The sequence below is a fragment of the Monodelphis domestica genome, chromosome 6 (genome assembly GCF_027887165.1).
Source record: "Monodelphis domestica isolate mMonDom1 chromosome 6, mMonDom1.pri, whole genome shotgun sequence".
NCBI lineage: Eukaryota > Metazoa > Chordata > Mammalia > Didelphimorphia > Didelphidae > Monodelphis > Monodelphis domestica.
Window position 1 is genome coordinate 23,387,176 of NC_077232.1, and position 72,089 is coordinate 23,459,264.

General features: G+C 32.7%; 4 protein-coding genes across 4 annotated transcripts; 2 read left to right on the top strand and 2 right to left on the bottom strand.

Annotated features, from left to right (window-relative positions):
* Positions 1 to 3,787: 3,787 nt before the first annotated feature.
* LOC100617865 (olfactory receptor 10AG1-like) lies at positions 3,788 to 10,547 on the bottom strand. Its single transcript, XM_056803765.1, has 2 exons — positions 10,372 to 10,547; positions 3,788 to 4,787 (listed from the first exon to the last, which is right to left on the bottom strand). Exons 1-2 carry the CDS (start codon positions 10,545 to 10,547, stop codon positions 3,788 to 3,790), a joined length of 1,176 nt encoding a protein of 391 aa, XP_056659743.1.
* A 15,065-nt stretch (positions 10,548 to 25,612) lies between these two features.
* On the bottom strand, positions 25,613 to 26,608 carry LOC100022251 (olfactory receptor 10AG1-like). Its single transcript, XM_001374123.5, has one exon. The coding sequence runs from the start codon at positions 26,606 to 26,608 to the stop codon at positions 25,613 to 25,615; it is 996 nt and encodes a 331-aa protein (XP_001374160.4).
* Positions 26,609 to 43,472: 16,864 nt separating this feature from the next.
* Positions 43,473 to 45,099, top strand: LOC100022227 (olfactory receptor 10AG1-like). Its single transcript, XM_007497654.2, has 2 exons — positions 43,473 to 43,500; positions 44,186 to 45,099. Exons 1-2 carry the CDS (start codon positions 43,473 to 43,475, stop codon positions 45,097 to 45,099), a joined length of 942 nt encoding a protein of 313 aa, XP_007497716.2.
* An 8,373-nt stretch (positions 45,100 to 53,472) lies between these two features.
* Positions 53,473 to 54,396, top strand: LOC100022203 (olfactory receptor 10AG1-like). Its single transcript, XM_016422859.1, has one exon. The coding sequence runs from the start codon at positions 53,473 to 53,475 to the stop codon at positions 54,394 to 54,396; it is 924 nt and encodes a 307-aa protein (XP_016278345.1).
* The last annotated feature ends 17,693 nt before the right edge of the window (positions 54,397 to 72,089 follow it).

Sequence of the window (72,089 nt, forward strand, 5' to 3'; positions counted from 1 at the left end):
CATTTTTAAAAAGATGAAACAGAGTCTCAGGGAGGACAAATAGTAAGCCTAAACAGATAGAGTGCATTTTGAATAGAAGCAGCTATTATTGTCCATTGGCTCTCTTCAAACATTCTCTTCTCAGGTAGTTCATGTTCCAAACTCCTGTTTGCCATTTACTGGGAGCATTACCAACCCATGATACTTTTATGAAGTGTTTTACTTATACTATTGCTGAATATAAAGCTGGGGCAGTCCTTGAGGGTAATTTATTCCAATCTTCTAATATTTAGATAAATAAATTGTGGTCCAGAGAGGTTAAATATTTTATTGTCATTGAGCTATCATAGGTAGGAAGGAATAAAGCCAGAATCTACACTCACTTCTTTAAACTCCCACTTTGTTATTCTTCCTCCAGTACTACAGCTTCATAATGACTTTATATGGAAGGAAAAAAATTCTATATGAAATCAATTACATCATTCATTGATTCATTTATCAGATACAAAAGACTGTCCTTCTGAACTAGCTTTCTCTTACCTTTTGTAATATTAAAATTAGTATCCAATAATTCCAAGTATTATATTTTATAAGGTTTATTAATAATCACTTGAATTAAGAAAAATACAATAACAAAAGTAAAAACCTGAGTAAAGACATATGAGTAAAATCCTCCTGCCTGGCACTCACCCAACCTCCCAGACTTGATCAGGAGAAAAGAGTGAAGACAGAACTACACAAAATGTATATCCTCTCTACATTATTAGCATATAATGTGAGAAGGAACATGGGAAGTTGGGAAAGAGAGTCCATGGATATGGAATTCTAATCATACACTTTCCAACAGATTTATGAATTCTTTAAGATTATCTTTACTCAGATCCCTTCCAAACAACAATACCAATATAGTGTACCACTGTGGGAAAATAATTTCATTTTTCCTGGCCTCCATTTCCTCTTTTGTCAAGTGATCTCTAGTCTGTCTAGTTCATAGGATTTCTGGAAGGCTCCAAAGTAGCACACTGATGCTAAAGGACCAACAAAGTGGTCTATATAACAAACTGAAGCAATCACTTTACCTTCCAAAAAATCAGATTTGAGATTTTTCTTTTTTGATTTGGCTATCCAATCCAAAATGATGTATGCATCCCTATGTACTTTTCTTTACTATTTTAATATTAATGTTGTTGAGATCATATAAATGAAACAAGGGCAAAGGAATACTCATTATTTGTTTCTACCTATTTTCTTAAATTACATAGAACCAATGAACCTAAAAAAAAACCAAACAAACAGGAAATATACAGAAGAAAATACATTCAAGTGACTGCATTCATTCTTCTGGTATTGACCAGTCTTGGAGAATTGGAGAGTTGAATACTATACTCTTTGACTCATAATCTACAAGGTTAAGTGTAGTAGGTAATGTTGGCATGACTGTTTTAATCAAAATTTATTCTCAACTTCACACCCCCATATACTTTTTCCTCTCTAGCTTATCATTTTGGGGTCTTTGTTTCTCCACAAATTTTAAAAGATACTTGAAGACTTCTTATCCGAGAAGATCATTTCCTATGCTGGTTGTTTGGTCCAGTGCTACATTGTCATTGCTGTGGTGCTCACTGAACATTATATACTGTTTATCATACTGGACTATGAAAACTATATAGTCATCTGTAACCCACTGCTGTTCAGCAGTAAAATATCTGCATCCAGCTGGTCATCATTCCCTATGTCTATAGATTTCCTCTCTGTGATGGAGCCCTTGAGGACCTATAACTTATCCTTCTGTGGGATTAATCATTTCTACTGTGCTGTCCTCCCTCTCGTCAAATTAGCATGTTCTCATACATAGAATAAAGAGCATTATATATATATATACATATATATTTATATATATATATAATAGGTGGCCTTGTATATAGTATGTGTCTACATAAACATCCACTCCCTTCTTATCATTATTATATCGTACATGTTCACCCTTGTAGCCATGCTCAATAGCTCTTCTACTGAGGATAGGTGCAAGACTTTCTCCACATGTGAGTCCTATCTTACAGTGTTCACCATATTCTATGTGACCCTTTAATGTATGTATTTAAGACATCCCACTGAAGATTCTGTACATTAAGGAAATGTGTAGCTGTATTTTATACAACAATGATGCTTATTTTTTACCCCATAGTCTATGGCTGCAGAAATAAGGACATGAAGGAGACCCTGAACAAAACTTTCTAGGTTTTTGTGATGAAAGCAGTAAGAAGGAAAATTTTGACTATATAAAAAGTACTAATCTGTCCCCTTTTACTTTTATAAACTAGCTAGATAATTTTGTATTGAGTTATTTATAAAATTTTCTTTCTTTTCTTCGTGCATTTATTTTTTTAATTGATGTTTTAATTTTAATGATAAGTTTATGACATTTTATTATCCATGTTCTCTTCCTTTATCTCAATTCTCCTTTATGTGCAAGACAGCAAGGAATATGATATAAGTTGTACATGAATTATTATAAAATTAATATGTCTATGCTTATGTTGTGAAAGAAGACACAAATTGCTGTTTATAATAGAGAAAATTCATGGAGGAAATAAAATAAAGAATGTAATGATTCAGCCTGCATTTCAACTCTTGTCAATTCATTCATCATGAATCCCTAAGAAGACCTCCTCATATATAATGTGGCAGGGAGACTAGATCCAAGTTCAGGTTAAAATGGATTTTTATGCTTTCTATTCAGCATCTTGTCTCTTCAGCAGTTTGAACATTTTCTTTCTTGCACATCTATTCCACAGAACTCTAATTTTAGCCAACTTATTTTTACCTCAAGATAGAGAGATTGTGATTAAATCATCCAATAAATTGAAATAGATCTTGTCTTGTACATTCTCTTCATCTAATGGCTTTCAAAGACCTTGATAAATTAATACTATATTGAAAATATTTTAGTTATTGTTTGATTGAGAATTTCATTACTTATTACATAAGGAGTAGTGACTTTACTAATTTACTCATATACCTTTTAAATACTTCCCCCAATTTTGATATTAGTTATCTTTAAAAAGTGTCCCGGAGTGGATCTGAATAAAAAAAAAAATTAGAAGGCCTGATAATAAAGTATTCTGCCTTTCTTTTTGTAGATAGGTGAGGCACAACACATGTAAAATATTGTCCTTGACTCAAGTGATTCTTCTGTCAGTTAAATATTAGTCCCCCACACATTTCTTTAAATGGAAAGTTTGTGATGGTACATTTTTAAGATTATTTTCCATTAATAAAATACCTCTTTCTTTTTTTTAAAGATTGTACAATCAATAAAGTAATAAAGCAATTTGTGAATTATAGTATTTGTTAATTTACAGGATGTAGAGGATTATTGATTGTATGTTCTTTTAAAAAATATTAACTGGTCCAGAAAATCCCTGAGATTATCTAGAGGATAAATATTGGGAAATAACCCAAACAAAAATAAATCAAAAAAATTAATAAACTGAAACATTCATTACTTAAGACATTTTCACATATTCATTAAAACTATATATATATATATGTAAAAGAGAAATAATAAGTATTTATTGAATTGTTATGTCAAATCTCATGTTTTCTGACTTTCTTTAGGTCCCCAGTACTTAACAGTGTTTTGTTTTCTTATTCTGGGAAACAAATACAACTGGCTTCTTATTTGGGTTAATTCTACCAAAGTTTTGAAATTTTTGAAAGGAAATGGAAAATTTCCAGAAAAGAGAAGAAGATAGACATAGATTTCTTTAAGAACTGTAAGACAACACTTTAATTAGGTTAAGTAAAATTATTTATTGTTAGCAGAACCAAATGACTTTGGTAGTAACTTCCTAAGTGCATCAATAACATCCTTGTTTCTCAAGCTATATATGATTGGGTTAAACATTGGGGTGACAATAGTATAAAAAAGTGAGAGCACTTTGTCTGTTCCTGAAATTTTTGATTTAGGTCTTGAGTAGCCAATGATTGCAGAACCATAAAATAAGATCACAACTGTGAGATGGGAGGAACAAGTAGAAAATGCTTTAAACCTCCCTATGGCTGATGGAAGCTTCACAATGGTAGCAATAATTTTAAAATAGGACCTGATTATCAAGATAAAAGGAAGCATGATATACAACACAGCTCCACCATAAATGAGAATTTCTAGAACAGAGGTGTTCCCACAGGCCACCATCATTAACGGTAAAATATCACAACAAAAATGATTGAGTTTATTAGAATGACAGAAAGGCAAAGAAAAAACCTGATATGTCTGCCCTAGCATGACCGGGATGCCACTAATCCAGGAACCAGTAACCAACTGGGTACATACTCTTTGATTCATTATGATGGGATAATATAAAGGCCTACAGATGGCCACATAGCGGTCGTAGGCCATCACAGATAGGAGCAAGAACTCTGTACACCCCAGAATAACAAAGAAATACAGTTGTGTAGCACAAGCCAACAAAGTAATATTCCTCTTTTGTGTCCAAAGATCTGATAACATTCTGGGGACAATTACTGAAGTGTAACAAATTTCTAAAAATGAAAAATTTCCAAGGAAAAAGTACATTGGGGTTTGTAGAGCTGGAGAAACCTTGGTTAAGATAATTATGAGTCCATTACCAAAAAGGATACTCATGTATATGAACAAGAAAATACCAAACAAAAATCCTTGGAGGTTGGGCAGATCAGAAAATCCTAGGAGAATGAATTCCTCCACAATAGTGATATTTCTTTCTGCCATTTTATTTTCTGTATATTCCACTAATGGAAATGTTAAATTTGGAATAATTAAGCCACTTCACTCTTCAGTCTCCATTTCATTCCCTGTTAAATAAAGAAGATAAATTAAATGATTCCTAAATTCCCTGACAGACAACATTCTTCATCAAGTTCCCTTTAAGTTTTGCTAGTTTATGTTCCTAGTATATCTAGCACTTTGTAATTTTATATTTTAAGTTTGATCCCTCAAATTCTGGAATTTCAATCCCTATATTCTAATAACCAGTATCTAGCTTTTTCAATCTTCCACATTCCCTTTAAAATCTCACAATTTTAAGAAATTCTCTATTAACAGTTGCTTCTGTGCTGAAACTTCAATATTGAAATGAGGTGACAGGACATGATGTACAATAAAACCCAAGACATGACCCTCAAGGTCAAAAACAAAAAAATGAGAATATAATTGTATATTTGTAATTTTTTCTGTTTGTAACCTTTTGGGATTAGTAGAAATGAAATTTTACATAATAAGTATCATCCTTTCAGTCTGTTTCTCTGACTGTACACACACACACACATACACATCCATAATACCTGGTCAAAATATATGTGTATACAATACATACAATTCTATATATACCCATATATCTAGTAGCTCAACTTGTAATTTACATAATGGTAGGTATAGTATCTCTTTCTCTCTCTCTCTCTCTCTCTCTCTCTCTCTCTCTCTCTCTCTCTCTATCTGTCTATAGTTGTTGCAATTGTATGCATTAGTAAGTATAATGTCATTGTTCTTGGTTGGAATCTTAAGCCTCATTAATCTTTAGAAGTTCTTCAGTTACCACAATCTAAATTAAAATACTATGAGCAATTGTTTTTCTTCATTACTTAGTTTGGGAGTGGAAATTCTCCATGGAATATCAACCTCAATTAATATTCTGTATTTTAATCCCATCATTTCATTAATATAAACTATGGAATGAGGATATTCTTCATCCTTGAAATGTCTACAAAATAAATAACAGCACAATAGATTAATCAACTTTATATTTCCGTGGGTAGCTATCCCTTTCTTTATTAGTGTTCAAATTCAGGACCAATTTTTGCCTCAGGGAGCTCCCATAAAACCTTGAAGCAAGCATTTCCCTATCATTGGTCATAGTTGAGTGAAGAAATACAAGAGATCAAGAATAATCTAATCTCTAATATTTATAGCATCACAATGCCTTTTACAAAGTGCATACTGAATAAATATTTGTTGGCTACTTTCAGTGCTTGGGATCCTTTCTGTTTGGTCCTGAAGAATCCTGAAGAGCAGTTAGTGGCCATTAGATTATTTCATTACTCTGTTTAGCAATTCCCTTCTAGCACATTTTAATGCCTGACCAGTGCTTCCCAATCCAAAAGAAAAAAAAAATCCCCTTTATTGAGAAAGGCATAAACCAAACAGGAATTGCATGATAAGATCATCACAATATCACCATATCATGATTCTCTTCAAAGGATCTTTAAAGATTCTTTCACTTCTGATATGCCATTGTTTCTTCCACCCTCCCCCCCCCACATTGACAGACTAGTCTGCTAAATGGAATTATCTGAAGATGAATTCTCCATGGAATTTGTCTGAGTATCTAAGGGAGAGATATGTGGAAAAGCATGAAGATAATTCAATAGTACTTAAATAGAGTGTGTGTTTTAAAAATGTCATTTCAATTTTAAAAAGGCTTGAAAACTTTTGACATAGTCCATATTTTAGTTGTGTAAACCATAACCATTGATTTCTGGTTTCATATACCATTTGAAAATCTTTAACTAGAAATTGAATAACTTAGAGTCACCTGTAACAAATACCAAATAAGTAACATGGTGCACAATAGATTAAACATCACTGAATATTGAGAGTGTAGATGTTTTCTATCTTATTGGACAAAGTCAAGAAAAGAAAAAGACATCTCAATGTTTTTCTATACAGTTATATACTATTTTTCTATGTTGGAGGCTTAGTTTCATAACAAAATCAAAGGATCTTATCAGACTAAATGTATGTTCTTGAAGTTAAAGAATATGTTAACAAATATCTTTATAATTTATCATTCTGAACTCTGCAGTTGAAGATCTGAGGGCTCTGTTTTCCCTAGTTCAGAGAGACATGCTATTTAATCACCTCAGAATTAGACTATCCTGGGGAAACAATAAAAAACAAAGCTACTACAAAGACATTCACAATAATATTAATCACAATTTCTTCTTCCACAAATCTGTGAAGATAAAGTAGGGGATATGCCTTGGTTTTCACTGTCAGTATAGAGTTCTTTGCACTGACATTATAAAGATTTCAAATAATTCATTTACTAAACTATCAGAAATTAAAATTATTTAAATTACCCTCCTAGATTCTTTCTTTCTATATGCCTCTTATGTCTTCTGATTATGTATCTGACATTTCATTATTATGAATAATTCTATGATCATGTTTATTAATGTTTAATACTTTCTGATTTTTATTGACCCAATTTTTATTAGATACAATAAGATTAAAATTTTGATACAACCAGTGTTTTTTTTTTCAGCAATAATAGTCATTTTTCAAACTAAAGAGATTTCATCAAACTTCTGGTGAATATTCTCCTTCACTTAGCTGAATCACCATTCACCAAGTAACATCATAGGTTTTAGAGATTATCCAGTAATAAATGTCCAACATGAGCTGTTGAATTTACAAGAGTAAAATAGCTTAGGCTTACCTTTCTAAGAAGAGATCAAATCATCTTCAGCTGCTCCCTGAGTCAAGTAAAATAATTTAAAATAGTATGTACATGTAGATCTGTGTGTACTGTGTTATTTTCACAGCATTACACACATATGATTTATTTAATACTCATAGAAATTCTTTGAAGTTCATCCTAAAGATATTATTCTCATTTTAAAGATGAGAAATATGATATTCAGAGGAAATGAAGTAACTTTGACAATGTCATAAAACTTGGGAGTTCCAATATTAGGATTGAAACTTAAATGTTCTTACTATGTCACAGTATAAAATACTGTTTTTTTGTTTCTGTTTTTTTAGTAATTTTTTTTTCTTGGAACTGGTTACTTATATTCAACAAGAACCAAAGACTAAAAATGTTATTTATTCTCAGAGCAGTTAGAGCTATTTAAATAGAAAAAAAGTTTCTTGTTCTCTTCTAATCTATGGGGACCCTTTCCCCAGCTACTTCTCAATTTTTAATGAGAGACCAGCTGGGACTCCTTATACAAATCCAATGTTCTAAACTTTGTTGATTATATATCATGCAGCAGAGAAATATGCTTGAGTTTTGATTCTGAAGGCAATGGTTACTATCTCAACAACTTGAACATGTCTTAAAAGTGGGACAGTTGAGGAGTTATTCATATGTTATTTTTATCATTGACAGACTAGAGTCAATGATATTGGGACTCTGACTTTTTGTTTGTTTTAAGAAAAGCTTTTTCAAAATGTTAAATTATTGTATTCTAATGAATGAAAAAAATGATTATCATAATAATGGTAATTTAATGGTTCCTGGATTCTTGAAACTGAAGATTAAGGTTTAGTTAAAAATAGGTATAATGTATGCTTTTATATATATATATATGCAAAAATGTATAAATAAATATGTGTATCTATATTTAAATCTATATGTGTATATGTAAAATTTAAGTACATGTACATAGACATATGTGCACACATGTAAACATTATATGGTGTATATGTACATGCATACACATACGAATATATGTGGACATGTTCACATGTAAACACATGCATATATATATATATATTTTTTTGGTATTGTATAAACAAATGAAAATTTTGTTATATGTAAACCAGCCATTATATACTTTCTGTTCTCTGGTATGGCGATATGGATATTGTACTAACAATGTTTTCAGCAAACAAAGAGGATGCCATTAGATCTTAATCCTTTTTTATTTACAAAAGTCACTATTTTATATGTTTATGCATAGAACATCTAAAATCATGTCTAAATGATGTCTTATCCTTGGAATATTTCTTTCAGAATAACATTAACAAGTTTAGAATCAGGATGATACAATAAAAATATCTTAAAAGAATACGCTGTTTTTGATCAGCCACAGTTTTCTCTAGCATTGCTGGTGAATATATGATTAAGCTTAATATTCCCCACGAGTCTTTGGAGATAGATCTAATGAAATTATAATATAATTAGGTTGAGTGATATAATGATAAGGACATTTGTTTTTGAGTCTGAGGACATGAATTTGAATGACAGTGCCACTCATTAATATCTTGGCAACTTTGGAAAGTCTCTTCCAATCTACAATTGTTTACTTTTCTCTATAATTAATTAGCTTGATTAGAAGACTCTTTGAAGTTGAATACTTTGAGGCTAATAATTTGCTTGAATTTCAGAATTCCAGAAGTTAGTAGTTCTAAAGATTATTGCTTCTCCCAATGAAGTTTGGCACTATGTGATGAGACATTTTGTGTGAGTGTAGGTGTGGTTGCAAAGATGTTATCCAACTGTCTAAGATGCACAAAATACCACAGGGAAGAAACAGAATAGATAAAAAAAAAAAATCTAATGCTGATCAACAGAAAGATGAGTGAGTCATTGGGGTTTGGGATGGTTAACCTTTGTAAGAATGCAAGACTCCATAGCTTAGCTTTGAAATAAAAAGAGAAGTTTATTAATTCCGAATTGATTAACTGAGAGGTCAGCATAGATGAGACACTGCCTCCTAGAGGTGATATGTTCTGGGTCTTTTATATTCTTACAGGTAATGGAATAAGGTTGGGCAAGAGTGAGGGGTTGATGTTTGTTGTCTGACAGGGGTGACCCTCTTAGTTTAAGTGGTGATGTTTTAGATACAACTAGATGGTATCAAAGCATAACTTGGAAATTTATCTCTGTGTCCATCTTGAAATCTAGGGGAAATTTCTAAGGGGAATGTTTGTCTCAGGGTTCTTTCTTATCATGAGTTTTTGATGTCCAGGTTCACCCTTTCCTCAACCCTAATAAGAATGCTAGAAAGGAGAAGAATTTTCCTGCTTATAATTTGACCTGAAGGACTTCTATAATTTGGAGTACAAAGAGAAATCCAGAGTCCCATGCCAGGATCACCCATATTGTTTTTGTTCAGTCATATAAGTTGTCATGGGCATTGTAACCCCCAAATTGTAGAAGTATTTTAGGCAAACTCTAAGCAGGGAAATCCCTTCACTTCCTTATGTCCTTGTGACTCCTAGCCAAAAACTTCTGAGAACTCCAATAAAATCCTGAGATCATTATCCTTCTTGGATCCTCCTTTAGATATGAGATGAACAGAGAGATGCACCTTCTGTAAAAATTAAATTAGTCTCTAGAAATAGAAATATATTTTAAGAAATATATTTATTAAAGAAATATATTTATTATAAAATAAAAATATTATTATATTATTTAAGAAATATATTTATTAAATATATAAAAATTAGAAATCATGGAATAAAGAAAATGCAAATAAGAAAACCATATGCCTAGGGCTGATTAGCCCATTCAAAACCCCCATGCTTAGCTTACTCTGCAATGGAGGAGCATGAAGTAGGCATTGCAGCCAGTTAAAATACTCATTCTGATCTCACCCAGGTGGAGACTCAGGTGAGATTACATGGAATTCTGGTGAGGGAGGACTGAGTTGGCCCAAAAGTTTAGCAAGGAACTGTCCAAGCAAGTTGCCTCGCCTTGGAAAAATGCCAAGTTCCCAGCTGCAAACAGATAAACTTCTGGGAGGAAAAGACCAGGTAACAAGAACAGTACATAGCAGATAAGGGCTAAGGCATACATAGCGGCAACTCTCCAACAATGGTATGCAACAGATAACAGACTGGAAGGAGGAAGGGAGGGGGGCTATACATGATGAAAAGTATTTAAGACTGAGTCTTCGGGAGGGAACTCGGAATTCTGATGGCAGAAGTTCCCATTGGTGTGCGTACCAGTTCCATAATAAAGGACCCTTTGCCTGTTTGCATTGTCTATGGGTCTTCTTTGGTGGTGGGTGAAATCCCAGACCCCAACACTGGGAAGTACCAAGGACTCTTCCTGATCCCATTAGGTGTTTTCTAGGCAAAGATACTAGAGTAGTTTACCATTTTCCTCTCCAGATCATTTTATAGATAAAGAAACAGAGACAAAATATATTAAATTATTTGGCCAGGGTAATATAGTTATTAAGTTTTTCTGGTCAGACAACAACTCACAAAGGTAAGTAGTCCTAATTCCATACCTGACACACTATACTCTGTGTGACCAACCTGAATTCTAGCCTGAATTAAATAGGGATATTCAAAACAAAATGTCATTTTTTTAAATTAATATCTCAATAATGATTTGGAAACTAAGTTTCACAGTCAAAGGAAAAGTAACTGAATTCCCATCTTGTGAGATGGAGGGAGATCTGTTCTCAACAAAAAAAAAATGAAAATGATCATGCTATTATTACATTGATATTGTTATCAAATTTTGTTTAAATATTTTCATACTAGCATATATATTACAAAAAATGAAGAAACAAATCCTGTAAGAATCCTAAGTGTTCCAAAAATGAAGAATGCTTGAATCAAAGAATTTGTGATCAATGAAGTATCATAAATGTAAAGAAATATTGCAACAATATTCTGAGGTAAGTCATCTTTTAAATGTAGCAGCAGCAGAAAAAAATGCAATAATTAAGCCTATGAACAGTAATGAGTGAATTTGAATGAATAGGCAAACAAAACAACTTAGGTTTCATTGAGGAAATAGTTGAAAATATCTTTAATGAATTATATTTAATTTACTTAAGTGCAAAAAATTTTATGCATTAATTTTAATTGTTTCTTATTTTAGTATATTTTATATCCTTTCAGATTGTAGACTTAATCTTGTATTTTTTAAAATTTTAAAATTTTTATTTGGTCATTTCCAAACATTATTCATTGGAAACAAAGATCATTTTCTTTTTTTCCCTCCCCTCCCTCCCACCACCTCTCCCATAGACCATGTACAATTCCACTGGGTATCACATGTGTTCTTGATTCAAACCCATTTCCATGTTGTTGGTATTTGCATTAGAGTGTTCATTTAGAGTCTCTCCTCAGTCATATTCCCTCCACCCCGGTAGTCAAGAAGTTGCTTTTCATCAGTGTTTTTACTCCCACAGTTTATCTTCTGCAATGTTTTCCTGGTTCTGCTCCTTTCACTCTGCTCATATGTGTTTCTTGTAGACAGCATATGGTAGGGTTTTGGACTCTAATCCACTCTGCTATTCGCTTGCATTTTATGGGTGAGTTCATTCCATTCACATTCAGAGTTATGATTACTAGCTGTGCATTTCCCAGCATTTTGATTTCTGCTCCTTTTCCTGCCTTTTCTTCTTTCAATATTTTCTTCTACACCCAATGTTTCCTTTTGAACAGTCCCCCTTGTTCCTACCCTTATTTTACTTCCCTTTCTACCACCCTCCCTATTTATCACCCCCTTATTTTCCCTCTAGTCTTTCTAAAATTAACCCCCCACTCCCTCCCTCTCTTGTACTGCTTCCCTCCCCACCAGACCATTTGTTACCCTTCTACTCCCCTATAGGATGCAAATCTATTCTCTGCCCCCAATGGATTGGATTGTTTTCCCTCTTTGAGTCACTTTCAAAGCATGTAAAAGTTGAGTATTTCCTGTCTTTGACCTCTTTACCCTTCCAGTGTATTGATATTCTCCCCCCTCCCACCATAAGCTTCTTTATGACATATAAATTTACCCCCATTTGTTTCTTTTCCCATTTCTTTTAATATTAACCTATTTTAAGCTCTATGTATATATATATATATATATATATATATGCATACTCATGCATATGCATTTTTGCATGCATATATCTATATACCTATTTATGTCTTGTCCTTTCATCCTATACAGTTTTTTGCTGTTCCCTCTAAGTATACTTCTTTTTGCTGCCCAGGTAATAACAACAGTTTTTAAGAGTTACCAGTGACCTCTTTTCTTATAGGGATACATATCATTTTAACTTATTGAGTCTCTTAAATTTTTTTTGTTTTTCTTTTTTCCCCTCTTTTTAAATTATATTTTGATGATTCTTTTGAGTTCTGTGCTTGGACATCAAATTTTCTGTTCAGGTCTGGTCTTTTCTTTACGAATTCTTAAAATTCTTCTATTTTGTTAAATGACCATACATTCCCCTGTAAGAATGTAGTCAGTTTTGCTGGGTAGTTGATTCTTGGTTGTAGACCTAGTTCCCTTGCTTTCTGGAATATCGTATTCCATGCCTTTCTTTTTTCAGTGTGGATGCAGCCAGATTCTGAGTTATCCTCACTGTGGTTCCTTGGTATCTGAATGACTTCTTCTTGGCAGCTTGTAATATCTTTTCTTTGGTCTGATAGTTCTTGAATTTGGCTATAACATTCCTGGGTGTTGTCAGTTGGGGATTAAATACAGGAGGTGATCTGTGGATTCTATGAATCTCCACTTTTCCCTCTTGTTCAAGGATTTCTGGGCAGTTTTCTTTAATAATTTCCTGTAATATAATGTCCAGGCTTTTTCTTTTGTCATGGTCTTCTGGTAGACCAAATTCTTAAATTGTCTTTCCTTAAACGATTGTCTAAATTCTCTGTTTTGTGAATGAGATGCTTCATATTTTCCTCAATTTTTTTCATTCTTTTGGTTTTGTTTTATAGTGTCCTGCTGCCTTGTGAGGTCACTTGATTCTATTTGTTGTATTCTGGTTCTTAAAGACTAGATTTCATCCTTAGTTTTTTGATTGTCCTTTTCCTTTTGGTTGGATTTTCTTTGGATTTCATCTTTCCTCTTCTTTACCTCATCTTTCATCTGCTTTGCCTCATCTTTCATCTTCTTTGCCTCATTTTCCAGCTGGTTGATTTTGGCTTTCAAGACGCTATTTTCAGTTTCCAGATGATTTATCTTAGTTTTTAAGTTATTTTCCCAATTGTCTTCAGCCTCTCTTAATTGTGTTTTGAATTGCATTTTGAGTTCTTCCAAAGCCTGTATCCAATTCGCTGGGATTTCTGATTTTTCCTTTGCTGATCCCTCCCCCTCTGTTTCATTCACTCTTTGCTCATTACCTGTGCAGAAGCTGTCTATTGTTATTTATTTCTTCTTTTTCTGTTGTTTGCTTGAGTTTACCCCTTCTTTGCTCCCTGTATTTGGCTGTGCTCTTGCTACTTTCATTTTGTTTTGGTTTTGGGGCTGTCAGTCTCCCCTCTTGGAGCTTTGTCAGATCTCTTGGTACAGTCTCTAGGGGAGGAATGTTAGCTTCCCTGTCCTCTGTAGGCTTTTGATTGGATTGAGTTCAATTGGGTTGGACTGTATGTGGTATGAAGCTCTGAGGCTCTGAAGACTCCTGGAAGGCTGGGCTGGCCAGGCTCTCTCCAGTTCTCTTGAGCTGTTTCTCCCCTGTCTGCAAGTGCCTTTGCCCACCTCCCTAAACTCTGAGGAGTTCTGATGGGATTAGGTTTAACTGGATTGGTCTGGATGTGCCCCGAGGCAACGATGAGGCTGGAGCCTGATGGAGGGACCCAGCCATGGCCCCATCTCTCCCTGGCTTCCTCCCTGCTGTCCAAGCTTCATGCTCTGAGCCCGGCACCCTGCTACTCACAAGGTAGACCCTCCAAACCAGCACCTTTGCCCACTCAGAGGTTCCTGTTGCTGCTGGGGGCTCCGCCCTCTGGGTTGTGTGGGAGGGGTCCTGGGACCTACCCTCTGCCTTCCCCTTAGCCCTGAGTATTCTTGGATTTTGGCTTTTGGGGGGGTACCTTTTGATTTGAGTCCAGAAGGAGGGATCCCCACTTCTGTCCTGTTGTTCAGATTGAATTTCAGTACCCTAGGAGCATTCAGTTTGTATCAGTAAGGAAGGATCTTCCACGAGGTCTGAACTTTTGCTGCTTGCTAAGCTGCCATCTTGACTCTGCCCCTTGATCTTGTATTAAAAAGAAAAATAGTTCTGAAAAATCAGTGTTAAAATTGTCCGAATGCTTCATTGGAATGTTTAATTTCAAAAGGTAGGATTATGGGATGAGGGAGGATCAGGCAGGGAATTTGCCTTAAGTGAAAATTCAGACTAACCTTCATTTTAGACTGAACAATAGTCATCAAGCATCCATTAAGCACCATAAATAGGAGTGATAGAAATACTCACACCTTAAGTACCTTCTTGCCTTCTTAGCCTCTCCCAAGCTACTCTCTGGTACCTCAGTCATTGAGATATAATTTCTTTTCCAAAGTCTGTTGTAATCAGTGTGTACATCCTGTCCTATAATCCCCAAAAGGATATATAAGACCCCAAGTTCTTTAGCTCATTGAAAAATAACCTTTCAAGGTGTTTTTTCCAATTGACATTGTTTTAAAAAGTTAAATAATTTTGTCTCTGTGTGGTATCTAGCATAAGATGGAATAGGGCCAATTTGAGCATTGTTTTTCTTGCCCTTATTAAAGACTTTTTAATAACTTTAATAGTTCTCCATTTTTCAAGGTAGACAATGTGAAACATTTAATATAGATACAAAATCAGCTATTACATTCATTCTGTTTTCCTGTGAAACAATATGAATGTTTTAATGAGAGTGTTTTCAAGGAAACTACAGGAGTAGATCTTAGAACCTAATACTTTTCTTCATTTACAACATATTTATATGCTTCTTCAGTAGGACACATATATTAAAAGACTAAATTATTATTTATTCTAGGAGTATCTGTGAATACCATTGAAAATTTCTAAGAGAGGCAAAATAACCCAAGGCAGAAATACAATGGGATCTGAACTTCCATGCTGATCAGCAGTAAGAAAACTCATGTTATAGTTAGTCAGTGTTTTCCCACTCTTTCTGACCTCATTTAGGGTTTTATTGTCAAAGATCCTGGAGTAGTTTGCCATTTTTTTCACTGGATCATTTTACAAACAAGGAAACTGAAGAAAATATGATTAATTTACTTTCCCAATGTCACATAGATAATAAATTAATGATACCTGATATGAAATAAAAAAGATGAGTAGATCTACTTAAAGAATCCTAGAGAATCCACCAAAAACGCTAATCAAAATAATCAACTACTTTAGCAAAGTTGCAGGATACAAAATAAACCCACATAATATATTTCCAACACAATTAGGCAGCAAGAATTAGAAAGAGAAATCCCATTCAAAATCAACTTAGACATAATAAAATACTTAGGAATCTATCTCCTCAGACAAACACAGGAACTATATGGACACAATTACAAAACACTCTCCACACAAATTGGAAAAAACATAAAATGCTCATGGGTAGAACGAGCCAATATAATAAAAATGAACTTCCTACCCAAACTGATCTATATATTTAGTACCATACATTTGAACTTCCAAAAAAAAAATTTATTTTGCTGAATTAGAAAAAAAAACATAACAAAGTTCATTTGGAAGAACAAAGGATCAAGAATATCCAGGGAAATAATGAAAAAAATACAAAGGAAGGGGGCCTTGCAGTCCCAGATCACAAACTATACTATGAAGCAGTGGTCATCAAAACAATTTGGTACTGGCTAAGAGACAGAAAGGAGGATCAGTGGAATAGACTTGGGGTAAATGACCTCAGCAAGACATTTTATGACAAACCCAAAGACCCCAGCTTTTGGGACAAAAATCCACTATTTGACAAAAAATGCTGGGAAAACTGGAAGACAGTGTGGGAGAGATTAGATTTGGATCAACACCTCACACCCTACACCAAGTTAAACTCAGAATGGGTGAATGACCTGAATATAAAGAAGTAAACTATAAGTAAATTAGGTGAACACAGAATAACATAAATGTCAGACCTTTGGGAAGGGAAAGACTTTAAAACCAAGCAAGACATAGAAAGAGTCACAAAATGTAAAATAAATAATTTTGATTACATCAAATTAAAAAGGTTTTATACAAATAAAACCAATGTAACCAAAATTAAAAGGGAAGCAACAAATTGGGAAATAATCTTCATAACAAAAACCTCTGACAAAGGTCTAATTACTCTAATTTATAAAGAGCTAAAGAATTTGTACAAAAAACTAAGCCATTGTCCAATTGATAAATGGGCAAGGGACATGAACAGGCAGTTTTCAGCCAAAGAAATCAAAACTATTAATAAGAACATGAAAAAGTGTTCTAAATCTCTTATAATCAGAGAGATGCAAATTAAAACAACTCTGAGCTATCACCTCACACCTAGAAGATTGGCTAACATGACAGCAAAGAAAAGTAATGAATGGTGGAGAGGATGTGGCAAAGTGGGAACACTCATTCATTGCTGGTGGAGTTGTGAATTGATTCAACCATTCTGGAGGGCAATTTGAAACTATGCCCAAAGGGTGATAAAAGACTGTCTGCCCTTTGATCCAGCCATAGCACTGCTGGGTTTGTACCTCAAAGATATAATAAGGAAAATGACTTGTAAACGAATATCTATAGCTGTGCTCTTTGTGGTGGCCAAAAACTGGAAAATGAGGGGATGCCCTTCAATTAGAGAATGGCTGAACAAATTGTGGTATATGTTGGTGATAGAATACTATTGTGCTAAAAGGAATAATAAAGTAGAGGAATTCCATGGAGACTGGAACAACCTCCAGCAAGTGATGCAGAGCAAAAGGATCAGAAACAGGAAAACACAGAGACTGATACACTGTGGTTCAATCGAATGTAATGGACTTCTCCATTAGTGTCAATGCAATGTCCCTGAATAATCTGCAGGAATCATGAAGATAAAACACTATCCACAAACAGAGGAAAAACTGTGGGAGTAAAAACACTGAGGAAAAGCAATTGCATGACTGCAGCGGTTGAGGGGATATGTTTGAGGAGAGACTCTAAATGAACACCCTAATGTAAATACCAACAACATGGAAATGGGTTCGAATCAAGGACACATGTGATACCCAGTGGAATCGCACATCAGCTATGGGAGGGGTGATTGGAGGGGGGGAGAAATAGAAAATGTTCTTTTTTTTCCAATGAATAATGTTTGAAAATGACCAAATAAAATAATGTTTAAAACGAAAAAAAAAAGATGAGTCTTCCTATCCTCTAGGATTCTATTCCCAAGATATTTGGATGCCTTAATTTCCAGCCTAAGATACGTGGAGATTCTCAGTCTTAAAAAGAAATGGGAAATAGGTTATTTAATGAATCCCCTGATCAATGTCTAGAAGTTTAGGGTCACAATTAAGGGTCAAATATTGGAGTGCTTCCACAGTAGGGGGAGATATGTCAAAAAACAAATACTTGTAAAAATCATCATGCCATTATTGGGATATTTTGAAAATCTGTTTAAAGATTTTCAAATTGACATACACATTGATAAAAAAATAATAAACAAACAAATGCTGTGAGCATCCTAAGTGTTCCAAAAATTGAGAATGCTTGAAACAACTCTGATTCTTTTATTTAATTACATTTTATAAGAAATTAAGCTTGATCCCTGACCTAAAACTATATTACAAAGAAGCAGTCATCAAAACAATTTGGTACTGGCTAAGAAACAGAAAGGAAGATCAGTGGAATAGACTGGGGGAAAGCGACCTCAGCAAGACAGTATACGATAAACCCAAAGATCCCAGCTTTTGGGACAAAAATCCACTATTCGATAAAAACTGTTGGGAAAATTGGAAGACAGTGTGGGAGAGACTAGGAATAGATCAACACCTCACACCCTACACCAAGATAAATTCAAAATGGGTGAGTGACTTAAACATAAAGAAGGAAACCATAAGTAATTTGGGTAAACACAGAATAGTATACATGTCAGACCTTTGGGAGGGGAAAGGCTTTAAAACCAAGCAAGATATAGAAAGAATCACAAAATGTAAAATAAATAATTTTGACTACATCAAACTAAAAAGCTTTTGTACAAACAAAACCAATATAACTAAAATCAGAAGGGAAACAACAAATTGGGAAAAAATCTTCATAGAAACCTCTGACAAAGGTTTAATTACTCATATTTATAATGAGCTAAATCAATTGTACAAAAAATCAAGCCATTCTCCAATTGATAAATGGGCAAGGGAAATGGATAGGCAGTTCTCAGATAAAGAAATCAAAACTATTAACAAGCACATGAAGAAGTGCTCTACATCTCTTATAATCAGAGAGATGCAAATCAAAACAACTCTGAGGTATCACCTCACACCTAGCAGATTGGCTAACATTACAGCAAAGGAAAGTAATGAATGCTGGAGGGGATGTGGCAAAGTAGGGACATTAATTCATTGCTGGTGGAGTTGTGAATTGATCCAACCATTCTGGAGGGCAATTTGGAACTATGCCCAAAGGGCGACAAAAGAATATCTACCCTTTGACCCAGCCATAGCACTGCTGGGTCTGTACCCCAAAGAGATAATAAGGAAAAAGACTTGTACAAGAATATTTATCGCTGTGCTCTTTGTGGTAGCCAAAAATTGGAAATTAAAAAATTTTCCAAATCCCCAAGTGCCTTTAGCATTAGCTTAAGTGGGAGGTAGAATACTGGGGAGAGCAGAACAAGCAATGTTATGTTCTTGATATAGAGTGTGGTACAAGGAAGTCCTGCATTTAATATATGTTAAACATCTGCAACCTCAAAATATACACATTTTAACGTTTTGTTTTCTTCCTACATGTGTAATGCAGTATTTGATTTTTTCCCATCTTTTCTCATTTTTTCATTTGAAACACATCACTAGTATTGAAAAGGGTTTTTTTTTTAACTATTTTTACTTTTTGCAATAGAATAAGCTAAAACGTCAATTTGCCAAGCATATAAAAACATACCTAAAAGGTTTTGGGCTATGGCAATCTGCCACTAGTTATTTAAATATTCTGAGACTTTTGCTCAATGGCTACATCTAATCAAAGGAGAAACAGACCACAAAGGAGCACAGGACTTGACTTGAAAAGTGCCAAAGGATCAAAAAAAGGTAATAGAAGCCAAGCCAGTTCTACAGGGATTGATGACATTCTGCACAAAAAGCACAATTTCTTGACCATGTGTGAGACCCAAGATTGAGACTCTTTAACATGTTTTAAATGTAGGACTTCCTTGTACCACACTCTGTATCAAGAACATAACATGGATTGTCCTGGCTCCATTATCCTGAAAAAGCAAAGAAAAATGTTGAATTGGGGAATTCTATTTCCCATTAGTCTTGAGATCTAGTCTCTTTTTTCATTTTCTCTTGATGTGACAACTTCCTGTAGTCCAGGCTGTTAAATTGGGTTAGTGATTGCTTGTGATTATATGTTTATGAGATATTGATTGCTATAAGAACCTGTTGTGAGTTGTGATATTTTTTTCTTTTTTTTTTCTTTTTTCCTTCTTCCCAGATTTTTTTCAAGTTTTCTTTTTATATTTTTATCTTACTCAGAGGTTATTTTTTAAAAATTCCTTTGATTACTGGATTTTTTTTTGATATTTGATTCATATGCCTTATTCTTGACCATGTACCCTTGGGTGATTCCTACATGTATCCTTGTAATCTCAGGGGGTAATGTATTATTATTTTCCTCAGGGGGTCTATGTTATTGTTGTGAACTTTGACTTGAATTTGAGCCTAATTTAGAACAAGACACCACCTCCAAGAATCTAGAAGGTGCCATAAAGATAGCTTCAGAGACCACATGCTGCAACAGAAGACCCAGATTCAACTTTGAGATATGGCAAATTTGAACTTTGGGAGGGTTGAAATGCTTTTGTTTTGAATATACACTCTTATGCCAAAGGTTATTTCCCCCTAATTGGTTTTTGGTCAATGCATCTCTTATTGGTTTTGTTCCTTTTCCATTTTATTTTCCTCATATCCCTAAATTATTATAATTTCCCTTTAAAAACTGTAATATTTGCATATACTTCTAGTTCAAGTTATAAGTTAGTTAGGTTTTCATGATCCATAATGGAGACTGGTCTACCAAAAGATCACAGGGGAAAATGCATTGATTTAGAATCTTGAACCCTAGAGACTACATTTCCCACAATCCTCTTTTCCTTTTCCTATCATATGTCATTGGTTAATTTGGTATTCATTTTGGACTTCCTCCATGCTGGTGCTATCTGCCAGACATCCTGTATCTCTGCCTAGTATCCGCATGGAGGAGGGAGCAGGTTTTTGCCTTCATCTGTTTTTTTTTCTCTGTTGTTTTTTTTTTTTAATTTCTCTCTGCTCTATGTTGAGTTTTAATAAATAGTATTGAAATAATACTTGGAATATTATATATTAATTTTAATTTTCACAACAGAATATGTTGAAGTCCATCTATCTCTTTTTACGAAAAGACTGACAAATAGTCTGAGTAACCTAGAGATTCAAATAAAACATTCATATTGGCTTTGTCCTGTATGAAGTCCTTCCCATTCTACCCAATGCATTTTCCATCCAATCCAAAGAACAATCTAACAAATAATACAATTTTACTGAAGAATGGAGGGACAATGATGCAATCATCAGATGAAGGACAGATAAATTGTGTAAAAGAACTGCAAACCAAAATTAACACCATAGATTTTTTAGGATAATAGGATTTCATATTCTTTTCCATTTGTATATCTCATTTATTTATTTTTTCTTATTTATTTTTTTCTTATTTTTTAATTTTATTTAGTCAATTTAGAACATCATTCCTTGGTTACAAGAATCATAATCTATCCCTCCCTCCCCTAACCCCACCCTTCCTGTAGCAAACACACAATTCTACTGGGTATTGCATGTCTCCTTGTTCAGAATCTATTTCCATATTGTTGATGTTTGCCTTAGGATGTTCATTTAGAGTCTATACCCCTAATCATATTCCCCTCGACCCATATAATCAAGCAGTTGTTTCCTCTGAATGTGGATAGTGTTCTTTCTCATAGATCCCTCCAGGTTGTTCAGGATCACTACATTGCCACTAATGGAGAAGTCCATTGCATTCGATTGTACCACAGTGTATCAGTCTCTGCGTATAATGTTTTCTTGGTTCTGCTCCTTTCACTCTGCATCACTTCCTGGAGGTTGTTCCAGTCTCCATGGAATTCCTCCACTTTATTATTCCTTTGAGCACAATAGTACTTCATCACTAACATATACCACAATTTGTTCAGCCATTCCCCAATTGAAGGGCATCCCCTCATTTTCCATTTTTTGCCACCAAAAAGAGCACAGCTATGAATATTCTTGTACAAGTTTTCCTTCCTATGATCTCTTTGGGGTACAAACCCAGCAGTGCTATGGCTGGATCAAAGGGCAGACAGTCTTTTATCACCTTTGGGCAAAGTTCCAAATTGCCCTTCAGAATGGTTGGATCAATTCAGAACTCCACCAGCAGTGCATTAATGTCCCAACTTTGCCACACACACACCCCCCAGCATTCATTACTTTCTGTAGCTTTTATGTTAGCCAATCTGTTAGGTGTAAGGTGATACCTTAGAGTTGTTTTGATTTGCATCTCTCTGATCATAAGAGATTTAGAACACTTTTCATGTGCTTATTAATAGTTTTGATTTCTTTTTAACTTAAAATTGCCTATTCATGTCTCTTGCACATTTATCAATTGGAGAATGAATTGATTTTTTTTGTACAATTGATTTAGCTCTTTGTAAATTTGAGTAATTAGACCTTTGTTAGAGGATTTTGTTATGAAGAATGTTTCCCAATTTGTTGCTTCCCTCCTAATTTTGGTTGCATTTGGTTTTGTTTGTATAAAATCTTTAGAATTTGATGTAATCAAAATTATTTATTTTACTTTTTGTGATTTCATGCATTTATTTTTTTATATGTTGTGTTTATTTGTATGTATCACAAGGTTTTTTGACTTAAATGTGTTAATAAATTAGTCACATCTTCCTTGTATTGTTTGAAGAATCACAGTCTCTGGTGAAATAGAGAAACAGATCTGGAGAGTAGTTACAAAATGAAGTAATATGATTTAGAAGTAGAATTTTTAAATTAAGGAAACAAACAGTACGGGATTATGTGTATTTTTTTATTTTTGTGTATTTGGAATCTGAACCCCAGAACTACAATTCCTAGTACCCCACTCTCCTTCTCACATTACATGCTCACATAGGCAGGATATAAATTTTGTGTAGCCCAGCCTCTCACACTCTCTTCTCATGATCACATGAGGCTGTTGATGTGGGCTTTTAGAGAGCCAGGAGAACATACTTTACCGAGTTTACGTTTGTTAGATAATTAGGTTTTTATACCTCTATTTCCTTTTTATTCCTTCTATTTCAAATGATTATTAATAAACTTTATAAAATTAATACTTGGAGTGTTGAACATTAATTTAAATCCTACAATTTCTTATATTTATATATAAATGTATAACTTTTATAATATATTAGTAATATATTACATTGTATATGTCTTATTTTTATTATATTATTTCCAGTGGCTAATTGACAGTCCATAAAGATATTATTGTGCCTTACACTTAATTGCTAACATTGTCTATTTCCAAATTTAAGATCAATTTTCTGAGTAATTTGCTAAGTTGGTTTCAAATTTAGTACTTTACCTAGGATCATGAAGTCAATATTTTAGACAGAACTTGAACTCAGGCCTTCTTGACTCTAATGTGAGTTCTTTACCTATATTTTTTGTCTTTTATTTTCTCATAATATATTTTTCATGGTTATATGATTCATGATTTTCCCATCCCTCTTCACCCCTCCCCTGCCTGGAGATGACAAACAGTTCCACTGGGTTATACATGTATTATTGTTCAAAGCCCATTTCCATGTTATTCATATTTATAGTAGAGTTATCCATTAACATCAAAACCCTAATTATATCCCCATCAAACCATGTGCTCTCTAATGTTTTTCTTCTGCATTTCTGCTCCCATAGTTCTTTTACTGGATGTGGATAATGTTCTTTCTCATAAATCCCTCAGAATTGTCCTGGATCATTGCATTGCTGTTAGTAGAAAAGTCTCTTATATTCAATTGTGCCACAGTGTATCTGTCTTTGTGTACAATGTTATCCTGCTCTGTTCATTTCACTCTGCATCAATTCCTGGAGGTCTTTCCAGTTCACATAGACATCCTTCAGTTCATTATTCCTTTCATCCCAATTCCATCACCAACAGATACCACACTTTGTTCAACCATTCCCCAATCACGGGATACCCCCCTCATTGTAATTTCTTTTACAAATTGATTCATATACCTCATAACTCAGCCATTCATCCCTGAGTGATCCCTGTGTTTGTTATTATTCAACGCAGGGGGGCCAAGTTATTGTTGTGAACTTTGATTTAAATTTGAGCAATTTTAGGATAAGAGACTTGCTATCTCCCAGAATTCAGAATGTTCCATGAATATAGATACCTGCAGAAACCACGTGCTTCACCAGAAGATCCAGAGTGAACTTTGGAATGTGAATTCAACAATGGGGGGTTGAAATGCCTTTGTTTTGAATGTATACTCTTATGCCAAAAGGAACTGCTCCCAAATTGGCTTTTTGTCCACCTAGTTATCATTGGTTTTGTTCTCTTTTCCTTTTATCCAGAAATTATTGCAATTTTTAAGTTAATTATGTTTCCATGATCCTTTTGGGGAAACTGGTTTCCCAATAGGATCATAGGGGGAATGTGTATAAATGGAGATTTTGAGCCTTTGGACTTCATACCCCAGAAGTCCCTTAATATTTCCCAAAACTCCATTTTCCTGCATACCTACATTTTGTGTGATTGTATTTAAGTGGTTGTAACTCCTCCCTCTTCCTCTCTTGGACCTGTGACCAGATTGAAGTCAGGCAGTTCTTTTGTTTTACTTATCATTAATAAAACTTATAAAATAAAATATTTAGTTATTGATTATTAATTTAAAAACCCACACTAGGCATGTAAATCTAGGAGATTTCTACATGCTTGTTTCCCAGTGGAATCTCAGGGTAATTAGGATTTGCTCCCCAGAACTTTCTCTCCCAGCATTCCATGTTCCCTCTCATGTTACATGCTAATGTAAGGAAGATATAAGTTTTGTGTAGCCCTACCCTCTTGTTCTTATTTCATCTAACTGTGGCTGTGAAAGTTTTAAACAGGCTTTTAATTTTGTCCTATTATTTCATCTGCTTCAAGTGATTTTTTTAACTCTTACCTTCCATCTTATAATCAATACTTTGTATTGGTTCCAAGGCAGAAGAGTGGAGAGGGCTAGACAATGGGGGTTAAGTGAATTGCCCAGGGTAACACAGTTGGGAAGTATATGAGGACAGATTTGAACCTAGAACCTCCCATCTCTAGGCCTTGCTCTCAATCCCCTGAGCTATGCAACTACCACCTGCTTCAAGTGATTATTAATAAATCTAATACAATATAACTCTTGGATTTATTGGATATTAATTTAAATTTTACATACTTCATAATTAAAGATAAAAGACTTTTACTCATACACTGAAAAAAAACTATGTTGATGTAAAGGAGAAATCATGTACACTTAGGAAACTTTTCATCAAATCTCTCAGAGATTTCTCTGCCTTTCTTTGGATCCCTGGCACTTATCACTTTCCAAGTATATAGTATATGTTTAATAATACTTATTTTCTGATTATTACATACTCTTTATCTGGAATACTTAGATCATTTCCGCAATTTCCTACCTGACATCCAAAAGAAAGATAATTCTGAAATGGCAAGAAGAAAAATTAAAGTGAACAGAATTAGTGTTTTTATAATACTCAAATACAACTTCCACATTATACTGGGGACAGTTCTAGGAAGTGTCTGAAATTATTCAAGGGTCATCAATATTTTTGAAACAATTAAATTCAAGTCCCAGAATTCTCTTAGTATTAGGAGACTTTTTATTTGAGACTTTATATGAAATTTTAGTATTATGGCGTCCGTTTCAGTAAAATGATTTATTTCGTGAACACAATCACTTAGATACTAATTTCCTAAATGCAGCAATAACATCTTTATTTCTCAGGCTATATATGATGGGGTTAAACATTGGAGTAACAATAGTGTAGAAAAGTGAGAGCACTTTGTCAATTCCTGTGGCATTGGATTTTGGTCGTGAATAGCCAATGATCGCAGAACCATAAAATAAGAATACAACTGTGAGGTGAGCGGTACAGGTGGAAAATGCCTTAAATCTCCCTATGGCTGATGGAAGCTTCACAATAGTGGCAATAATTTTTACATAGAATCTGATTATCAAAATAAAAGGAAGCATGATATACAAAGCAACACCACCATAAACAGTGAATTCTATCACAGAGGTGTTCCCACAAGCCACCATCAGTAGTGGGAGTGTGTCACAGAAAATATGATTGAGTATTTTAGAACCACAGAAGGGCAGAGAAAAAATTTGGTATATCTGCCATATTACTGCTGGAATCGCAGCAAGCCATGAACCTATGACCAAGCCAATACATATTCGATGATTCATTATGAGAGGATAATACAGAGGCCTACAGATGGCCACATAGCGGTCATAGGCCATCACAGCTAGTAGTAAACACTCAGAACCCGCCAGAATAAGAAAGAAAAAAAGTTGTGTAGCACAGGCTAACAAAGTAATATTTCTCTTTTGTGTCCAAAGATCTGACAACATTCTGGGGAGAGTTACTGAAGTGTAACAGATTTCTAAAAATGAAAAGTTTCCAAGGAAAAAGTACATGGGTGTTTGTAGCGCTGGAGCAACCTTAGCTAATGCAATGATGAGCCCATTCCCTAATAAAATACTCACATATATGACCAAGAAGAATCCAAACAGAAATCCTTGGAGATTAGGCATATCAGAAAATCCCAGGAGAATGAATTCCTCCACAAGAGTGATATTTCTTTCTACCATTTTATTTTCTGTTTTTCCACTTGATGAAAATGGTGAATGTGGTTTAGCCAATTCATTTCTATCTTGAGTCTCCATTTTATTCTTTGCTAAATAAGAAAGATAAATTAGATGTTTTCTAAATTCCCTTCTACTTCTACTATTCCCTGTCAAGTTCCCCTCAATCTCTGTCAGTCTATATACTAAAATTGTTGGTATGTCTGGTGTTTTAGGTCTATATTTTAGGTAAGCTTTCTCAGATGTTAGCAGTCATTCCCATCTATTTTAATAACACTTGTGAATTTCACTTTTGTACAAAAATGTTCTCTTGTCTCTTAAAAATACAACAGGGGCAGCTGGGTAGCTCAGTGGACTGAGAGTCAGGTCTAGAGATGGGAGGTCCTAGGTTCAAATCTGGCATCAGACACTTCCTAGCTGTGTGACCCTGGACAAGTCACGTGACCCCCATTGCCTAGCCCTTACCACTCTTCTGCCTTGGAGCCAATACACAGTATTGACTCCAAGATGGAAGGTAAGGGTTTAAAAAAAATACCACAGTCAGCTCTTATCTATTAGCAGGTAGCTTCTGGGCAAAACTCTGGGGATTATGTTTTTAGAAGCTTTGGTTTTAGTTGCAGAGAAAGGACATGGTGTGCAATAAAACCTGAGGAATAACCCTCAGTGTCAAAAAATACAAATAGAAATACAATTGAATACCTACAACTATTTTTTTTAAAACCCTTACCTTCCGTCTTGGAGTCAATACTGTGTATTGCCTCCAAGGCAGAAGAGTGGTAAGGGCTAGGCAATGGGGGTCAAGTGACTTGCCCAGGGTCACACGGCTGGGAAGTGTCTGAGGCCAGATTTGAACCTAGGACCTCCAGTCTCTAGGCCTGGTTCTCAATCCACTGAGCTACCCAGCTGCCCCCTCTACAACTATTTTTATCTAAATTTTATGATCTAGGATTAGGAGAATTGCTCGTTTCCAAAATAAATAGTTCTCTTTTAATCTCTCGCTTCCTGTTGGACAGTGTATATACATACACACACATACTCATATATGTATAAAAGAACTTAAAATTCATGTATGTGTCTACTGGGAAGATTAAAATTAATATCCAATACTCAAAGTATTATTTTAATACTGTTTATTAAAAATTTTAAAATAACTCCAGCAAGCACCCAAAAGGCTCCCTCCTTCCTGCTAGTATGAGCCAGAGAGAGAGAGAGCCTCATGGGCAGAAACAGAAACTCCAAAACTCCCTCCATGTAAGGAGATGCACAAACAGGAAAAGTAAAAGTGGATTGTGGGAAATGTAGGCACTAGGGTTCAAGATTCTAATGATGCTGTATAACATTGTCAATTTATCCATATGTAGACACTATATCTATATATTTACATAAGAGTATAGATAGTACATACACATATATTTGTATATGTATTAGTATAAAGCCATTTTTCTCAGCAGGGGTCTTTGCCTTCTTAATCTTTAAAAGCTTGGATGCTACTACACTCTATTGAGGGTTCCAGTGTAACACAAAGGACCTGGGTTCCTTAATCTGTGGAGGGAACAGCTGACATGAAAATCACAGGACAGGGAGAAAGTAAGAGTAAAAGAAACTATACCAAACACACACTCAATGAACTCCTTCTTTTTGCTCCTCTACAAGGGGTGGCCCAGAGGTTTGTATTTAAATACAAATCAACCAATGAGAATCAAGCAAATTTGCAATCCAATAGATGAAAGAAATCAACATTTGTTTTCACACAGATATAACAAAATCCTTGGGAAAGGGTGTTCATTCCTTCATTTGCTTATTCTCAAGTGAGATCCAACATGCAAGTCTGTTTCCTGTAGTTTATGCCTATGTACCTAATTCATTGATCTTCCCTGTATAGAATATTATCTATAGGAAGCCTTTCCTGTAATCACTAATATGTGAGCATTTCTTACTACCCGACTTTTGGGAAGCTGCTTGCTGGAATGTTGGCTGAGAGGACGGGCCTCTTTGTACAATAAGTTTTCTTTCCTGACTTAGTATTTTAGCGCCCAATCAATTCTTTTATTGAAGGATCCAGTACAAATCAATCTTGTGGATTATTAAATATAGTCATAAAAAGAAAATCGCTTTAGCAACCATATCTAGCTTTCACTGACCCTCAGCCATTGAATTAGGATCAACTTTGACCATATTTTCATAATCCTCAGGATTCATCATGTGTGATTCCTACACTCTATATTGTAATTCTCTGAGCAATTTTCTCAGTAATTGAGTTGGTGATTTGTAGCAAAACTAGATAAAAAATGACTCTAATTAGTCTTCTGTAGTGTTATATCCTACCTTATCACAACCATTACTAAGTAATGAGAAGACTTTTGATAGAATATTTTCATAATAAACAGTAGCTCAACAGATGAATCAAATTTTCACCTCCTCAGAGAAGTATTGTTCTCTATCTTGGTATACAAATTAAGGACAAGGTTCTGCCTCATAGAACTCTCACAAATTTTGGAGCCAACATTTCTACATCAATGCCAATAGCGTAATGAAGATAAAAGGATAATAGGGATTTTGTTTCCATTATTTATTATGAAGGGGACTTTATTTGTTCAATTCCATTAGAACTTCCCCTTAATATGTTAGAACTGATCTCAATATTGCAAATGATATTCTTTTGAGTATTTACTTAAATTTATGGGGATAGGCAACATTAATTAGTCATTTCAAAGTTGTCAAATATTGGTCAAATTACTAAAAACAGGATATAGACAGATAGGCAACTGATCAGAGTTTTACTCTTACTTTCTTACGATATGTAACTTTGAGGTTATAGATTGAAATGTGTCTGACATTCCACAGTTACTGCTGAGTTCTTCTTACAAATGTCCTGTATTTTTTTCACATAATATATTTACTTTTGACATCAACTAGGCAAGAAATACAGATTAATTTTGTCTGACACAGTCCTCCCAGAAGGTATTCTTTGTTTTATTACTTATGATTGATACACATAAAATATAGATATTTTTGTGAATATGCATGCACATATGTTTATATGTTAATATTTAAGTACTCTATTATTTCATGAAGCATTTTACTTTTCAAGGACTTTGCAAGCCATGATCTTACTGGGGCTGTCAATGATTCAGACTAGAAAACTGTCAGTATCCTTTTAAATACCATAAGACTCTGATCTCAGTTTACATAAATGTTTCTCTTCAAGTTACTATATCTAAATCCCATAATAAGACACCTGAATTTAAAGGTAATCTATTAGCAAACATGTTACACGTGATGGATATTTGTTTCATGGTAGTAAAAATAGCACAGGCTTACCTTTCTTCAGTGGAATATGGTGATATCCAGCCACTTCTTTGGATGGAAATATTTGAAACTATTACCTATATACTGACATGCTTAAAATACATTTTGACTTGTAAGACTCATGAAACACATTATTTGATTTAATCGTTTTTAAACAACTCATGAGGACAATCATTAAAGTATCAATACATGATGAATCTCAGGATCATGGGTATTAAAATTACCTTTGCAAGATCATAAAGTTTAAAAGTAGAATTTGAATTGGTGCTCTCCTCCCAATATTCATTATACAGCATCTCTCTAGGTCTGGTCCTACCCATTCAACAAGAATCAAACTCTTTCTAAAGAAGTCTCTTGCCTTTAATAGAGTTAGAACTCAAGGCAGAGCAGGTTTCTATTAAGTTCTGCTCCATGGGAATGGCTCATATCCCACATTACTTCTTACCATTTAACGAGGCACTAGGATTTTTGGCTCAAGTCCAGATCTGTACCAATTTTTATTGCAGCATGATGCCATACTGAAAACACTCATGGGTTTTGAGTCTGAGGACTTTGGTCCCTATCATTATTATTCTACACATTAGCAGTATCACTGTTCACAAATTACATGAACCCTTCAGCCTTAGTTTCTCCATTTCTAAAATAGATAATGATTCTGGCTGGTTTATCATGAGGAAAATATACTTTTTGAAGATTAAAATGTTCCATGAACATAATATTTCATGGACATTACTGAAAGCATATGAGGTGTAAATACTGTTCATTTATATTTGCCCCATAGGGCAAAGATCATTAAATATAAAAGAGTAATAGTAGAATGTTGACTTGTGCTGGAACTATTTCTACCTATAATGCAAAGATGAGAGAAGGATTTGATTAAAAATATTTTAACATGGATTGAATGAACACTAATAAGAAGGTAGATTATTTCAAAATAAGATCAATAATAAATTGTAGTATTGGAAGACAAAAAAAGAAAAAAATGTGGAAAGACATGTAGAAAGTGATGCAAGAACTTATACGAAGTGAGCAGAATCAAAATGTTATACACAGTAACAGCAATAATATGTGATAATCAACTGGGAATGACTTCAGTATTATCAGCAATGTAAGGATCCAAGAGAACTCCAAAGGACTCATGAGGGAAAAGGCCATACAGCTCCTCAGAAGTAAATGAGTTTGAATGCAGATTAAAGCATGCTATTTTCACTTGATTTTCTTCATAATTTTTCTATTATCCTAAATTATGTATCTTCCTTTACAACATGATGAACATGGCAATAAGTATTGCATGATAGCACATATATAACACATCGTATTACCTACCATCTCAGGGAGAGAACATAGATCACAAAGTGTCAGAATATAATTATTAAATCCAAGGAGATTAGGGAAAGATGAAAAGAGTTCTTATGTTTCTAAATATTTAAAGCAGCTCTCTTTTTGGTGGCAAATAATTGGAAATTGAGGAGATGCCCATCAATTGAGTAATGGCTAAACAAGTCATGGTATATGATTGTTATGCACTACTACTGCAACATAAGAAATGATGAGTCTGGGTATGTTGGGGGTCAACTGGGTGGCTCAGTGGATTAAGAGCCAGGTCTAGAGATGGAAGTTCTTGGGTTCTAATTTGGCCTCAGACACTTTCTAGCTGTGTATCCCTGGGAACGTCATTTAACCCCTCATTGATTAGCCCAGCATTGGCAAAGATTTTAAATTTTGCATGCCCATACTGTGACATCAAGATGTCTTTAACCGCTCCTCCACCTACATTATCTCAGAGAGTGGAAGGAAGGAAGTGCTCACTTTGGACAGTTGGGCAGAGGCTTGAGGTATGCAAAAAAAATGTCCTTAGGCACTGGGAAGAGGTGAAACTGAGAAGCTTCCCCAATGTTGGCTTAGAGCATGTGCCAATTCTTAACCAACTCTGGCCTAGACAATACTACTCTTCTGCCTTGGAGCCAATATATAATATTGATTATAAAACAGAAGGTAAGAGTTTAAAAAAAAGTGATGGGCAGGATAATTAGAAAATAAACTTGGAAAGAACTCTACTGGCTAACAAACAGTGCAATGAATAGAACCAAGAGAACATTATTTGCTACTATAGAATTAATACTGGATGCCACCAGACAGTAACCTAAAAGTGGAAAACATGATAGACAATTCATATGAACATGTCATGTGAACATGCTGACTTAATTCCTTATATAGTTGAGAAAATAAAACTTTGTCATAGAATTTTGTTAGAAAAATTTTTTTTTCAATTTCTTGCTTTCCTTCTAATTTTGGTTCTACTGGTTTTATTTGTACAAAAAATTAATTTGATATAGTCATTCATTTTACATTTTGTAATATTTTCTGCTTGGTCTTAAATTCTTTCCTTTCCCACATATCTAAAAGTATATGTTCATCAAATTTATTTATGATTTCAATCTTTATATTTAAGTCATTTATCCATTTTTGACTTTATCTTGGTATAGGATGTGAGATATTGATCTAAATCTAATCTCTCCCATACTATTTTCCAATATTCCCAGTAGTTTTTGTCAAATAGTGGGTTCTTATCCCAAAACCTGGGATCTTTGGGTTTATTGTACACTATCTTGCTGAGGTCATTTATCCCAAATCTATTCCATTGATCTTCCCTTCTTTCTCTTAGATCATATTGTTTTGATGATCATGGCTTTATAATGTAATTTTAGGTCTAATACTGCTAGAACCCCATCCTTCATATTTTTTTTCATTAGTTCCCTTGATGTCCTTTATCTTTTATTCTTCCAGAAGAACTTTGTTTTAATTTTTTCCCATTTCAATAAAAAAGGTTTCTTGGTAATTTGATACATATAGCACTGATTAAGTAAATTAACTTGGGTACGATTGTCATTTTTATATTAGCTCACCCTACCCATGAGCCATTGGAGTTTTTCCTATTTAGATCTGGTTTTAATTGTGTGGAAAGAGTTTTGTAGTTGTGTTCATGTAATTCCTGTGTTTTCTTGGGAAATAGATTCCTAAATATTTTATATTGCTTAGGATGATTTTAACTGGGATTTCTCCTTCTAAGTCTTGCTGCTGAGTTGTGTTGGAAATATGTAAAAATGCTGATGATTTATGTGGGTTTATTTTGTATCTTAAAAATTTGCTTAAGTTGCTGGAAACTGTATTTCTCACTTTAATAATGAATATTTATACATATAATATAGCCTCAGAGACTAATTTTTATATATAATCATACCATATACAAAATAAAGCCAAATGGTTACATTAATTAGATATAAAGGGTCATATAAAGATATTGGTGTAGAAGAGAATATTTTACATCAGATTTATGAATAGGGGAAGTATTACCAAAAAAAGACACAGAGAGCATTATAAAATGTAAAATGGATAATTTTGATTAAATCAAGTTGAAAACATTTCGCAAAAACAAATCCAATGCAGCCAAGCTGAGAAGGAAGATAGCCAACTGGGGCGGGGAGGGACTATATGATTTTTTTCTGATAAAGGCCCTATTTTTAAATATATGAAGAATTAAATCAAATTTATAAGAATGTCTTAGAAAATTATAAATAAAAGCAACATCAAAAAGAATGCAGATCATTCTGAGTTAATAAACAGTCAAAGGATATGAACAGAAAGGTTCTGAAGAAATCAAAAGGCACCTAATGATCAAGTGAATGGACGGGCAGGTCTGGAGAAATGGGGTCATAGATTCAAATCTGGTTCTAGACATTTCCTAATTATGTGACCCTTGCTAAGTCACTTAACCATAACTGCAAAGTCCTTACCACTTGTCTGTCTTTGAACCAATGTTTAGTTTTCAATCTAAAAATGATGGTAAGGGATAAAAAAAGAAATCAAAGGTATCTATACTCATATAATGAAGTGTTCTAAATCACCATTGCTTAGAGTAATGCACATTAAAACAACTTTGAGGTACAACCTCACAGTTATCAGATGAGCTAATAGGGCAGAAAAGGAAAAATGACAGATTTTGGAGAGAATGTGGTGAATTTGGGCACTGTTAATAGAGTGTGAATTTATCAACATTTTTGAGATCATTTTGGAACTGTGCCTAATGGATATAAAGCTATACATTTCCATTGATCTAGCAATATTATTACTCAGTCTGTACATTAAAAAGATAAAAGAAAAAGGAAGGTTGCCTATATATACAAAAATATCTGTAGCAGCTCTTTTGGGGGTGGAAAATTAGAAATTGAGGGAATGGTATCAGTTGGAGAATTATTGAGCAAATTGTGGTATATGTTTGTGATAGAATACTATCACATTGTTATCAATAGGGATGAAGAGGATACTTTCAAAATTTCATGGGAACATTTAAATGAACTGCTACAAAGGAAATTTAAAAATCTAGGGAAAACAGTGGGTACAGTAAAAATTTTGTACAATAAGTAAATATAAATTATGTATCTATCTCTTCCTAATAATGAAGTGATCCAAAATAATTCCAAAATACTTATATCGAAAAATGTTTTTCACTGACAAAAAAGAACTAATGGATTCTGAAGAAAATCAAAGAATACATTTTTCTTATTTTCTTCTTATTTTTCTGTTATGTGTATTGCTTTACAAGATGCATAATATGGAAATGTTTTCCCTGGCTTCAAATGTTCAATCTTTATAAAATTGCTTTCATTATGTGGGAGGAGTAGAAAAAGTATTTGGAACTCAAAATTTTAAAAAGTAGGATTATTTATTAATATGTATTTGAGAAAAAATGAAATAAAATTACATTAAATAAAATGTCATAGTTTTAAAACTTGATAAAAGTAAAAAAAAATTTTGGAAATAAACTATATAGAATATCAAGGAAAATAATTAAAAAGTTAGGCAATTAGAGTTAATAGATCTTTGAGACTTCCAATAATATTTCTGCAAAGCAACAGTCATCAAAATAAGTAGGTGTTGATTGAAACACAAAGAAATAGATAAACATAAAAGAAAGTAGAAGAGGACTAAGAAGTAAAAAAGTTCTATTATTACATGCTCAATAAAACTTAATAAAACATCATTTAGGAAATGAATTTTTCATTAAAAAGAAACTCATAGGAAAACTGAAAAAATATTTAACAAAAATCAACAAAAATTAGAATTATACCAGTGACTCACAATATTTTATAATAGATTCAAAACAGATTATGTAGTTTTCACAACTTTGTGAATCTGTAGGAATTTTCTAAAAGTTAAGATTTATTCAAAGTAATGTGATATGTTGATATTAAACTGATAATTTCAGATTTATTTAGTCAAGTTATTTTCTTAAATGTGATATTTATAAAACATTTATAGAGTGTCAGGCATATATGTCCTATATAAGTGCTTATTCTCTACTTTTTCCATTCCCCTTTTGAAGAAAGAAACTTTTAAAATCAATTTCTACTTCCATTTACACACTAACCATTAAGCAATGTGAAATACACACATCAGACAAATGCATCCTTCAATGCATATCTATATACTCTAGAAAAACAAATAAAATTTTTTCTATATGTGAAAATACATATTTCATTCTGTATCTTAAGTCCATCATCTCTCTGCTGTAAAAATGGAGATTTGAACCCCAGACTTCAATTCCCAGAAGTTCTTGGTAGTTCCCAGAATTTCCTGAAATCTCACTGGAGGTCTTCACCTGGTCAGAGAGCAAAAGGGGTATTTAAACTGACTTTTCCGGCTATGCACTCTCTCTCTACTTCCGCTTCTAAGCACACATGGCTCTCTACCTAGCCAGCAAGATGTAGGTTGCACGTGCTTTCTTATTTTGTATCTTCTTTATTTCTTAATCACTAATAAACCTCTAAAAATATAATACTTTTAGTAGAGAAACTAATTTTAACTGTTACATTGCAAGAAAGTAAATGGTGTTTTTCACCATTCTCTACTCTCTGACTTTTCTTTTTGTTGCTTTTAGTTCTAGTCTTTCAAATTTCTTATTTTTTCTCCATGAAGTTCTTATTATGTTTTTGTCTTGTTTTTACTTTGGTCTACATAAGTTTATACATGTCTTACAATTTTCCTCTGAAGTTTTATAAATTATTATACATTTTGGCAAATAATTTTATACTCACTTTTTTATCATTCCTCAAAAAATGTAACTTTGTTTCCAACTTCTTTGATCACAAATAGCACTACTAAAATTGTCATACATATAATAGATTTCCTCTTTGTAATATAAACCTAGTGGTGGTATTGATAGATCAAAATATATACATGATTTAGCTATTTTCTGGACATAGGTTCAGCTTATTTTTCTAGAATAAATAAATTCATAGCCTCTCATATTGAAAATAATTGTATCAGAATTCCCAAAGATCACTCATCGTTGCCACTTTCAATTTATATCATCTTGTCTGTTTGAAAATGTATAGGGGAGAAAAGGATTAAATTTAAAAGGGTTGGACTGGATTATTTAAGAGTATGGTCACCAGGAATTTAATTTTTTCCAAAGAGATTTATTTACAATTTATTTACAAATTGTAGGAAGAGTGAAGTAAGACAATCAGAGAGAAGATAAGGTAAAATATCTAAGTCTCTCTCAAGAGCTAAGTCTCTATTAAGGTTAGTTTTTTCAGAAAATCTAGAAGCTAAGAGTCAACTTTTCACTCACCATGTATCAGTTCACAGGAAGAGATTTTAGAACAGTCTCTCCAGGAACAAGATCTCGGGTCCAGTCGTCATTCCAAAAAATGAAGAATTGCCTCCAGTCTCCACTTCCAAAGAATGAAGAACTACCCCTCACAGGAAGTTACAGCTCCTTTTGAGGATGCTTCTTTTGTGTCACTTCCTGTGCCTTCCACTAATTTTACGTCTACCAATCACAGTTGAAACTTTGCTTTAAGACAGCCCAAAGACAGTCAGTTTAATTCTGATTTGTCACACACTATTGCAAACGTGGGTCCCAGACCTCCCACTTAATGATTAAGTGTTATGTTTACACTTTTGGTGATAAGATCTAAAAATAGGAAGATCTTCATACTCAACTTTTAGGTAGGGTATTTACACTTTTGGTGATTAAATCTAAAAATAGGCAGGGGTTACAATTTTAATCTTCACAATCAGGGGAAAGTTAATTTTAATCTTCACAATAGCAATGAGGTATAACCTTGACCATTTAACTATTAGAGAATGAATTTTAGTCTTTAAAATGTGAATCAATTTCATATAATCAAATAATAAGATATTTATCAAAATATCTATTTCACGTGTATTTTCTAAGTTGCCTATGTCCTAATTTTTATTATATTATTTCTTTGAAAATTTATAATTTAATATAAACAAGTATCTTTTCTTTTATGTAATCTATATGATGTTTTAAATTATGAACCTTTTTGATAATCATGGTAATGTCTACCTGTTTTCTCCAACTTGGAGTATCTTTTTATATTTGAGTAATACATCTGAATCAATATTATTTTTGTATGTGGTATCAATTTATGGCTACACATAATTTTTACTAAACATTATCCTGTATACACAACATAATTTTTTGTTACTTAAAAAAAAATTCTGTTCTTTTTTTAAAAACTTCCCCCCAGTGGATGGAGTTTTTGGATTTATTAAATGCTATGCTATTGTATTATTTGCTTCCTTATTCTATACAATTTATTACAAAAATTGTTCTCTTACTCATTCTGTCTTTGAATCTCTCTGTCTCATTCTCTTTCTCTCTCTCTCTCTTTTTCTCTTTCTGTTGCTCCCTTTCCCTATCAGATGCCCTTTTCCATAATTATTTCAATTTTTAAATTTAATTTCCAAAAAGCATAATCCCAAGTAAGTTGTGTCCATAGTCTCCATAGAAGAACTAAAATGATTTTCCCCCAACTATGACTGATCCTTTGGACTATGTCTTTCTTACCTTCTCAGACTATATTAGTGACATTCCTACTGGCTGAAATCTAATTTAATTTTCCATGCTTATCAAAATCCTGTCCTTCCTTTGAAGTTTAACTAAATCTTCCCCATTGCCTGAGCAAACATACTGACTATTTCAAATCATATTGATCTTTACCTTCTCTGAACACCTAGATTATACCAGATTTATATCTTAAATTTGTGACATTCCTTTAATTTCCATGCTTAGAAAAGTGTTAGTCCCCATTTTTTTGACAATTAGCAGATATTTGATCACTGAGGTAATATAAATAGAAATCCATGTGTATTTATGTACCTTGAGATCTTTCCTATACAATATTCATAATATTTTCTTTCTTTTCTTTTTTTTTAGTATGAATTATAAAGACTTTATTATGTAACATAAAGGACACTGGGAATATAGATTAACCCAAAAATATCTACTCATGAGTGATAAAGGAAAAAGTCATGTTTGTGGATGCATTACTATAAAGAATATGCCTGATACTTAGATGCACCAGATTTCATACTTAATCATAAATTAGTAATCATCAAAACAACCTGGTTTTGGCTAAATAATAGAATAGTGGAACAATGGCATAATTAAGCACATAATACACATTAGTAAATGACCATACAAATTTAGAACTTGAAAAACCCAAAGATCCAATGTTTTGAAGAAAGAACTCACTAAAATTCTAGGAAAACTGAAAAACAGTATGATATAAACTAGGTATAAACCAACATTTGACATGATATACCAGCACAATATGCTTTATACATAAAGAGTGATGATATAAGCAAATTAGGTTAGCATATAATACTATGCATATAATAATAATATAATAATATAATAATATATTATAATATAATAATAATAATATAATAATATAATAATAATAATAATACCTGTCAATTCTATGTATAAGTGAAGAACATGACCAAATGAAATAAAGAATATTACAAGCTATAAAATAGATCATTTTGATGATATTAAATAGGTTCTGAACAAACAAAACCAATACATTCAAGATTAGAAGGAAAACAGAAAACTTGGGAGAAAATAACAAAAATATTTCTGACAAATGCCCTATTTCTCAATTACAAAGAAATAAGTCAAATATATGAAAATAAAAGTCATTTCCCAATTTATAAATACTAAAGGATACAAATAGAGAATTTTCAGAAGAAAGCAAAGCCTTCTATAGATATATTTAAAATGGAATACTATTGTGCTATCAAAAATGACTTCAGAATTTCAGAAGTTATGATGATTTCAGAAAAAAAAACTGGAAAGATTTACAAGAACTGATGTAGAATGAAATGAGCAGAACCAAAAGAATATTGTACACTGTAACAATATTGTACAATGATTGTCTCTGAATGACTTAGTTACTATCTGCAATAAAATAATCCAAGATAACTCCAAAGGTCATGATGAAAAATGCTATCCATTGAAAGAGAAAGAAATGATGGAATTTGAAGGTATATCAAAGCATACCATGTTTCATTTTATTTTCTCTATGAATTTTTTTCTTTTTAAGTAATATGTTTCCTCTCCAAAAATATAATGAATGTAATAGTTTATATATCCTGATAATACATGAATAACCTATATTTCTAATTGTTTCATGGATGAGAAAGGGTAACGAGCAAATTTGGAAATAAAATGTGAGAAAAATATATGTTATAAACTGTGTCTACATATAATTAATAAAAAATACTCAAAATCAAAATCAGAACAAACTAATGTGCCCCCTAAATAATACCTTTTAACAAATTATGTTAATAATTCTTTCAGAGAAATTATTGATTTGTTCATTTAAATTGTTAGCTTAGAGTTTTTCATTGAGAGAATTAAACTGAAAGATAGGTAATTAAGGAAGCTAAAAATTAATGGGACTTTAGCTTCAGCTGAGAAATGAGGTCATGACAAATAATCAAAAGTTATTGTAGTGCCTATTCATAGAATTTGGATACAAAATGTAAATTTTTGTATCCTTTGAATACACAAGTATATGTATATTTGGATTAAAATGGTAAATATATTAAACTTACCTTTTTTATTCAATTATATGTATTTTTAAAATCCAAGATGGAAATAAATAATGATTTTTGAAAAAATATTATTAAGTAGTAACCAAAGAATCACAGAAATATTTGTTTAATCTCAGAAGCTTTTCTGGATGAAAAGAAGAAAAGTTTTATTTTTTCTGGTAATTTTGTTTTTCTCAAATACGTTCCATATGAATGTTGATTACATTTATAGTATAAGCATTAAGGAAGGTGAAGTGTTATCATATTCAGCTAGGATTTTACACTATTAGGAAGAAAATAATATTAACCTAAAGGATTCTTGAAGCTTGATTTCTCTAATTACAGGAGTCAAATATAATCTCATTTTTATTTGAAATAATGCCAAAAAGGCAATTATGATATGGACAAGTATAGGTTGGGAAAGTCTTACTTTCCCACAGAATATAAAATACTTCCTCTATTAGATGTGGCAGTATTTAATTTAAATATTTCATACTACTTACCTAGAAAGTATTACTCTTGAAATGTTCAATTACAGTAATTTCAAAAATTATATTTTCATGATGATTAACAATTAATTATATCAGTTTTTGGAGTGTGTGTGTATGGATGTTGGACCAGTGTCCCTTCACTAGCTTTTTATTGTGATGGTTTGGTGAACTGCTTTGCAAAGTCTTCTGGGCTTAGTTCATCAGGAATTGATTACATTCTGGAATTGAGAGCTAGGTGGGACCTTTAAAGGCAGAACACCAGTATTAGAAGTGATCTCATGAAATGTACCATAAGATGTGAAAGTTGGGAGGGACCTTATAGGTATTTTTGGCATATAGTCATCCCTCACTATATCACAGTTCACTTATTGCATCTTCACTGTATTATGGTATTATTTTAAGAATCTAATTTTGTATTTTGGAGTTTTCTCTTTATCTAGGGATTTTACCAGTGAATATCTTACCATACACAATGGAAATGGAGTAAGCCACTACTACTTGTGCAAGTTTGCCAATGTGCACAATATTGGCTGATGGAATTAAAGGCAATCGATCACAGTGCTGTTTTCTGAATCCTGGTTGCTGATTGGCTCAGTGACTGTAGTATGTCTGTTTGCTCTCCTGAACTATTCCCATATGTTTAACATCTCCCCTTGTCCATTTCACATCAACATTTGATTGTTGCACATAGTGTTGCTGTGAGGTTTTGTGTTTTTGTGAAATTTTCCTAAAAGTTTGAATTTATCTCAAGCCCATTGCCACCCAAACCTTCTGAGCCTTCTTAGGCTTCTGGCAGTGAACTCAAGTGCCAGAGGAAGATCCTTACCATCAAAGAGTAATAAATAAATATAACATTGCTACTAAATGGATTTTCACTCATCATATGGGTCTCTGGTATGTAACTCCCATGCTAGATGAAGTGTCACTCTAATTCCTTTGCTCAACTTTATTTCTTCCTCATTCTGGATGCAAACAGGTGATTTTTCCTCAATGTGATTTGATATGATCATTATGTGGCCATATGTAAGTCAAATACTATTATCAGAATGATCTTTATTAATAACTAATATATCTATAACCTTTTCAAATTAGAATTTTGACAATATCTTTACTAGCCAGAGATTTCATTGGATCCATTTTATAGAATATAAAATTGGCTGTGTGACCTTGGGCAAGTCACCTGACCCTCATTGCCTAGTCCTTACCACTCTTCTGCCTTGGAGCCAATACACAGTATTGACTCCAAGACGGAACATAAGAGTTTAAAAAAAAAGAATATAAAATCGGGCTTCAAAGAGGTAGGGAATGAACTGTCCTCATTCATATCATGAATAAGTGCCTAAAATATCACTGGAACTAAGGTCCTTGGATTCAAAACCCATGGATATTTGTCATTATGGCCTACTACTCCTTTAATAGTATTTAAAGAAGTAGAACTCACCTCTCATTAAAAAGTGAGGAGTGACCTGGGGGAGGAATTTTCCCAACAGAGAAGACTGCCGCAGTAATCTTTAATATTTGAAGAGTTTAAAAGTTATTGGACACCAAGAGTTTGTTTCATGTTGCATGAGTAGTACCGACTTTCCAGTGGCAACACTGAATGGTTGCATTAGGAGAAGAATCCTCTTTTAAATCTTATTTGCGAAAGTTTTGTTTCTTGCTGCCACTAAGCATTAAATTACTGCAGTGTCATAAGGATCTAATAATACCTTTCAGATCTATATACCTCATAGGGTTTTTGGGAGGGTCAAATAAGTGATTGTATTGAAAGGTTTTTGCAAACCATATAACACTATAAATATGCATATGTTATTCAATTTCCATGAATTAAATCAAGAAGCAGATAATATGAATTATGTCATCTGAATAAGGTAAGTCTGAACTATCTGTTATAATCAGCACTTTGGGCTAATTGTAACTATAGCATCTCTGAACCATAGAGTCCTATTCAGGAAGGCCGACTTGAGACTACAAAAGGAATAGAACATCCAAATAAAGGAATCCTGTTTGCTCTTCTTGGACAAGGAAAGGAAAGAATTTATTCAAAAGACTCTTTTATTTTTCAAATATAAACCATTATGAAATTCAACTTGATTATGGTATAGAATGAACTTTGAAAACTATAAAGTTTTATACTTATTTAAAGGATAATTTAATGGCCACGACAAAAAAAAAGGAACACTTAATTGAAATTGATAAAAGAAGGAAAAAAAGAAACAAAAGACATTGGGGTACCAAAGTCAAGGTCAACAATATTAAAATCTTTATTGTCTGATTGATTGGGATGGAAAAAATTTTCCTTTGAAAAATACCTAATGTGAAGGATCCTTCCATTTACGATTGAAATTCACATATATTTAAACTTCTTTCTTTAGCCCTATAGTCTCATGCAAAGGAAATTTAGAACCTCTATTATTTGAAAGATGTCTAGATTTTTTCTTGACAAAATTACTCTAGTCAAGGCTCTTAAAATTACAGATTTGCAACTAGAAGCCTCTTTTAAGATAATCTAGCTCCACATATTTTATTTATTTTTAATAGATTTTTTATTTGGTCAATTTCGAACATTATTCCTTGATTACAAAAATAATTTTCTACTCCTCCCTCCCCTCCTGCCAGCCCTCCCATTGCCGACACACAATTCTACTGGGTATTACATGTGTCCTTGATCAGAACCCATTTTCATTCAATATCTTATTTTACATATAACAAAATCAAACAAAGAAGGAATAAATAAATGATGAGGGTTTGCTCATCTAGCAAGTGCAAAGGTGGGGTATTACAAAATAGATATTCACTTCAAGTTTATTGTTTTATATACTTCCCCCTACTGTGTTTCATCTCTGACACTTTCAAAGATGACTGGAAGAATATTTCTGATAATTTTAGTTGGTAAGTTAAGGTAAATTCTATAATGGAACTAAGAAATTTAAAAGAGGAAAACAGTGTTTGTAGCATGAATAACTAAAGAACATTCAATTAAACTAGACAACCTAGCCTGAGAGGCCCATGAATCCAATGTACTTAAACTAGAATTTTTAGAATTTTTTTTTGCAGTTTTACTGCTGTATTTTGTCTATATTTTTAACATCACCAAGATGTCTGAAAATCCTTCAGTGACCTCGTGAACATATTATCAATAGAAATTTCCCATGTACCAAGGAATAGGTACAGGAGTGAAACCCTTATTTAGTTACTTTAGGGAACTGATTCTGAATAAGTAAGGAATAATGGATCATCCCAGGAAAAGAAGAGAAAGTAACCAAAGATTAAAATGATTAGAAGAAAAAATTATAGTGCTTATAAAACTTTAGAGAGATAATAATATTTCATTCCCTCCAGATATCTCTTTAAAACAGATGTTTCTTCTAAAGTCAAGAAATAATATCTTTAAAAACATATTTTAAATATGTAGAATAGTATTCAGATTGGTATTTTGCCCTTATTTTTATTGTACAATATTTCCCATCATTCTTGCTTCTTCATTTCAATACAAATATCAATCATCATTTCAATCTAAGTGTCAATCAGAAAATCACAAACCTTTTTAGATTTTTAGAAGAGAACAAACTTAATAAAGCAGAAAATCTAGAATATTAGCATTTGGAAGGAGCCATAGACGCAGATCATAGAATGAAGTGGCAGAATAGCAGCTTTGAAGCTATAAGAATAAAATCAAGAGTTCAAGAGGTTTAGAGTACAAGCTGTTAAAAGGCCAGACCAACAATGGACCTTACTAAACAATATAAAGCATATAATTCCAAAGCTAAAAATGACAAAATATTTGTTGGCAGAATTTGAATGGATATCAAAATATAGAAATCAAGATTTTTGGAGATCATATCATTTTAATTTTTGCAGAGAAAAGAAACTGAGAACCAGAGAAGATGATTTGACTTTGATGTCCCATGGACACTATCACTATAATTGGAAATGGCAGAAGGAAATCTAACAACTGTAGTGGAATTCATTCTCCTGGGATTTTCTAACCTTCCCAACTTTCAAAGCTTTTTATTTTGTATTTTCTTAATCATCTACATGAGTATTCTGATAGGGAATGGTCTCATTATTCTACTAACCAGAGTCTCTCGAGTTCTCCACACACCTATGTATTTTTTCCTTGGGAATTTTTCTTTCTTGGAAATCTGTTACACATCAGTCACTCTCCCCAATATGTTGACAAATCTTTGGACCCATGAGAGAAATATTTCTTTTTTGGCCTGTGCAATACAACTTTGCTTTCTCCTTCTTCTAGGAGGCACTGAGTGCTTACTACTGGCTGTGATGGCCTATGACCGTTACATGGCCATCTGTAAACCACTCTATTACCCTATCATCATGAATCACAAAGTTTGTGTCCAACTGGTGGTGGGTTCCTGGACCACTGGAATTCCAGTCATGATTGGGCAGACATATCAGATTTTCTCTCTTCCTTTCTGTGATTCTAATGAACTTAATCATGTTTTCTGTGACATTCCCCCATTACTAAAGTTGGCTTGTTCAGACACTTCTGTGGTACAGCTCTCTGTCTATGTTGTTGCAATGTTATTTGGCATGATACCCTTTATATTGATAATAAGGTCCTATGTAGAAATCATCATTACCATCCTCAAGCTTCCATCAAATGCAGGAAAACAGAAAGCCTTTTCAACTTGCTCTTCCCATCTCATAGTTGTAGTTTTATTCTTTGGGTCTGCAATCATTACATATTCGAGACCAAAGTCAAAAAACTCAGGAGGAACTGGCAAAATGCTCTCTCTTTTCTACACCATTGTAACCCCAATGTTTAACCCCATGATATATAGCCTGAGAAACAAGGATGTCATTGATGCACTGAAAAAAATATTGCCCAAATAATTTGATAAAGCAATTCTGCTTGCCCAATTACAATTTGTCATTTTGTGTCATTCATCACAATTCTCATTAAAATCTTCTTGCCCTTTCCATTCTATTACATGTGTTTTAAATAATTCAATTTAATAACATGCACATATACATGATTATTTAAGTGTAACATTGTTTTAGTTATGAAACTCACTTTTTTCATTCAAAGGTTTTCTATAACTCTTGTCACAGGATATCCAGATAAACTTAGGATATCTATACATATTCTTCAGATTGTAAAATGTCCATCCCATAATATTTTAATTATTTAATATAAGTGTTTCTAGAAAAGTTGTTTTCATTACAAGAATTATTAATGCACACAATTATTCATACACAGAGAAGAATTGTTATGAAATATATAAATTCCTTAGTAAAGAAAGAATGCTGCAATACAACCCTTTACTGTATATCATCTTATGTAGTAAGAAATATATCAAAGTAATTGAATTAAACATTTTAAATTGTCCTGTGGTCTCATTTCATTTATTGGAAGTCTGTTCATTTTAATCAAGACCATATGTTGATAAACTGGATTGTTTGTCAAAAAACATACTTCTTTTATAATATGATTATGTATGATAAAAGCATGTTTTAATGATGAGAAACTGAAGAACTTGCATTCAGTCTTTATGTGATCAATGAAAAATCATATATATCAAGTGAGTGGGAAAAATGAAGATGTAATACATTTTAAACAAATTTCAAAAAATATCAAGTGTATAATATTTGAAGCATCTTAATAAATTTAATATTTCATTTTGTTGTAATTTATTTTAATATTGATTTACTTGTTTTTCAATTACTTAAATGAAGCTAACGTTCCCCAAAAGATTTTCAATTATCAGCCTAAATACATGCAGTTTTCAAGAATAATCCTTATTATAAAGTTACCTTCAGGTCTTTTCTTAGCCTCATTGCTCTTTTCTCTATACACTGAATACCATGTTTATATTTTTAAATCCATATATTCATCAGTGAATCAATAAAAACATATTTATTAAACATTTGCTATCTTAAGCGCTAGGAATGGTAAATATTAAAATGTGTATGTGTCAGAGGGAGAAGGGGTAGGGAAATAAGGAGAAGGAAAGTGGCAAAAATGGAAAGAGGTAAGAAGTCAGTGAAAGATTACTTAAATATATTTCCATAAACCCAACACCAATTGTTTCATATTCCTTGTAATGATCTACCTGAGGTATTTTTTCAATAAGCTATTCTCTACTTTATTTCCTGAAGAGCTAGCCTTCCTAAATTTTACATTCAATAACTTCTCAAATGTCTCATTAAATTCTACTTTTATTTCCTTCCAAATGCATACTGTTTCCAGATTCTGTGGTGGATAGACTCAGAGGAAAGTGCCAGTCGAAAATGTGTTTGGTTGGGCTATGAAAATTTGTTATATTTCCATTTATTTTTTTCCATTTAAATCAGAGAGAAGTGGGGAAAGTAGATCATTGCTGATTGAAAAGTATTATATAATGAAATGGAAAAATCAGCCAACTAGCAAAAAAAAAATTGATCTGACTTATGAACATGCAGTACAACATGTCCTCTATGGTGAAGCCTATTTCAATCTTGGATGGGAAAAAGGCTCTTAAAAAAAGCAAAGATCTGAAACCACAAGTACTGGATTAGAAGCATTCTAACACAGGGTTTAGGCATTTGCTGGTACAAACAAGTAAGATGGAATATGGAAGTGAAGAAAGAAAGGATAATCAATGTTCTACCGGAAGTATTAGAGCTGAGGCTTCAGATCCAATAGATGTCATCACCATTATCATCATCATCTTCATCATCGCACTTTGAACAGGTCATGAATCTGCCATATGAACTTGCATTTCTCTGTCACTTTTCATGATCAAAGTAAATTTCTATTATGCTGACATAATTGGAATTTAGTTATGTGATCATAGACATATGCATAAATATACTTATATATAGGAAACTAAATAGAAAAAAAATAATTACAATGATGGTCTATCCTATTCAATTCATCAAAGAAAATCCAGAATAAAGATTTTTTATTACCTTTTAAAAAATCAAAAGGTAGAATTTTCCCCACAGTGCATGGAAAGGTGCTTTATTATATTGATAGTATAATGTAATATCAAGAAAATTATTTTTGTGATATGATATAAATTTGATTAACATATTTTTTATTCCCCATTTGTAGTATTGTATTATTTAGTTATTACCCATTTCACCACTTTGAGATGAACCTTTCTCCTTTCTGACATGATAGGCTTAAAGAAAAAGTTTTGAATGAGATCAGTGATACTGGCAATTATTTTATATTTCATATATGAATCCCAAAGAAAAGGGCTGTCTTTTATATTTAATGTCCTTTGGACAATTGTACAAGTAGTTTTATACTTTAATAAATGTATTAGTGTGTAAACTCAACTCATAGACGAATATATGTGTATATATATATATATATATATATATATATATCATCATTAGTACAATTCCTAAAGTAAGACAGGGCAGAAGAACATGTATGATAAATGGCATTGTATATGATCTAATTACTTTAAATACCCTCTTTGCTGTAAATTATGACTTCTGAAGACCATCCTGAAGTTTGGAACTTTCATCACCCTCTTTTCCATTAATAATTACTAGTAATCATATAAAAAACTCTTTAAAGATGTTATATATAGAAAATTATTTTACATGATTTCACATGTAAAATATCTAGCAGACTGCTTACTATCTCAAGGCTAGAGGAGGGGCAAGAGAGACAAATGAAGGGATGATGAGAGAGAAAAAAGAGGGAATGGGATAGTGGAAGAAAATTTGGGACTCAAAATTAAAAAAATATATACATTTTAATAAATATAATTATTCATGTAACAAGAGAAATGTTAAAATTATATGATTATACATACATATGCATATTTTATTTAATTAATGACATAATTCATCATATAATTTAAACTTTTTCATGATAAACCCATGAAGCAAAGAGTATCAGCACTATTGTCCACATTATATACATGATCAAAATGAGACAGTAATTAGTGACTCAACAACATTTGTAATATTAGTAAGTAGCCAATCTAAGATGTAGTCCAAGGTCCCTAAACTTGAAACCCAAGAGTATTTGGCTACAGAATGCTATTCATTAAATATATATAATTAACTAGACTTGTTCATAAGTCCTGGTAAGTTACTAAAAAGCAGGAAGTTTAACAAGATGATCTGTTTATACAGGGTAGGGCAGGACACAAATTATACTTCTAAATAAAGTTCTCAAACTTTTATTAGTTGAGAGAACATTTTATGGAGAGTTTGGCTCCTTATTCATAAAGAGAGACACTTCTTGAGAATCGACATAGCATATATTGTAATTTGAGTGGAATTCTACTTGAAATTTTGCTTCTAACACAATTTTTGTGACAATCAAAAGTTAATTTACTGCTAATGAGATATGTACATTCCTTATATATAATGTGAATATTCATAACTTTAATATATGTGCCATTGGACTTTCTTGATGAACAAATCAGAGACTCTCTCTGGTGCTATTAGAATAACAAAGTATATACTTTTATATTATGTTGATGAAAGCATGAAACATGGGAGTACGATTGAATTTTCTCTGAGAAAGGTAAGTTTGGTCTATTTTAGTTGTATCCTCAGGTTCCCTCACTTTGGATTATTTTCAACAGATAATCTCTATGTCAATAACCTACTTTGGCATTCAGCTGAGTCAAGAGGGTAATTCATTTGAATTGTGATAAGATTCCAATGAGTCCTATTGCTTAAGGATTGTCTACTGTTTGCAGAGAGGTTGTTCTTCAATCATTTAATTTTTTTCCAAATCATGATGATCTCATAGATAATAGCAATCCAGGCCCCTCTATATTTCACTGTCTCAGAGATGAATCATTAACAAAGCTAGTAAAGTCTTAAATTGTAAAGAACATTGAAAAGTGCTGAAATTCATAGTAAAATAATATAGTTTTCCTCATACTCATATTAAGTAAATATGATGACAAGAAATTTAACAAGGCACAGACATACTGTACATAGATTATAAAAGGGAAAATATTTGTTATTATCGACAGTATGTCAAAAGAAAATTTGGAGAATTTGGAAAAAAATGAAAATATCAAAAGTTACTGAGGAAGTTTCTGCTTTTATATTGCATTTCTCAGCATATACTTTTGTTTAATCTGTCAGTTTAATAGCAATCATAATTAAATTATATTTTCTTTGGCTACTCATATTTGCTTGTTCTTTTCATCAATCCATCCCAAATATCAAACATCTAATGTGCTTAGACTTCAAACACCTGAAAAGTAAAGCAATGAAATTCTCATAGCTGTGCTCCAACATGTTTTATATACTGTAGCAAAAGATCCTTTTTGAGCTTAAATGAACTAGATTAGGTAATTTTTGGTCCCTTTTATTTCCTTGTGAAACTATGGCCAACATATCACAGACAAGGGAATGTCAAGTCTGAGACAGTGAAAGAGTTCATTCATGTTTGGCCTTTGGAATTTCCTTGACAAGAAAAACAAAACCCCTTTCTTAGAACAAAAATTGATAATTATTATTTACTTGGTGGTACTTTAAAATGTCTTTTATTTATCTTTATTTCACCTTTAAGGAATGGGAAATTAAATTGCAAAGTATTTATTAGAATAGGACTAGTAAAAGTAATTTTTTCTCCATTAATTTAAATTTAAACTTATAATCTTTCCTCTCACATGCCTACAAATGACTAAGCCAATGAATTTCTTTGAAATTTCTTTCCAAAGTTAATCTACATTTAGTCAATATTTATTTAAAGAGTTTGAAAAACCCTTAGAATATGAGATGGAAAAGATTTTAAAGAGTAAATATAATGAAGACCAATATTCAGAAGATGTAAAAATAAAATGTTCTGGCTGTTCAACTCTTATTTTGATTTTTTTCTCAACAAGAACAAAAAACAATCTTTGAAGCAGGTCATAAAACTGTTCATTAATAGAGAAAGGATAACCCAGATTTATGAGGATTTAGTCATATAAGACCTAGTTAACTTGGATGAGCTCCTAGCAACAGGTACATTCATCTTCTGTTATAGGATGCTAAGAATATTAAATTTATGGGATGGCTAGGTCAGCTTAAACAATGTTTAGAATATTTTGAAGTATACTGTATATTCTATAAGGGGGTAGCTAGGTGGCACAGTGGAAAGTTTTCTAAATTTAGAGTCAGGTAGTTCTGAGTTTGAATCAGGACTCATACTCTTCCTAGGTGTATGACTCTGTCTAAGTCACTTAACACTCATTTGCCTCAGTTCCTCATCTAGAAAATAGGGGCACACAAAGTATTTAAATGGATGACAACTCCAGTATTCTTTCCAAGAAAAAACAAAACAAAACAAAAAAATGGATTTTGTCAACAAGGTCGAAAGTTTGGGCATGACAATGAATGGACAACAACAAAAATGTATACCATAAAATGGGAATCAGTGCAAGTGATATTCATTTTTTTTCAAAACAAAGGAATGAGGAACACAGATGAGGAATGATGATCCCACACATCTTTGTTCTATTACTCAACAGAATTACTAAAGAAATTTAACCAACAAAGCATTTGTAACAATTGAGCAATATTTCTTACAGTATATTTAATCTGATTTCTCTGGGATTATAAGATTTTTGAATCACCTTTAGAAGGTTACCTGATAATATAATTTCCCCTACATCTAAAAGTATTAACATGTTCACTAAGTTTTTATTCCATTTAAGAAAAAAAAGATGAAATGTAAGAATTCCTTTGAAATTGGAAGAGCAGTTGATTGACATCAAAAAAGGTACAAATTTCCTAGTCAAGTTTCAAAGGAATCAACTTTATCTATGATTGATTAATGACTCTGAAAATTAATATCATGGTTTAATATTAAGCCAGTTTTTATCTGCAGATTATTTGCATCCAAAGTATCTTTTTCAATTATATAAAAATTATTAAAATTAATATCTAAATAAATTTGACAGAATTAGACTCAGTCTATGATGTCTCAAAATTTTACCTCAATTACTAGGGAAAATAATGCTGAATAGTCAATCATATGGCTACTACTAAAATATTAATTTAAAAATAAAATTATGGTGACAGAAATATAATTTTTGACATTAATAAAATATTATGTTAAATTATTGACTAAATGTTCATTCATTTAAAATTTCTCATTTTTGGGAAAACTACCATTGTATATAATCAATATATTAGAACATGTATATAATATGAAAAATATGCATACATTGGCATTGAATGGCATTATCTGATTATATATCATAACATTTTGGAGGTACTTGTAAGGATAATGAAAAGTAAAAACTCATGAATTTAGCTCAATAAAAGATTTAAAAAATGTTTTGCAACTTCTCATTACACAGAGATAAAGAGAACATAAAATCAATGTAACTATTAAGTTAAAAAGGTAAGCATACATTTATAACTTCAAGGATAGAATTTGAAAAAGAAATCCCCCCTATTAATTTTGAAAACATCATAAATTCTACTTTGCTTTATAATAATATTGGATACTAACTATATAAATATTAAAGGGATAAGATAAGCAATGGTAATTGAGGGTTCCCTCTTTCAAAAATTAAAATCTACTTGGAGAGTTAGTATATTTATGATGATGATGATGATGATGGACTCTGAACTATTAATTCTTTCTTCAAACACACACAATATACATATATGCATATGCACATCATATATATATACATATGTGTGTAGACATACATAAATGGACATTTATATGCACATATACAAATATTAAATATGTGCATTCATATTTATATGGATATGGATCTATATAGATGCATATATATGCACACATTCCTATTATTCCACACTTAATTTTATCTTTACCTATATATACACCTATACACATATAGAGAGAAACCTTATATATGTTCCTATGTTTATATATGTGTATGCATACACACACATATATATTCATATATATATAGTATGTACCTGTATATGTATATGTATATAATTTGTGTATATGTGTATCTCCTCCAATATAAATATTTTTAATATACTTATATGGGGAAATTTTATGATGAGGTAAGTTTCTAAAGGTGGTTAATTTACAACAAAAATATAATATAATCTTAAAAACATTCAATTAATTAATTAATATAATATGATAATATATAATTAAATTTAAATTTTAAATGTTTAAATTAAAATTAAACTTTAAATATAATAATGAATACAATAATATATTTATTATATTTATATTGGATAGATACATACATGCATATATGTATATATGCATATATATATATATAATACAGAGTATATTAAAATATATATGCCTCTGTGGAAAGACACAGAGTTCCTTAATGGGAAAGATATCTTCAGTAATTATCATAGTTTTATATGTATATATATAAAAATATATACACAACACAATAGGTATTTAATAAATTTCATTAATCAATAATCAATTAATAAGCACTTATCATTTACCAGGCTCTGTGTTAACCACTGAAGATGCAAATACCAAAACAAACAAACAGAGAACAAAACGAAAAAAGACAACAAACATCCCTTATTCTCAAGTAATCCATTCTTTAACAGAGATAATAACAAGGCTATAGACATTCATCTAAGTACTCATTGTTACAAGTAGTTAATCCAGTCAAATTGTCACTGAATTAAAATATGGAGAAAAGAAAAAAAAATATGAGAAACAGTGACAAATAGTTAACAGGGTGAGAATATTATATAAAATGTAATAGGCTACAGGAGCCCATTTCTCATAATGCCAGTGTTCTTTAGGAGGAGCAATCATATTTATTTTTCAGATCACATTTTGTATAATATTGATGTATCTCATAATAAAATTAATTTATTCATTGCAAAGTATATATGGAATGTTATTCTTATTTTGTTGAGGATAATTTAATGTATTTTGTTGGATATTTCTAGGATTTTCATTTGAATTCAGATGTTCTAGGATCTGGGAATAACATAATTTTGAGTGGATATACTAAGTAGAAAACATAGGCTGTTGATGAGTGGATGGCATCATATTTTGCAAATATTTTTTCATTGGAAAAGAATTTATGTTGTGTAGTCTTGGATGTAAGATTTTGAACTATCATAAAAAATGGAACCTAATAAGTGATGTATTTAGAGCCTTACACTACAGACTAAATATCAGCAAAGGCAAAAGGACACTATTTCACATTTTGAAATAGAAGACCAGTTAAAGCCTAGAATATGAGACCTAGAAAAGAATTTGCATATTTTCCATTCTTATTTTACAGAAGACATGAAGCAGAGGACCAATATGCATTTTAAATAATTTTTTTCAAGATGGTAGGAAGAAATTTTACTGTTGTAGTGGAATTTATCCTTCTGGGATTTTCTGACCTACCTAAAATCCAAGGGGTTCTGTTTGGAATTTTCTTAATCATGTACATGACTATTCTGCTAGGAAATACTCTCATCATAATAATAACCAAGACTGATCCGAGCCTACAAACACCCATGTATTTTTTCCTTGGAAATTTTTCCTTTTTGGAAATATGCTACACATCAGTTACTCTCCCAAGAATGATGATGAACCTATGGACCAAGAAAAGAAACATTTCTTTCTTAAACTGTGCTTTACAGCTTTGCTTCCTACTTATGCTAGGAGGTGCTGAGTGTTTGCTCCTGGCTGTGATGGCATATGACCGTTATGTGGCGATTTGTAAGCCACTCTATTATTCTCTCATCATGAACTCCAAGGTGTGCATCCAACTGGTTGTTGCCTCATGGATCAGTGCAATGCCAATTGTGATAGGACAGACATACCAGATTTTCTCTCTACCCTTTTGTGGTTCTAATAAACTCAATCATCTTTTCTGTGATATGCCTCCATTACTGAAGTTGGCCTGTGGAGATAAGTTTATGAATGAGTTCTCTATCTATGCTGATGCTGTAGTGTTTGCTATGGTTCCATTTCTTTTGATCCTTGGGTCCTATATCAAAATCATCACCACCATTCTGGAAATGCCATCAACCACTGGGAGGTATAAAGCCTTTTCCACTTGCTCTTCCCATCTCATAGTTGTAGCCTTATTCTTTGGGTCTGCTATCATTACATATTCAATACCCAAGTCCAATAATATGTCAGGCATGGATAAAGTGCTTTCTCTTTTCTATACCATTGTGATACCAATGTTTAACCCCATGATATATAGCTTGAGGAATAAGGATGTCATTGCTGCACTAAAAAAAATATTACCTAAATGACTTGTATCATTAATTGTATGGTAAATTTATATATTCTACTTTCCTCTTTTCTTAAGTTGTTTCCTTATCCTTATATTCTTCTCCTCCTAATATTTTCTCTTATCTTTGAGAAAACTTTATCATTTATTCTTTATCCTCCCAAATTACACAAAAATGCAGATATTTCACTGATCCCAATTTTAATAGTATTGGTAAGACATGAAAAGAAAATAATTTACCATTAATCATCACTACAATATTTTTGAGCTTTTGAAATTGTATTTCCTCTTGAAGTGAATAAAAGTGAATTCATTTATTTGAATATTGCATAATAATATGTTCTATCATCAGTATAAAAAATAGAACCAACTCAAAAATGCTATACACATACTAGAGAGGTACATAAAAATTCATTATGAGCTTTATACAGTTTTATTGAGAGTAAGAATAATTGTCACATATTTGCACATGTGAAATAATTATACTCATATTTGCATATGTATGGAAACACATTCTTGACATAGAGAAAAAACAAAAACCTTGAAATAAGATAAAATCTTGTTTCAGACCTATAATAATTGGTAAACTGAATCACCTACTTAGCTACTTCTTGCCTCAGATTCTTATTTATAAAATTAGGGTTCTAATAGCATATACTTTGTAAAATTTTTGTGAGAATAAAATTATCCAATATGTAAAATACCTTGAAAACTTTATAGCTCTAAATTCAAGATATGTCTTTAGCATGAAGAATTGCTAGTTTTAAATTCTACTGCTTATGTAAAATTTTTTTTTGACAGTGGATAAAACACTTAACATCAATAATATAGATAACTTCTCAATATTTTATTTAATTTGTGACCTACAATTAAAGGATGTTCCTATCTTAGAGTTCACATTATCAGGGCAGATAATATATGTAAAATACTAAGAAAAATGGCAATAATGGTAAAAAATGAAATTTGCCAATGCTTGAAAGTTTTAAGATATATGAATTACTTTAAAACATGATTGCTAGAATTGTTCAAAAGTAAAAATATTCCTGAAAGGAACTTGTATCATTAAACTAGGAGATCCTTGGCATAGACACAAAATTTCTAGTCTAATATATCAGGGAAGTTAAATACAGGAAGTTTCCTTGTTAACAAGGAATAATAATAACAAGCATTTATAGAGTATTTTAAGGTTTTTAATATAAGTGTCTTCTACACATCATCACATTTGTTCCTCAAAATAACCTGATGAAGAAGGTTCTCTTATTAAATTATTATCCTAGTTTTATAGATATTATAACTGAGGTTGAAAATTATTTTACATTTACTCACATATGTACAAATACATATGTACGCACATGTATCTTTATGCATATACACATTATCTATAATTATATTTGTATATATGTATGTGAGAGTGGAGAGAAAGAGAAAGAGAGAATTGGAGGAAGAAAGAAAGAATGAGAAAAGGGATGTTAAAGATTAAGAGGAAAAGGAGGATTGAACAGGGTGTAGATGATATATATATATATATATATACACATATATATATGTATATATGTCACAAGTGATCCATATATATATATGTATATATGTCACAAGTGATCCAAGAAAAAATCCTAATCCATATTTAGCCTTTGACACATACAAAATGTGTTAGTATAACCCTAGAGAAATCATTTAACTTCTTATAACTGTGAAGATTAAATATAACTCACTCCTGATTATAACAGTGAAAATACTTAACTCTCCCTTGATTGTGAAGATTAAATTGTAACCCTTGTCTATTTTTATATTTAATCCCCATGAATGTAAACACAGTACTTAAAAGTGAAGTATGAAGATCTGCCCATTTAGATCTAATCACCAAAAGTGCAAATATCCCACCTAATCATGAAGTGGGAAGTCTGTGACCCACATGTGTGACAGTGGGTAATGAATCAGAATCTACTAACTGCTTTTGGTGCAGTCCTAGAACAGGATTTAAACTATGATTGGTAGATGTAGAATTAGGGGAAGACACAGGAAGTGATGAAAGAGAAAATGTCTTTAAAGAGAGCTATTACTTCCTGTGAGAATTCAATTCTTCATGCTTTCAAGTTGAGGCTGGTGAAGAGGGGCAGAAGAATCTGCTGATTGTACCTGAGACCCTGTTCCTTAGACTGACACATAGTGAGTGAAAGACTGACTCTTAACTGCTGGATTTTTCTGAAAAAAAAAAAAAAACTATCCTCTGGAAGGACCTATTCTTGAGAGATACTTCCCGGTTCTTTGGCGTTGCCAAGGTTGACTGAAACTAATTCTCCCTGCCCAGGTGGACCAGGAACAATTACTTAATGTTTAGGCTAGATATCTGACTTTATCCTCTCTCTGATTTCTTGCTTCACTCTTTCTATATTTTGTAAATAAATTGTAAATAAAACCTCTTTGGAATTAATTAAATTCCTGGCAACCACACTCTTAAATAATCAAGTCCAACACTAAAAATTAACCCCATTTCCCCCTTACAGTACCCCATGCAGTTCTCTAAGACTTTAAGTTTCAAGGAAAATACTAAAATTTACATGTCAATTGGAAAAATGTTCCATATAGAGATAGGCAGAGAGAGAGACAGATAGATTCATAGATATGAAGTTTCTACAGCAAAGCCATAGTAACAAATCCCATGTTTTTATTACACATATGTAATATATTCATTAAACCTATCCTTCTTGTAAATTTGAATAGATAGATAGATAGATAGATAGATAGATAGATAGATAGATATTCAATATAAGCTGACTATGAAATTTATAACTGCCAATGTAATTTAATTGCAGTTCTGGAAATGGGTGTTTAATTTGTACTTCAAGGAGCTACATCTACACTGATATTTTTATTTCTATGGATATATAAATGTTAGACAATAGTGGATATTCTCTAAGCACTGTGATATTTGTCAGCAAAAGTCACATGTAGGAGATGAGAAACCAGGACTTGTGTCTCAGGATGTGAGGAATGGTCACTAGTGACTTCAGCATTTGCTTCATCATACATTTATCTCCATCTTTTGAAAAATCACTTTAACAATCAGCTCAGAAGGAGCTCTTGTCTGGAACCAAGCACTCAGGCTTATCCTGTTTCTGTGTTGTCCCCAGGAGATCCTTTAGAACCTTTTCACAGTAATCCTGAATTCTTTCAATCTACAGTCTCTGAATAAAAGTGAATTATAGCCCTCTACATTGTGTGGCCTCCTGGTTGTTTCGGAGAAATTCTTTCCTAGACCTAGAGATTTGGAAATGATCTGCCAGTTCTTTTTTGCTTACTTTGATTGGGGTTAAGGGCATCTAAAAGGAGTTCCAAAAATCATAAATAGGGATTTCCAATGAGCATCTTTGTGCAGGATTTTCTAACTTCTATGTAAACCACTTATGCCTTTATGAACTGAGACTCTAATAGTTCTAAGAAAAAAGAAATGAGATTATTCTGAAATTACCTGTTACTTCACTACATAAAGATTATTAACCTTTATTGTTAAAACAGGCAATAACCAACAAAATTCCAACTAAAATATCTGATGATAAGCCTTCAGTTCTCTAAATTTCTTTCAGATTATTTGATTTATGAGTTGAATAAATGGTGCAATATTATAATATGAATTCAAATATATATATACACATATATATATATATTATATGTATATCTATAACCAATAAGCTAGAATGTTGAAGGATGGCATCACAAACAACAAATTATTAACTATGAAGAATCATTAAATTAATAACCATTTATTGAGAGACTATGATAAACGTGATATATTGGGACATAGCTATACTGTGGGCATAAACTGCTATTTTCACAGAGTTGATAATAGAATTGGGGAAATAAGACTTGTCTACATAAAAATAACACTATTTGAGGATTATTTGTATTAAACCCTTGACCTAATAGTCCTTCTGAGTCACTGGAATAAAAAATCTATGGGAAGAAAGATTTAACTTTTGCTTTCCATTTCACAGGGAGATTCAAGGCAAAGGAATTCCTATGATGTATAGCAGATTAGGACTTTCCCTTTATCTTGTAGCCTTAGAGAGTGATCTAGAGCATAGAGAGGTTAAATGACTTGTTCAGAGTCATTTTGTTTTATGTATGTTAATCAAGTTTTTCACCCAGATTCTTTCATATTTTTCCATAAATTTTCATGAATAGTGTTGATGGAATGTTGCTTTATTCAGTGAGGTGTGCATATTTGAAATGAAGAAGAGTCATAGTCAACATTTTGGATATCAGGTGTTTCATTATTTCTCCAAGAGAACTTGTGCTTCCTTTGTGCTCTTTCCTTCTGAGTCACTATAATAAAATCAAGTAAAGAGGAATTATGAATTCTGAATACACAAATTTTGGTGAGAATATCCAGTTATATGTAACTTTTAAAATTCATCTAAATCTGGGATATCTGAACTGACTTTATGTAGTTTCTGAATTAGATTTTTTGCCTCACTCCCTACTTTTGGCAAAAAGAAACCTAATAGTTATAATCAAATGGCAGCTACAGGCATTATGTTAAATTTTTGGGGAAAATACACTCACAAATTTTAATTCAAATAAAAAAATAAGTTTGCTCTGTGCAACATACTGTACTCAAGATCTGGAAATGAATTAGTCTTTCTTTAGCCCTACAGTTTCATGGCAAGGGGATTAAGGACCTCTATCATTTGAAAGCTGTCTAGATTTTTTTTCTTGAAAAGAAAAATTACTCTAGATAAGACTCTTCAAATTATGGTTGTGGGACTAGAAGGTTCTTATTAATGCCAGCTAGTGCAATATCTCATTTTATCAATATTATGATATCAAAGAGGGGATTCATAAGTTAAGTAGGTTTGCTCATCTAGCAAGTACAAAAGTGTTATTGCAAACCAGATATTCACATTAAGTGCAGTGCTTTGCATACTACCCCTAATGTGTCTTATCTCGAACAATTTCACAGATTATTGGAAGAATAGTCTGACATTCTTAAGTGGTAAGTTAAGATCAATTCTATAATGGAACTTAGAAATGTAAAAGCAAAATAGTGTTTGTAGCATGAATAGCTAAAGAACATCACTACTCCAATTCAAAAAGACATCCTACCCTGAGAGGCCTATGAATCCAATGTGCCTAGATTGACTTATTTTTTTACAGTTTTATTTCCATATTTGGTCTATATTTTTAACATCACAAAGACATCTGAAAATCCTTCACTGACCTCATGAACATATAATTAAAAGTAATTTCTCATGTACCAAGGGATAGATCCAAGAGTAAAAGCCTTATTTAGTTACTTTAGGCAACTGATTCTAATAAGCAAGGAATAATGGATCATTCCAGGAAAAGAATAGAAAGTAAGTAAAGACTAAAAGGATTAGAAGGAAAAAGATTTATGATACTTATAAAACTTAGGATAATAAATATTATTTCATTATCTCCAGATCTCTCTTTAGAACAAATGTTTCTTTTAATGTCAAGAAACAATATCTATTAAAATATATTTTTAATATGGAGAATAGTATTCAGATTTGTATTTTGCCCTCATTTTTATTGCATAATATTTCCCCCCTGTAATTCCTTGCTTCCTCATTTCAATCTAAGCATCAATCATCATTTAAATCTAAATGTCAATCAAAAAATCATAGATGTTTTTAGATTTTTAGAAGGGAACAAACTTAATGCAGAGAAGCTACAAGGATACAATCAAGAGGATTTTAGAATTCAGGTTGTTAAATGTTAAATTTAGAATCCCCAAGCTGAAAATGACAAAATATATTTTGGCAAAATTTTAATGGATATTAAAACATAGAAATCAAGATTCTTAGAGATAATATGATGCATCATTTTTATATTTACAGAAAAAGGAAAGTGAGAACGAAAGAAAATATGACTTCACTGTCCTACAAGCACTATTACTATACTTGGAACACAAACAAAATAATGGTTGTAGGAATACTAATTACTGTCATGGAATTCTTTCTCCTTGGATTTTCTGAACTGTCCAGCTTTCAAGGGTTTTTGTTTTATATTTTCTTAATGATCTACATGAGTATCTTGACAGGAAATATTCTCATCATTTTATTAGCAAAACTTTTTCAAATTCTTTACATACCTATGTTTTTTTTTCCCCTTGGGAATTTTTCATTCTTGGAAATCTGTTACACATCAGTCACTCTCCCCTATATGTTTACAAATATTTGGATCCATGGGAGAATTATTTCCTTAGGCCTGTGCAATGCCACTTTGCTTTCTCTTTATTCTTGAAGGCACTGAGTACTTACTCCAGGATGTGGTGACCTTTGACCATTACATAGCCATCTGTAAACCATTCTAAAATCCTCCCATCATTAACCACAAGATTTCTGTCCAGCTAGTAGTTGGTTTCTGGACCACTGGAATCCCCATCATGATTGGGCAGACATCAGATTTTCTCTCTACTTTTCTGTTATTCTAATGAATTTAAACATGTTTTCTGTGCCATTTCTCCATTACTAGAGATGGCTTGTTCAGATATCTCTGTGATAGAGTTCTCTATCTATACTGAAGTGTAATTTCTCAGCATAACCTTTATATTGCTAATTATGCCCTATATAAAAATCATCATTACCGTCTTCAATTTTCCATCAAACACAGGAAAATATAAAGCCTTCTCAATTTGTTCTTCCCACTTCATAGTTGTGGTTTTATTCTTTGGGTCTGCAATTATTACATATTTGAGACCAGTCAAAAAACCAGGAGGAACTAACAAAATGCTCTTTTTTTTCTAGGCCAGTAATCCCAGTGAAACAAGGATATCATTGATGAACTTGTGTAACTTGAGTCTTGGTGACTTGGTAAAGGAATTTTTCAGGACAATTTACAACTCGTCATTTTGTGTTCCTTCCTCCCAATTCTTATCAAAATCTCCTCCCCCTTTCCATTCTATTAAATATGTTTGAAAAACAGTCCATTTATTAACATTCACATATGCATGATTATATATTTATACATAATATTTAATTACTAAACTTATTTTTATTCAAAGATTTTCTACAGTAATTGTCAGAGGAAGTGAAGATAATCTTTGAATATTTGAAAATATTCACCAGACTGTAAAATGTCCATCCAGAATATTTTTAATCATTTAAGTATTTCTAGAAATTTTGTTCTTATTGCAAGAATTATCAACCAATACAATTATTCATATACTGAGAAGAATTTATACAAAATTATATACATTCCCAAATGGAGATAGAAGGCATCCAAACAAACCTTTACCATATAATATCATATACAGTAAGAAATATATTCAAATAATTTGAGTAAACATTCTAAATTGGTATGGGGACTCATTTTTTGTTGAAAATTTATGAACATTAATCAAGGCTAAATGTTGATAAATTGAATTGTTTCACAAAAACATACACATTTTATGATGATGGCATATGATGAAAGGACATCTTAATAATGAAGAATTGAGGAACTTGCAATTAAACTTTATGTGATCAATTACAAATCATATATAATGAGTGAGTGTGTTAATGTGAAGACAATATATTTTAGATATATTTTAAAAATAAAAAGTATGTAATATTTGTAGCATTTCAATGATTTTAACTATTTCATTTTGTAGTCATTAATTTGAACATTGATATACTTAATTATCACTCAAATACGTAAGAACTGCTACTGTTCCCCCAAAGACTTTCAATCATCAGTCTAAATATCTGTGATTTACTAAAATAATCCTTACATAAAGTTGCCTTCAGGTCTTTTCTTAGCCTTCCTGTTCTGTTCAATATCAAATAGAATATCATATTTATATTTTAAATCCATATATTCCAAGTGAATCAACAAAAACATATATATTAAACATTCAGGGAGAATTAATTATGGTTAGCAGTACAGCAGTAAATATTAAAGTGTGTATGTGTCGGAGGGAGAAGGGGAAGGAGAAAGAGGGAGAGATTACTCAAGTATTTCCATAAATACACAAAATATTTCAGATTTTTAGTGATGGTCTTCTTCAAGTATTTTTTCTTTTTTAAATATTATTTTATTTGGTCATTTCCAAATATTATTCATTGGAAACAAAAATCATTTTATATTCCTCCCCCCCTCCCACCACCTCTACCATAGATACGACGCATGATTCCACTGGTTATCACATGTGTTCTTAACTCGAACCCATTTCCATGTTGTTGGTATTTGCATTATAGTGTTCATTTAGAGTCTCTCCTCAGTCATATCCACTCCACCCCTGTAGTCAAGCAGTTGCTTTTCCTCGGTGTTTATACTCCTACAGTTTATCCTGTGCTTGTGGATAGTGTTTTTTAGATCCCTGCAGATTGTTCAGGGACATTGCATTGACACTAATGGAGAAGTCCATCACCTTCGATTGTACCACACTGTATCAGTCTCTGTGTACAATGTTTTCCTGGTTCTTCTCCTTTCACTCTGCATCACTTCCTGGAGGTTGTTCCATACTCCATGGAATTCCTCCACTTTATTATTCCTTTTAGCACAATACTATTCCATCACCAACATATACCATAATTTGTTCAGCCATTCTCCAATTGAAGGGCATCCCCTCATTTTCCAATTTTTGGCCACCACAAAGAGCACAGCTATAGATATTCTTGTACAAGTCTTTTTCCTTATTATCTCTTTGGGGTACAAAACCAGCAATGCTATGGCTGGATCAAAGGTCAGACAGTCTTTTATCGCCCTTTGGGCATAGTTCCAAATTGCCCTCCAGAATGGTCGGATCAATTCACAACTCCACCAGCAATGAATTAGTGTCCCTACTTGCTGCATCGCCTCCAGCATTCATTACTTTCCCTAGCTGTCATGTTATCCAATCTGCTAGGTGTGAGGTGATACCTCAGAGTTGTTTTGATTTGAATCTCTCTGATTATAAGAGATGTAGAACACTTTTTCTTGTGCTTAATAATAGTTTTGATATCTTTGGCTGAGAACTGCCTGTTCATGTCCCTTGCCCATTTATCAATTGGAGAATGGCTTGATTTTTTGTACAATTGATTTAGCTCTTTGCAAATCTGAGTAACTAAACCTTTGTCAGGCGTTTCTATGAACATTTTTTCCCCAATTTGTTGTTTCCTTCTGATTTTAGTTACATTGGTTTTGTTTGTACAAAAACTTTTTAATTTGATATATTCCAGATTATTTATTTTGCATTTTGTGACTCTTTCTAGGTCTTGCTTGGTTTTAAAATCTTTCCCTTCCCAAAGGTCTGACATGTATACTATTCTGTGTTCGCCTAATTTTCTTATAGTTTTCTTCTTTATGTTTAAGTCATTCACCCATTTTGAATTTATCTTGGTGTAGGGTGTGAGGTGTTGATCTAAGCCTAATCTTTCCCATACTGTCCTCCAATTTTCCCAACAGTTTTTATGAAATACTGGATTTTTGTCCCAAAAGCTGCATTCTCTGGGTTTCTCGTATACTGTCCTGCTAAAGTCACTTATCCCAAGTCTATTCCACTGATCCTCCTTTCTGTCTCTTAGCCAGTACCAAATTGTTTTGATGACTGCTGCTTTATAATATAGTCTGAGATCTGGGACTGCAAGGCCCCCTTCCTTTCTATTTTTTTTCATTGTTTCCCTGGACATTCTTGATCCTTTGTTCTTCTAAATGAACTTTGTTATGGTTTTGTATAAATCAGTAAAAAAAATTTTTTTGGAAGTTCAATGGGTGTGGCACTAAGTGGATAAATGAGTTTGGGTAGGATGGTCATTTTTATTATATTGTCTTGTCCTACCCATGAGAAGTTAATGTTCTTCCAAATGTTCAAGTCTAGTTTTAGTTGTGTGGAGAGTGATTTGTAGTTGTGTTCAAATAGTTCCTGTGTTTGTTTCCGGAGATAGATTCCTAAGTCTTTCATTTTGTCTAATGTGATTTTGAATGGGATTTCTCTTTCTAGTTCTTGCTGCTGAGCTGTGTTGGAAATATGTAGAAATACCAATGACTTATGTGGGTTTATTTTGTATCCTTCAACTGTGCTAAAGTTGTTTATTATTTTGATTAGCTTTTTTGTTGAATCTCTAGGATTCTTTAGGTAGACCATCATGTCATCTGCAAAGAGTGATAACTTGGTCTCCTCCTTGCCTATTTTAATGCCTTCAATTTCTTTTTCTTCTCTAATTGCTACTGCTAGTGTTTCTAGTACAATGTCAAATAATAGAGGTGATAATGGGCATCCTTGTTTCACTCCTGATCTTAATGGGAATGTATCTAGTTTATCCCCATTGCAGATGATATTAGTTGATGGTTTTAGATATACTGTTTATTATTTTAAGAAACAACCCTTCTATTCCTATGCTTTCTAGTGTTTTTAATAGGAATGTGTGTTGTATTTTATCAAAGGCTTTTTCTGCTTTTATTGAAATAATCATGTGATTTTTATTGGTTTGCTTGTTGATTTGGTCCATTATGTGGATGGTTTTCCTAATATTGAACCAGCCCTGCATCCCTGGTATAAATCCTACTTGATCATGGTGGATGACCCTTCTCATCACTTGCTGGAGTCTTTTTTGCTAGTATCCTACTTAAGATTTTTGCATCTATATTCATTAGGGAGATTAGTCTATAATTTTCTTTCTCTGTTTTTGGCCTGCCTGACTTTGGGATCAGTACAATGTTTGTGTCATAAAAGGAATTTGGTAGAACTCCTTCTTTGCTTATGTGATATGGAAATCACTTTAAAAGACTGATAAATATATTAATTTAAGGTCACAAAGGAGTTCAGCTATGTAATTCCTAAATGAAAACTCAAGTCAGCAGTCAACCTTTTATGGAGTTTTAATTACAAACAGGAGGAAGAAAAGTATTAGAGGGGAAGAGAGAGAATCAAAATGGAGAGAAGGGAATAGGGCTTAAATACCCACTCTGCTTAGGCTGGGCTAAAGGTCCAAGGCCCTGGATAGCTGAGGCAAAGAAAAGAGATCAGTCCCTATCATTTACATGACCAAAATGGAGAAACAGTCTGAGGGCCTCCACTCCAAGCACCAGGCTCCAACAACCTCTTTTCCTCCATACAGGAAGTCCCCAGAACACCTCGGGTGTACTCTACCTCACTTCCTGTGTCTCACCTGTGCCAATGGTGGCTCTATCTTCACCCAGGACCCCCCAGAGACCTGTCCCCTTTGCACAAGTCTGTTGAAGGCCATATTCTCAAATAATTAAATCTTGAGCTTTGCTGCAGCCCTTCCTAAATCCTGTTACCCTGAGTAGGGTGGAGATTGTAGTTTCCAAGACCTGATTCTGTCATTCCAAGTATCTCTATTGTTATTGTTCAGGAAATAGCTAAATTCCATCCTCTAAAGAATGGTTTGAACAGGATTGAGTAGTTTTGAAATTCACACTTATTACCTCAAATAATTTGTATAGTATTGTGGTTAGCTGTTCTTTGAATATTTGATAGAATTCACTGGTGAATCCATCAGGCCGTGGGGATTTTTTCTTAGGAAGTTCTTTGATGGCCTGTTGCATTTCTTTTTCTGATATGGGATTATTTAAGAAAACTATTTCTTCTTCTGTTAGTATACGCAATTTATATTTTTGTAAATATTCATCCATTTCACCTAGGCTGGTATATTTATTGTCATACAGTTGGGCAAAGTAGTTTTTAATGATTGCCTTAATTTCCTCTTCATTGGAGGTGAGGTCCCCCTTTTCATTCTTGATCCTGTTAATTTCACATTCTTCTTTCCTTTTTTTAATTAGATTGATCACTACTTTGTCTATTTTTTCTGTTTTTTCAAAGTACCAGCTTCTAGTCTTGTTTATTAGTGCAATAGTTCTGTCACTTTCAATTTTATTAATTTCTCCCTTAATTTTTAGGATCTCTAGTTTGGTTTTCTTCTGGGAGTTTTTAATTTGTTCGTTCTCAAGTTTTTTGATTTGCATTTCCAATTCATTGATCTCTGCCCTCCCTAATTTGTTAATATATGCACTCATGGATATACATTTTTCTCTAACTACTGCTTTGGCTGAATCCCATAAGGTTTGAAAGGATGTCTCACCATTGTCATTTTCCTCAAAGAAATTATTAATTCTTTCTATTATTTCTTCTATAACTAATAGATTTTGGAGTATCATATTATTTAATTTACAATTAATTTTTGATTTGGCTCTCCATGTACCCTTCCTGATCAATATTTTTATTGCTTTATGATCTGAAAAGGTTGCATTTATTATTTATGCTTTTCTGCATTTGAGTGCCATGTTTCTGTGACCTAGTGTATGATCTATTTTTGTGAATGTGCCATGTGGTGCTGAGAAGAATATGTAATCCTTTTTGTCCCTATGTATTTTTCTCCATATGTCTATTAACTCTAACTTTTCTAAGATTTCATTCACCTCTTTTACCTCTTTCTTATTTATTTTTTGGTTTGATTTATCTAAATTTGATTGTGATTTATTCAAGTCTCCCACTAATATGGTTTTACTGTCTATTTCCTCCTTCAAATCTCCTAGTTTCTCCATTAGAAATTTGGATGCTATACCATTTGGTGCATATATGTTGGTTGGTGATATTTCCTCATTGTCTATACTCCCTTTTAACAGAATATAATTACCTCCCCTATCACTTTTGATCAGGTTTATTTGTGCTTTGGCTTTGTCAGATATCATGATTGCAATTCCTGCCTTATTTCTATCAGTTGAGTCCCAAAAATTCTTACTCCATCCTTTAATTCTACCCTTGTGAGTATCAACCCGCCTCATATGTGTTTCTTGAAGACAACATATGGTAGTGTTTTGGATTCTATTCTATTCTTCTATTCTTCTACATTTTATGGGTGAGTTCATCCCATTCACATTCAACGTTATGATTGTCACTTGTGGATTCCCTGGCATTTTAATATTTTCCCCTAATTCTGACTTTTCTTCTTTAGCTATATCCTTTTGAACCAGTGATTTACTTTAAATCAGCCCCCCTAGTCCCCTCCCTTGGTATGCTTTCATTTCTAGTCCCTCCCTTTTTATGCTCCCTTCCCCTCCCCCCTCTCCTTCCCTCCCTTTTTATACTCCCTCAACCTCCCCCTCCTTAGTTTCCCTTTCTTTCTTACTCTGTTGGATAAGATAGATTTCAGGATCCCACTTCATCTAGATGTTCTTCCCTCTCAGATTTGATTTCACTGAGAGTAAGGTTTAAGTAATACCACTTCGTGCTCTCTTCCTCTCCTTCTCATATGAGAGATCTTCCCCTCCCCTTCCCATGTGTATCTTTGTATGGGAAAGATTATTCTATTTAGTCACCCCCCATTTCTTGAAGTAAATCTTAGTATTGTTGATGCTTCCCCCTCCCTTTTCCTTTCTTTGCCCCCCATTTCACCAAATCTTCTTGATGACTCAATCTTTCCCTATCCATTATTCTTCTAACTACTCTTATGGTGTATACAATTTTTGAGAGTTACAGAGTACATTTTCCCTACATATTAATATATATAATTCGAGGTAAATGTAGTCCTTATAGAAGAGAGTTTGACTTAAAGAAAAAAATAAGATTTATCTCCTTTTCCCTTTCTTTCATATATAACTTTTCATTTTTCTCTTGCATTCTGTGATTGGATATAAAATTTTCCACTAAGTTCTGGTCTTTTCTTAGCAAATGCTTGGGAATTTTCTATTTTGGTTGATGCCCATACTTTCCCCTGTAAGTATATAGTCAGTTTTGCTGGGTAGTTGGTTCTTGGTTGGAGACCCAGCTCTCTTGCCTTTCTAAATATCATGTTCCATGCTTTGCGGTCTCTTAGTGTGTTAGCCGCTAAGTCGTGTGTGCTCCTTATGGGAGCCTCTCTATATGTGAAGCTCCTCTCCTTAGCTTCTTGTTGAATTTTCTCCTTTTTTTGGAAGCTCTTGAATTTGGTGATTACATTCCTGGAGGTTGTCTTTTGGGGATTTAGTATAGAGGGTGTTCTATGAACCCTTTCTATTTCTATTTTGCCCCCTTGCTCCAGAACATGTGGGCGATTTTCTTCTATAATCTCCTGTAGAATAATATCGAGTTTATTGTTTATCTCTGGTTTTCTGGGCAGAGCAATAATTCTTATGCTGTCTCTTCTTCCTCTGTTTTCCAGGTCTGTGACCTTTTCAGTGAGATATTTTATGTTTTCTTCTAATTCTATATATTTTTGGCTTTGCTTTATTAATTCTTGCTGTTTTGCATGCCCACTGTCTTCCAGTTGCTTAATTCTGGTCTTTAGGGACTGGTTTTGTTTTTCAGCTTTGTCTGCAATTCTATTAGATGCTTCCAGCTCTTTCTCCAAATGTGAAGTCTTGTTTATCAGACTGCTGATCTCTTTCTCCCATTTTTCTTTCCAGAATTTTTCCATCTTTTTGGTAAGCTCCAATTTGAATTTTCCAGAGCTTGAGGTTAATTTCCATTTTGGGAGGCATGTTTTGATTTTGTTTGGGTTTCATCCTCATTCTCTTCTTTTCCTTGGGTATACCCACCATAAAAGTTTTTAATAGTCACCTTTTTCCCTTTCTTCCTGGAGGTTTGATTTTGGACCATGTGAGCCATCCCTTTGGTGGTTTTATTCCCCTTTCCTTATTGGTGTAGGGTCTGGGTGATATGGGCAGGTTTTCTGTGAATTTAGGTTGCCTCAGACTAGTTCTTCTCAGCCTCTGAGGTTTCATAGAGTGCAGGCCCCTGTTCTCAGCTCAACTGCCCCTGTGTCCAGCGCAGCCACCCCTTTGCTCTGTGCGGCCACCCCTTTCCTCAGATCAGCTGCCCCTTTGCTCAGCGCAGGATTCTTCCATGAAACCACCCTGAGAAGTAATTTCCTTGCCGTCTTTAGATCCCAAGGACCCCGGTGTGCCATCCCAGACAGAGATGTTCCTCACTCACTCGCTGTCTCAGTGAGCACTCTGATACCTTACTCTGGTTTGGGGGGGGGGGGGGTTGGATGGGGAAGGGTGGCTCAGTTCACATTTTTGTACAAAGTTTTCCTCCTTCTTATAATGTGGAATTGTTCAAGCCCCACATACCTTCATTTCTGTGGGGTACTGGAGAGTCCCTCCATTCTTCCAAAAGTGATTTTTATGCTCTTTTGAGATAGTCTATTTCATTCGGTGCCAGGGAGAGGAAGCGATTCGCATCTAGATTGCAGCCATGTTAACCCAGAAGTCTTCAAGTATTTTTTCAATAAGATATTCTCTACCTTTTTTCCAGAGGATCTGACCTTCCCACATTTTGCCTTGTACACCTTCTCAAATGTCTCATTGAATTCTACTTTTACTTCCCCCCAAATTCAAATTCTAATTTTAGATTCTGCTGGTTGCAGACTCATAGAGGAAAGCAGTGGAAATGTGTTTGCTTAAACTATCAAAATTTTGTTATATAAGTTTCTTTTTAACTTTTTCCCATTTGAATAATAGAGGAAAGGAGAAAATAAATTCTTATTGTTTTAAAAGTATTATATGATGAAATAGAAAATCAGTCAACCAGCATAAAAAGAAAATTATCAGAAAATAAATTATCTGGAATGTTGATTTCTATACATGTTCTCTGAGGTGAAGCCTGTATAAATCTTGGATGAAAATATAAACAAGTTGGGAAAAAGGCTGTTGACAAGAGCAAAAGTCTCAAACTACAAGTACTGGATAGAAGCATGCTAGCTCAGTGAAATAGGGTTTGGCATTTGTTGGTACAAAAAAGTAAGATGGAATATAGAAGAGAATAAGGAAAGGATAATTAATAGTCTACCTGAAGTATTAGAGCTGATGCTTCAGATTCAACAGACATCATCACTATCATCCTTATTATCACAATTTGAAGAGCTCAAATATCTGGCATTTTAATTTGGACTGCTCTGGCACTTTTTATGATCAAAGTAAATTTCTATGATGCTGATAAAATTAGAATTTTATTATGTGATCCTGGATGCATGAATAAAGCTACCTGTACCTAGAACATTAAATATAAATAAATAATAATTAAAATGATGGCTTATTCTATTCAATTCATCAAAAGACAATCCACAATAAAACACTTTTTAGCATCTTTAAAAAACATATCAATATTTCCCCTGAAGTACTCAGAAGGGTGCTTTATTGAATTTTTGATATATTTTAATATCAAGAAAACTATTTTGATACTGATTATATGAATTTTATTAATATATCCATTATTTGCTATTTGTGTTATCTTTTTTAGTTATTATTTCCCTTACTCCTTTCTGACATTATAGGCTTAGAGAAAAAGGTTGTGAATGGGATTAATGATACTGGCAATTATTTTTCTATTATATTTAATGAATGAATCCCAAATAAAAGGGTTGTTATACTTTCCTTAAGACCTATAGGCATTTGCATAAGTAGCTAATAGTTGAATAAATATTTTAGTATATAATCCCAACACATAGACTAGCACATATAGCGTCATCAATTTTATTACTAAAGAAGACAGGGCAGCAGAAAATTCATGATAAATGGCATTGCATATGATCTCATTGCTTTAAATAGCCTATTCCATGTAAACTGTGATTCTGAAGACTATCCTGAAGTTTATCTTAACCTTAGTCTTCATTAATAATAACTAGCAATCATATAAAAATCTGTTTAAATGTTATGTTTATAGAAAATTATTTTATATGATTTCACATGTAAAATATCTAGCAGACTGCTTACTGCTTCAGGGACTGAGAAGAGGTGGGAGAGACCAATGAAGGAATGATGAGAGAGAAAAAAGAAGCTGGGATACAATTGAGAAAACATTTTCTTAAAATGCAAAATTGTTCATGTAATTAAAAGCATATGATTATATGTACTTTTGTATATTTTATGAAATTAATAACAATATTAATCATTTAATCTCTTAAACAAGTTTTTTTCATAATAAAACTATGAAGCTAAGAATATGAGTATCATTGTCCTTATTATATACAAGATGATGAAAATGATACAGAGAAAGTAATTAGTGACCTAACAACATTCGTACTAGTAGTAAGTGGCCAGTCCAAGAGCTAGTTCAAGGTCCCTAAACTTGAACCCAAGAGTAATTGGTTACAGAATGCTATTCATTAAGAACATATAATGAACTGGACTTGTTCATAAGTTCTGGAAAGCTATTAAAAATCAAGAAGTTTCATGAGATGATCTGTTTCCATAGTGCAGGGCAGGTCACAAATCATTTTTAAGTAAAGATCTCAAACTTATATTAGCACAGAGAACATTTTTAGGAAAAGTCTGGCTCCTGATTCACAGGGAAGGATACTACTTGAGAATCAGTGTAGCATATATAGTATTTCAAGTGGAGTTCTAGTTCAAATTCTGCTTCTAACACAATCTTTGTGGCAATTAAAAGTTAATTCATTGTTAATGATATATATATATATATTCATCATCTAAGAAATTTTAATATTTATAAGTTTAACATTTGTGACATGGGAATTTCATGAGACACAAATCAGAGACTCTTTGGTGCTATTTGAATGTCAATGTGTGTGTGTATATATATATATATATATATAATGGTAATCAAAGCATAACAGAATAATATGCATGAATTTGCTCTGAGAAAGGTAAATTTGGTCTATTTTAGTTATATCTTCAGGTTCAGTCACTTTTAATTATTTTCAATAGATAATCTCTATGTCAATATCCTACTTGGGCATTAAGATTCAGCCAAGTCAAGAGGGGAATTCATTTGTATTATGATAATATTCCAAGTAATATAAAAGGAAGTCCTGTTGCTCAAAGAATGACTTC

Bases quoted from the DNA above. Each gene is read 5' to 3' on its own strand.
- LOC100022203 (XM_016422859.1), top strand. From the start codon at position 53,473: ATGGTAGGAAGAAATTTTACTGTTGTAGTGGAATTTATCCTTCTGGGA.
- LOC100022251 (XM_001374123.5), bottom strand. From the start codon at position 26,608: ATGGAGACTCAAGATAGAAATGAATTGGCTAAACCACATTCACCATTT.
- LOC100617865 (XM_056803765.1), bottom strand. From the start codon at position 10,547: ATGTATGCCTTAGCCCTTATCTGCTATGTACTGTTCTTGTTACCTGGT. The intron at 4,788-10,371 runs GTAATCTCACCT...TGAAGAGTGAAG, and splicing joins CTCCCTCACCAGAATTCCAT to TGGCTTAATTATTCCAAATT.
- LOC100022227 (XM_007497654.2), top strand. From the start codon at position 43,473: ATGGATCATCCCAGGAAAAGAAGAGAAA. The intron at 43,501-44,185 runs GTAACCAAAGAT...AAATGGCAGAAG, and splicing joins TCCCAGGAAAAGAAGAGAAA to GAAATCTAACAACTGTAGTG.